The sequence below is a fragment of the Panicum virgatum genome, chromosome 1K (genome assembly GCF_016808335.1).
Source record: "Panicum virgatum strain AP13 chromosome 1K, P.virgatum_v5, whole genome shotgun sequence".
NCBI classification, from domain to species: Eukaryota; Viridiplantae; Streptophyta; class Magnoliopsida; order Poales; family Poaceae; genus Panicum; species Panicum virgatum.
Window position 1 is genome coordinate 35,648,251 of NC_053136.1, and position 60,948 is coordinate 35,709,198.

Genomic DNA, 60,948 nt, shown 5'->3' on the forward strand with positions numbered 1-60,948 from the left:
CCAGCGAGCCACCGCCGCCGGGCCCGAGCGGCCGCACTCGCCCCAGCCCACCAGCGGGCCGGCCAAGTTGCCGGTGACCCGCTCCGGCAGCGGCGCGGCGTGGGGGAGAGAGCAAGCGGCAGCGGCGGCCTAGGGTTTGGAGAGGACCCCGTGTCCCCCGAGCGGGAGCGACGCCGCCGCTGTTAAACTAAAAGAAAATTACATCCGGCACCACTGTTAAATTAGTACTCCTATTTACATGCGCAAATTAGTTTAACAACACAAAACACATCACAAAGCCTTGCGTACGCAGCGCGCTATGGACCTCATTGATGCCGGAGATGGTGACGCGGTGAGCGGGCCGTTGACGGTGGCCGTTCTCTTGGCCTCCTCCCTATCGCCGCTCTCTGATGTGGCCGGAGTTCCTCCGTTCCATGGCGCGGATCTTGTTGGCGACGGCGATGGCAGGTTCCCATCTCATTGAAAGCGGCGATCCACTAAAGCGGAACAGTAGGCCCTTTCCTGGTGTCACCGCCACATCAGGGATAGTGAGGGCAGCGGGATCGGTTGAGGGCTCCTCTCTTCTGCAGGCCCTTCTCGTGCATGGCCTTGTGGTGATACGAGGACGGTGGGCGGCTGCATAAAGAACGGCGATGACCTACGGAAGCGCGGGAGTCAATGAGGCAACGCCGGGGATGGAGCGGCCGTGCCACGTAGGGCAGCGACGAGGCCAGGATGGAGCAGCGGCGAGTTGCTCCGGGACGGAGCAGCGGCCGATGCAGGATAGCTGTGAGGCCGGGGATGGAGAGGTCGCGCGACGTAGGGCAGCGACGAGGCTGGAACAGAGTTGCAGCGAGTCCGGGGCGGAGCTGCGGCCGATGCAGGGCAGCAACGGTGGTGAGCGGGTGAGTGGGCGAGGGATCGGGGACGTCGGCGGCAGCAAACGAGGGGAGAGGGAGAGGTATCCCTGCACAAAAATAATAGAGAATTGAACCGAAAAAATTGAGAACCGGAGCCGAACTGAACCAAAACCGAAAATTTCGGTTCCTCTTCGGTTCCTGGTTGTTAGGAACCGAAGTACTTGGTGCGGTTTCGATTCCTAAGCCGGTTAACTGAGGAACTGATCTCATCCTACATTCAGCCATGAACTTATTAGGTGACCCAAGGCCCAAACAAAACCCTAGCTCTATTTGCACACTTCCGCCCACCAGCCCACCACCGCACCCCACGGCGCAGGCACAAGGAGCCGGCCATTCCCGGCGGACGCCCTGCCCTCGGCCTGGGCATTCGGTTCACTACTACAAAAACGTTGATTTGTCCCGGTTGGGAAACCCCTGTTGTCCCAGTTTCCCAACCGGGAACGCCAGTCCGGGACAAAAGGGGGTGCTCTTTTGTCCCGGGTCTGGCAACCGGGACAAAAAGGACCTTTTGTCCTGGTTGGTAACACCAACCGGGACAAAATGCCCCTTTTTTTCTTCATGTTTTCCTTTTTTCAATTATTTTTATATTTCAATTATACTTTTGCATTTCAATTAAACTTATGTATTGGAATTAGTGTGTATGATCTCCACTAATATATATATATATATATATATATATATATATACATATGTGCTAATCTACACCCTAGGTGTAGATTACCATTCTACACCCAGCCACATCAAATCAGCCCACTCAGTCACAACCGAACCGAACCAGCCCACCACCTCCGGCCCGACCCACCAGCTCCCATCCCGCAGGCCCACGCCACCCCCATTCGCGCTCACCCCCCCCCCCCCCCCGGGCCTGGCTACCCCTCCTGAAGCACCCCGAAGGCCCGATCCCCACCCACCCCACGCAAAACCTAATCCAATCGCGTCTCGGCGACGGAAGCGTGCCGCATCCAAGGCGGGCGGGGGACGGCGGCGGAGGCGCGGCCGCAGCCCGGTGACGGGATCCCAGGCGTGCAGCGGCGGCGCGGCCACAGCCCGGCGTCGGGATCCACTCCCGCGTCCTCGAACGGCGGCATCCGGAACCGAGGTATCCCCCCCTAGCGCCCTCGACCTCACAGCGAACCGAAGCTCGGCCGGCCTGGACCCTCGCGGCCTGGTGCGCCCCCGGAGGTGTGAGAGGAGTCGCCCCTGCTAGGGGGTGGGGGAGCGCGGCTTGGTGTGAGCGCCACTCGCCCAACGCGCCTAGCCCCCATTTTCTGCACATTCCACGATGAGCGTGCGTTTTTCCGCTGTGCAATCCCCCGATTCCGGAATTTTCCATGCAATTTTTTTATTCTAATTCGATTTTTTTGGGCGCATATCGTGCAGTGTCTTGCTAGTGTTTGAACAAGCAATCCAGTAATCCAGTAGTAATCAGTAGTTAGACTTTACTGAATGTTTTTGTTAGGATTTTCAGCACCAATAAGTAATTTGTTAGACTTTACTAGATTTAGTATTTTTTTCGAGATTACTGAGTGATGATGATTTAAACCGAGTGGTTAGTCTAGTAGGCTAGCATTTAAGTCTTGGTAATTTTTACCGAACGTTGTTCGCTCTAAATTTATGACCTAGTCTATTATTTTTGTTAGGTCAGTAGTTCAGTATCTTTTATTTTTCTTAGGGTCAGTAATATTGCCAGCATCACTTTTTTTATTTTGGTCATTATGGATCATGAACTGAGTAGTAGTTAGTCCACTTGCTATGTTTTAAGTCTCAGTAATTTTGTTAGTTCCTGCATAAAGATTTTTCTTACTTAGACTAGGTCATTAGTCCAGTAGTAGCTAGCAGCACATGCATTCAGTATTTTTCATTTTTTTTATGATCCATATGTAGTTTGTTGGCTTTTAGTATTTTTTTCATTTACTGAACATTGATAATCTAAATCAAGTAGTTAGTCTAGTAGTTCGGTAATTTGATATTTCCAGCACAATTATTCTTTTTTGTTGTTTATTAGTTTAGGTTCAACTCTATGTTATTCAATGTCAGCAGTAGTATAATTTTTGAATCATTACTAAATATTTGATGCTTGATTTAGTAATTCAGAGTTTTCAGTTATCCAGTAATACCTATGCATATGTAGATTTAGTAATACACCAAGTAGTACCTATGTATACATATGTATATTTTGGATTCAGCAATACAGAGATCTGGTATTTCAATATTTTTTTGCATGCATCTAGTTGATTTTCACATTTTTTCTTATTACCAAGCTTCGATAATCTGAACTGAGTAATTCAGTAAAGCAGTAACCCAGTAATTCAGTAGTACATCCAGCAATTTTCTATGTACGTCTTGAATTCAGTATTCTGGAGATCTGATATTCATTACCTATGTATATCTTGATTTCAGTAACTTTTAGGTTTGTATAAATAGACTAGTATTTTTTTACCAATTTTAGTAACCACATTAGTGATCACACAAATATCTTGAGCTCATTTTTTTGACCAGGTGTATTAATGGATGACCCACTGGAAGATGCGGAGTGTGTACAATCATCCACCAGACGTAGGTGCACTCTGCGGAAGGCCCCTTCGAGGAATGCCTCCCAAGAAACAAATAGAAGCACTGATTCTGATTTTGTTGATGCTCGTTCAAAGACTCGAAAGGCAGCTGCTATCAAAAGTACCAAGCCTGTTGCTAGGGCTGCTACCAAGCCTGTTGCTAGGACCACTACCAAGCCTGTACCCACTGCTGCTGCCGAGGTTCGCCCCCCCCCCCCCCCCCTCTCCCCCACAATTTCTTCTCATGATATTGATTTTTGTCTCAGCATTTGTTTTTTAGTTTTTTTTGTGTGCCCTTTCAGTTACTTAATTTCATGTATTTAGTTCATTGTCTAGGCAAAAACTATTCAGTTTTTTTGTTATCCGGAATCTGTCATAAATTAAATCCAGTACTACCATTTTGGTTACGTGCATTTTCCAGTATTTTTAGCTAGCATCACATGTATTTTTTGTTCGTGTACTCCAGTAATCCCATTAATTCCAGTATTTTTTTAGCTAGCAGCACATGTATTTTTCCAGTATTTTTTTCATTGGTTCCCTTTTTTTTGTAATGACATGAACAGAAGGAAAACTATGCCACCATACGTTGTGCTCCCGGTTCCATTTTTGATATATTGAATGGCATGGACAATGCTATGAAGGATAAGTTGAAGGATTTGGGTTTTGAGGATTTTCTTGGGTTCTCATTAAATGCAATCGAAGACAGGTCGTTGGTCATATTCATCATGGACCACCTCAAGGTTGACCCTCTTCGTATTGCTGTTGAAGGGAGGGAGTTGCCAATCACCCCGCACGTGGTGAAATTCGTGCTTGGCATTCCAAATGGCCCCAACACTCTCCCGGTTGTATCTGGCATAGAAAGGAAGAATCACCAGATTGAGCTTAGGCGTATATGCGATGAAAAAGGAATGGAGGAATTGCACGATGATAGGCAATTACAGAAACCTAACACCAGGGGTTACAGTGATCTGAAGCCAAACGAGGTCCCTAGGTGGGTTATAGAATATTTTGCAAAACATGGAGATGGTGACGATTGGAGCATCACCTGCTTCTTCATGGCATTGTTTGATGAATTGTTGTTCCCGACAACTAGCTTGTCGATAACTGGTGACACCTATTTTTACTGCAAGAATATAAATGATGTTTGCAAGTTTGATCTTTGCTCGGCTGTTGTCGATGATCTGGCAAACAAGGTACCCAAATGGAAGAAATCGTCATCATCCAATTCACCTTCAGTTCAGGGCTGTGTCGCACTTTTATTGGTATGACCGCTCCTTTTCTTGCCCTTTTAGTATTATTTTTTCTGTTTAAGTAGTTCAGTAATTCTACCGAATTTCAGTATTTCAGTAATCCTGTATCAAAATAATTCATTGATCCGGTAATCATGTAATCCACATGAATCTCAGTAATTTTAAATGTTCATTAGTATTTTTTTGGACGACATTTCTGTGATTTCAGTAGTATATTTTTTTAGCTTATGCATTTCTTTGAACAAGCAACAATATCCCTTCCATTTGTTCCTTTTCCTATTAATCTTATTGGAGACATTGACAACTCCTGCATGTGCTATTTTAGAATTCATATGCACCATCCAATGTCTTGAAGTGCATCCAGTTCATATGAACATGCATGTGAAATCAATTTGTTCTTTGCAGAATTCTTGTGCACATTAGCACACAAATGTCTTCAGTAGTTCAGTAATTCTTTATCATACTTCAACAGCCCATCTTCTTTCTTTCTGAAATTGACTATAGTTCAGTAATCCTCATTTTTCAATACCTCCAAAGTATTCAATCTGGGGTTCAGCTCTTTTAACTACTGATATTTGCACATTTAGTACAATGTCTTTCTCAGTAATTATGTTTAGTAATCCAGCAGATTCTCAGTAGTCGATCCAATGTCTTCTGTAATTAATCTTTATTTAGTAATCCATGTTATATAATTCTGAAATAATTTCTGAACCAATACAATTTAGTTGTTCCAAGCAAGAGTAAATATTATGCTTTAGTAGTTTGAGCTATAGCAGTACCACCCCTCTTGTAGTGTTCAGTAGTAAGCTTGTAAAGTTTCAGTAACTTTGTTTCAGTTATTTTTGAATTTGATACTTAGCTAAGCATGTTCCCAAAAGAAATTAAGTAGTCCTCTTTTGTCCAGTAACTCCTTAAGCATGCAATTTTGGGTTTGGTAGTCAGTAGTTTAGTAGTTACAGTAGTTTTAGCATTTTTTCAGCAGTTTCAGTAAATTTTTTTTAAGCAAGCCGTTCAGCATTTTCAGCAGTAATTTCCAGCATTTTCAGCAGTTTTCAGCAGTAATTTTCAGTACTCATTGAAGTTTTTCAGTAATATAAAATGCAGCATTTTTCCCTTTTTTTCTTTAACATGTTGCTTTTTCTTTTATTAGATATATTACTTGGACAACCTTTTTTGTCCTTCACACATGCTCATAGATGCAAAAGAAACTCCACGTGCTGTATTGTTCAACAAGACAATTGTCGACAAGCTTGCAAAGGCTGACAGGAAACAATCCCAGGATGACGGGACCGTCACATATGGCAATCTCCCAGTAAGCGATAATCTTTTTTTTCCTCCACTTGAATGTCTTTATTCTTTAACCTTTTTTCTAATCAGTTTTTCTACTTTCACTACTTTTTTTAGTTTCGCAGCAAAGTAGGAACGTGCTATGAAGATGTGCCTGGCAATGATGCTCCTAGTCCCAAGGAGGTTGTGGCCCCTCCACCAAAGCGCAGTCGTGCAAAGACAAAGGAAGCTGCTGCCCCCATCGCACCCAGCACCCCTAGAGTAAGCAAGCGCATACGATTAGTTGCGTCATCCACGCGCACTGCGCACCCAACTGGAAATGCGCCTGGGGGCACGTGTGATGTCACAGCTACCTCGATGCGTCTCTTGCCCCATTTAGCTGACTTCATCTCTCAGATTGGCAATGTCAAGCAGCAAAATGATGCCTTGAAAGCTCTGCACGATTGTGATAGAAGAATTTATGCGGGGATGGAGAAATTTGAGCAGGGCAGCAGACTTGTAGCCGAAGGGAAACTTGAAATCAATGAAGCACACAAGCATGATGTTGATGAAATCAAGAGGATCTTTGGAGGCGTTGGAGCGGTCAGTTTCCTAACTATTTAACTTTTTGTCAGCAGTCCCCACTATTTAACTCGTTGAAATCAAGTGAAGAGAATGGATGCTTTGAGTTTTCTGTAGACTTTTTTCATTTTTTTAGAGTTTGCATGAGATAACCAGACTAACTATGTGTATATGCTCCCCCACAGATAACCAGTAATTTTCAGTACTGTCCACCTTGTACATGCGGAGGTTCAGTAATCAGTAGTTTCAGCATGTTTTTCCTTTTTTTTTTACTGAAGTCTGGATTCAGTAATCAGTACTCCAGTAATCTCATGATTTCATTAACCACGAGATTCAACTTTTTTTTCGTGTACATATCTGGATTCAGGAATCAGGAGATTCAGTAACCAGTTATTTTTCCAGTACCGTGCATTTTTGTACATGCGGATGTTCAGTTCAGTATTTTTTTTCTTTTTAGACGTGGCAGGATTCAGTAATCAGTAGTTTTAAGTTGTAATGCGGAGCAAATGCATAGTTTTTTTTGCATACATATCTGGATTCAGTAATCAGAAGATTCAGTATTTTTTTCTTTTTTTTTGCTTACATGTCTGCATTAAGGAGATCCGAAATTTCAAAACACAATTCAGAAATCCAGTTATAAACATTCACGCAATCCAGTAGAATAGGCTTTGACATCTAAAAACAAAGATATCTACTTTTGCTCTCATCATCTTTACCATCTTCTATTGTGCTATATCCAAAAATAGGTCACCACTAACTACATGTATTGGATTCAGTAATTCGAAGAAGCAGTAATAAATACTTTTAGCAATCTAGTAATATATTTGTTTCATTTCAAAAAATCTACTCGGTCTCGTCATCTTCCATTTCAGAAGCAAGGTCATCTTGTGTGTCATCGCTCTCATAGCTACCCTTCCTCTTTCTTGTTCCACTCCCCACGGGCCTGCCCCTAGGCCTTTTGGGAGGTGGGGCTTCTCTCCCACACGTAGTAATATTGTGTCCGCTCTTGTTGCATCTCTTACAGCAACGCTTACAGTTTTTTTCCTTGCGGTCTTTTGAAGTGTGGGGCCGGGAGATCAACACCCTCCACCCCCTTTGTACGGCTCCCTTTTGTGCTAGAGATTGGGGGGCCGATGCTGATACAACATGATTCTGCCCAGCCGGCACCCTTGATGCAGCAGCTGGTGGATCCAAATCATGTGCCACCCCTAATGCAGCATTTGGTGGACCCAAATCATGAGGTATCTGGTCAACAACTTGAAGTGCCTGGCGAAGCAATTCTTTGCACTTGGCTACCCCCTGCCAGTAATCCAGTAATATATATGAGATCATCAGCCCATTAATATAAGAGAGTGTCAACAGCATACTTAGTAATTCAGTAATACAGCACCAAACATCAAAAAAAAAATTCTAACCTCACTGGACATGACAGACTTCTGTTGCAGTGCACACCAATCAGGTAATAGCTCCAGCATGCGGCTTGCTTTAGTGTCTCCACTCGGTCCAACATATACTTTATCGTGTCTATCAAAGGGGGTAGCTTCCCTGGCATTCCTTGTATACCTTTTGGGGATATACCGGGATGGGATATGCGCCACTTGCAGGTTTGTAAGCACACACAAAAGATGCGGGCAAAACATACCTGCAAGTTCAGTAATTCAGTAAAGCGGATAAACATTTTTCTACAACGAACTAGAAAACAGAAGGAACATTTTTCTGCAAGGAACATACCCGTGTGCTCAATTCTCATGCACTCGCAATTAAATTCTGATTCCTCAGGAATTTCCTCATTCACTACAGCTTTCACCCAAAATTCATGACATAACCAAGGGAAATCAGTTGGGGGCCTTGTGTGCTTCACCAGGTAGTAACCAGCCTTGTCCGGGTCTGGACGCACACGGAAAGCAGTGCTTGATTTGAGTCTACTCACGAACACCTTGTACACAGCTCTGCTGTACACTCTGCTAAGCTGATTGTCATAGCCATAAAATGTCGAGGCAATAACCGGGGCCTGCAACAGCAAAAATCATTTTGTTAAGGCACAAATTACTGGAAGTTCACATTTTTTTTCTATCCCTTTTTTTTTCTAAATTTCTTTGGACTTAGGTTTTCACCTGCGAATTGAACTCCTCTTCTGCCTCTTTCTCCTTATTATGCGCCGAAAGTTCCAAGAATGACTTCGCAAACTCATGTATTGCCGTTGAATTGTCACAATAACCATGCTTGACGGTAGAATTGACACTCTCACTTCTTTGTGTCGAAGTCATCGTCCCGCAGAATATCTCTTTGAAATAAGCACCCACCCACATGTTCCTTTCGTCGTACAACTTCATCAGCACTTTGGACTCATGAACTTCATATTTGTCAAGCATTGCAGCCCAGGCTTGCTCAAATTCAATCGGTCTGAGTGGATGATTGATAATAGAAGTTAAGGTTTCAGACAGTCTGGGATGTTGGGTATTAAGCTGATTCAGCTCATTCCGAAACTTGTCCGTGACATGCCAGCGGCAATATCTGTGGTACGTCTTTTCAAATACCAAATTTATTGCATTCTCAATTGAAGAATCTTGATCTGCGTCAAACAATCAACATTAGCATTTGTATCAGTAATTCGGTAATTCAAATTTCATAGCAGTAATTCTACGAACAAATTCAGTAAACGATACACTTCAGTAATTCGGTAATTTAAATTTCATAGCAGTCATTCTACAAACAAATTCAGTAAATGATACACTTCAGTAATATTTTTCGAGTATCCCAGTAATCTTTTTTATCCTCTGAAGTAATCAAAGCAAATCCATTTACGCAATATTGGTGGAATTCAAAATAAAGCAACAATCCATTCAGTAATCCTTTTTTTTTAGTAATCTGAGCAAAACTCAAGCAAGCAATAAGCCAACAATCATGTTAAATTCAGTAATGATTACCTACGAGGCACAAGTCATAGCATACATACCTGTGAAGATAACAATAGGATCCTTGCCCCCCATACAAGCTCTAAATTGCTTGAACAACCACTCAAAGGTATCTGCTCTTTCGTCCCTCAACAATGCCTGACCAAAAACATTTTGCAACTTGTTGTTGAATCCAACAAACATTGCTAAAGGCATGCTATATTGATTGGTGCGGTACGTCGTGTCAAATGTCACCACGCTAGAGTAGTCTGCATACACACGGCAAAAAAAAACCCCCCCAAAGTCAGTAATCCAGTACGTGTGTAGTTTTTTTTTTTGCCCAGCCCCCAAACTGAGTATCCCAGTAAAACTTGATCAGTAATTTCAGTACCTCCATAGTCACCCTGTTGACTGGCGTGGCTCCAAAAGACATTCTTGACGACGTTCTTATCATCAAGTTGGAACTCATAAAAGAATTGTGGATTATTTGCTTTGCACTCTCTAAAGAAGGCCAGGAGCTTCGGTATATCATCCATCCGTTCTTCCCGAACATGCGCAGCTCTCCTGCGAGGATTGGGTTGTGTACAACATCATCATTTATTTAGTGTCAAAATATTTTTCTACAGTATGTAACATGCCAAAGAAAAGGATAGCCACAGGAAAGTCACCTATTCTGAACGTCTCTCTCAGTCAAATGTAGATTCTCAACCCCACCCGCAACACTACGCAGGACACGCATAACATTGGGGTGAGGGACTTGACTAGCATGCATTGTGTCAACCAGGTTCATCACAGACGGATCTTCAACCTTGTGCGCCCTCATACACTTCGTCATGCTTGGTGTTGGATTCAGCTTGTGGTTATGTTCGAAAACAATGCGTGTAAAAAAGACACGCCCTCCACCTCGCGCCTCTCTTGCGCACACCATTGCCTTGCAGCCATCACGTTTTGAAGTCTTTGACGTCTTACGGTCGCCATCCTGAACCTTTGTGTTAGCTTCCCTTCCAACGAGCAACAGAAATCCTTTCCAGTTGTCCCCCTTTTCCTGTTCTTCTTTATTGGAAAGCCAACACGCCCAGCATACTTTTTGTAGAACAAAAATGCATCTTCAAAAGACTCAAAGCTCATCTCAAAATTTGGAACAACTTCAGGATCCAAATCCTCGCCCTGCCATGAGAATATGTCAACAAATTACCAACAGAAACACATCCAGCAATTCAGTAATATGAGCATTCTTTTTCAAAGACACCAAATAAATGCAGCAGGGAATTTACACTTCTTTTTTTACAAAACACTCACATGTGTGTAAGTTTGGTTGACGTCAGGTGTAATCATCTCTGAAGGCGCAGCACACGGCGGTGGCGTCATAACAGCTGGATACCTCATATCATGTCTTAGCCAGGGAGGGCTACATCTCAATGGTTGGGCATTCATCACCACTGGTGTCCTCAACAAATTGCCATTTGCAGCACCCCCCTCAGGGACTGAATCCGGGGAAGGATGCGGAGCTGTCCCCGATGGAGGCACAGATACTTGAGATGCCATCACACGCCTACTAGCAAGGCTGGTTGCTGGGCTCGAGCGATTCATTGAAATATCATCACCCTCCATATCCGTAGCACTGCTACAAAGTAAAAGAAAAAACAATGACACATCACTACATTTCATCACTACATTACTACCGAACACAATACTACTTCGGAACGTCCTACAAATGCAAAACACAAGGATGTAATATTAGGCACTGAATACTGAACATCCTACAAATTTGAATACTGAACATCTGGTTTTCAAATACTAGGCACTGAATACTGAAAACACAAGGATGTAATACTAGGCACTGAATACTGAACATGCGAGCAGTGAATAATGTGTAAAATAGACCAAAATCACTGAATCCCGAAATGCTACCCAATGGATAAAAATATTAGGGGGATCAAATACTGAGGACACTAAATAAATTCAGTAATAGGCCAAATACTGAACAATGTGCAAGGCACAAATAGAAGATGACACGGTCGTCAGTAATTTTCCAGATCCCAATATAAGGTTTTCAGAAACTTGCAATCCACCAAAAATCCTCCACGAATTGACCAAAATGTCAACAAATTACTAGCGCAGAGAGATTATGGTTGAGAAGAGAGCTCAATTACCGATCTCACTCCACCAATCCCAGCAGACCTGGCCTCCCCCGCGCCGCCTGCTGCTCGCCGCGCCGCCGCCGCCTGCTGCTCGCCGCGCCGCCGCCGCCTGTGCTTTCCGCGCGGCAGGCACCGCGCCTGCTCTCTGGACCACCGGGCCGCCGCCGCTCGCTCCGCGCACAGAAGCTACGCGGGTACCCCTCACGATCCCCCCGCTCTCCGCGCTGCTTGCTGCTCCCACCTCGCCGCTCGCCTCGGCACGTCTCGCGCTCGCCGCTCACCGCGCTCCGCGCGTCTCGCGGCTCGCGCTCGCTCCGCCGTAGAAGCTAACGCGCCATGAGGCCGCGTCTCGCGGCTCGCGCTCGCGAGGTCTAATTGGGTTGACGGGTGGGTCGGGCCGGAACAGATGGTTGTCTATTGGGTCGTTGGGTGTAGAATCCCATTCTACACCTAGGGTGTCGAATAGCGATGCCGTGTATATATATATACACACACACACACACATCTATACATGTGAATTCCTTTACATATGAAAATGTCTAGGACAAATATTATATAAATATATATATATACATATATATTATTGGAGTGCTTATATATATAATACATACATACTTATAAATAGATTTGAATTCTTTACACGTATCGAATAAATAAAATATATCAAACCTAAATTAAACTAAATGTAACATAACATGAATAATTAAAAGATATGCAATATCCATCATACATCTTGATTAATTAAAAGAAGTACTTAATCCATTATAGAACTTAACAAAGGAGTACTATACATGAAACTTAAAAATTCGGACAACAACACATAGGTTTTCAACCGTCCTTGCGTTGGAATGCAGAATGCTCTAACGGATTTCTTGCTGGCGCAGAAGAAGATGGCGGAGCTGAAACCTCCGAGTTTGGTGGTGACGAACCGTAACGCCGCAATAAATCCTCAAGATCAAACGGAGGTTCCTCGCCCCTTGCCATGCATTCTCTATATTCTTTTTCCCGCATTCTCTATATTCTTTTTCCAAATAACGGAGCGCTGCCCTATGAAAAGCACTAGGTTTTTTAGACCGACGACCTACTCGAGTTGTGCCCTTCTCTCCAGAAGGACAACGATCACCCCCACTGGCACCACTCCCTCCAGCTGCTGAAGCCATATTTTACTGAAAAATACCTTTATTTTCCACAAAATTATAAATTCTTACCATTACAATGCAAAAATTAGTTACTATTACAATTACAATGATCAGATTAATAACTCTTGCAAATAACAATGAAATCATATAAAAAGACGAAATGTATCATTAATCCTCAAGAAATCTCTAATTAATTGAAAGAAATCTCTATAACTTCTAATTACTTTGACACCCTTCAGTTCCAGGAGTACACTCTTTTCAATATCCAGAAACCCTCTAGAAGAAAAATAATCCTTTATTTTTGAAAATGTATATGTCAGTAACCTCAACTCTGCGGTGATGACACTGCCTTTCGGGGGGACACGGTGCGGTACAAAGATGTCATCAATCGGCCAGTCGCAGCACCAACATTTACGATTAATAGGCACAGCACTTGGCACAGGCAGCGTGCTTGTTGATATGCTCTCAGTACAACAATGGTCATGCTGACTGCGTCAAATGTTGTCTTCTTATCAATCGGAAGTGCTGGTGATGCGACCAACCGATTCGCGGCGTCCTTATAGCGCATCGTGTATCCTCTAAAGGTAGTGCCATCACCGTTGGATGGAGATTAACGACGTATACTTGTTTCGAAATAAAGATTTTTTTAGCTTCTAGGTGGTTTCAATGTGAGCCTGAATAAATACATCACTAGAGTGCCAAAATAATCCATTCAAAATACAAAAAATTCTAATATACTCATTTCATTAATTCATTCATGAATACAAAAATCAACTATCTACAATATGATCATATATACAAGTACATCACATGAAGTGTCTACACTCATTTTAAAAATTTCTACTATCCACATACTCATCTAAATCTAAAAGAAAATCACATCTACATATGCAATCTAGCTAAATATCCAAGAAATGAGCTAGCTACACATTTTCTCTATTTCTAAAGCATGCAATGAGCTATACAAGCCAAGGAAGAAGAGAAAAACAAGCCCCAAACCCCGATGGATGGACGGGGAATCAAAGATCTTCACAAATGTGGTGAAGAAATGAGCAAGAACTCCTCTCTCCTGAACCAAGAACAGCCAGAAACAAGTGAGCTGAATGGCTCGGGCGGGGGGAGAGGAAAGGGGATAAGGGGGCCAAGGCTTTTTGTCCCGGTTGGAGACACCAACCGGGACCCTTTTGTCCCGGTTGGTGTCTCCAACCGGGACAAAAGGCCCCTGTCCCCCCTGCTGGCCCGGCTAGCCGTTGGACCCGGGACAAAAACCACATATTGTCCCGGGCCCAAAGGCTGCTGGGACAAATGGCCTGGAACAAAAGCCTATTCTGTAGTAGTGGTTCCACCCGAATCGATCGGTTCGGTTCTTCGGTTTCTATACAACTTAGTTCTTAAGAATCAGGGACCGATCGGTTCCTTTCAGAAATAGGAACCGAACTAACCGAGTTCGCCGATGGAGAGGGCGCTGCCACCGCGCCTCGATTCACCATCGCGCCTCGTTGGGCCATCTCATGGGCCCGCGTCATCGATCCACTGCCGCCGCGCCGTCCCAAGGGCCGCTGCCATCAATCCATCGCCGGCGCCATCGATTTGCAGCCGCTGCACCATCGATCCGCCGCCACTGCGCCCTTGCGCCGCCAACGCGCCGTCGATTCACTCCTGTCGCGACCTTCTGCCGCCGCACGCTGCTGCTGTTGCTCCCGCGGCCGCGAGTCCGCGACGTCGTGCTCGTGCTAGGAGGGAGGGATCGAGTGAAGGAGGGAGCGAGCGAGGCGCGGACTGGGCGCCATCCGCCGGGAGGGTGAAGGCCGCGGCCGTGTGAAGCAGGGGCGAGGCGACGGCGGGGCTGGCGGCCTGGTTGAGCGGGGCGAGGCAAGGCCAGGTGACGGACTGACGGCAGGAGTCGGCGGGCTGAGGTGGGGTGCGGCGGCCGCATGGGTGGCGTGTTCGGGTGGGTGGACTGGAATGGGATTTGGGATGATTGGGGGTGTTAGCTAGGGTTCGTAGTTGGGCTGGATTGGGCCTTACTTAGGCTAGTTGGGCCAAATTTGCTCTGAGTTCGGTTCTTCGGTTAACCGAGCTCAGAAATCAAAACCGAGCCGAATATTTCGGTTCCTGAGATCTAGGAACCGAAGAGGAATCAAAATTCTCAGTTTTGGCTTGGTTCGGCTCAGGTTCTCGATTTTTTCGGTTCGGTCCTCGGTTCTCGATTTTATTTGCCCAGCGCTACCCTGCCCTCCTCGAGTCGCTGCCGTGGCCCTTCCCCGGCAGCCGCCGCGGCCCTCCTAGGATGCCACCGCGGCTCCTCCCCGGCCGCCGCCCCAGCCCTCTCCGGCGGCCGCCAGCGGAGCGCGCAGGCGGCCGGTGCGCCGCAGTGGTGGTCTTCGGCAGGCTCGCTGCTCAAGCGCGCGGCGGCGTTGCTTCCCGCTTCCCCGCCAGGCCAGGTGCACGGCGGCAGGCCGGCGGCGGTCCTTGGCAGGCTAGGCGGCGGCGCCGTCGTTCCCTGCAGGCAAGGTGCTGGCGGCGCGCGACGGCGGCGGTCCCTGGCAAGCCAGGCGCACTGTGCCAGTTGTCCCTGCCCTGCAGGCAAGGCGAAGCTCCAAACTAATCGAAACAAAAATTGCTCGATTCTTATAATTCTAAAAAGAATCAAACGATTTCTATTTTTAAAGAGCCGAATTTCTCTGAAGACCGAAGAACCGAATGCCCAGGCTAGAGAGGAGAGGCGACGGACGGGCGATGTACCATTGCGCAGATCGGACGGACGACATCGCGCCGAGACTGGACGAAGCTTTGTAGTCGTAGGCGAGACGGTGCCATCTGCCATCTCCCATGGTCGGTCGCCTTTCCTCGGTGGCTCGTCCCAACCGGCTGCTTTGAGCGGAACGATCCGTTCTCCTACTCCAAGACTACAATCCGTGAGTTCCTGGACAAAATTTTATCACTCGATTGTTATTTAATCTTGGAATTCCCAGAGGTTAGCTTTCCTCTTTTTTTTTCCTTGGTTAATACTACTCGAGCGAGCCGAGCGGCGGCTGGGGGGGGGGGCGAGTTGCGATATTCAACTTCTCGACCGGATTCTTGTTCCATGCAGTTGTTCCGTTCTTCGCCTCTCAATTTGCTCCATCGCCCGCCCGCTTCAGTCATGCGGCTACTAACCGGCCGGTGACGCGCGTGGTGGGGTGGTGCCAGTGCGCTCGCAACCTGTTCGATGATTTGTTGCTTAGGTGCGGTGCTGTGCTGTGCCATGGGAGTGATGACTGCGTGAGAGGAAATAAAAACATTCAGCTCCAAACGCCTCATTAGTTTTAGGGGGAAAATAAAGTAATGAAGCCTTTGCTTGGCTTCAGTTTGGGTCTTCTGTCCCTATATTAGTAGTTTGCGTTATTAATGTCCAAGTGGGGAAAATATGTAAGTAGAACTTGTTGAGGTCTTCAATTTAAGGTCTTTTTTGTTTTACAAGAGCAAAGACAGGCATTCTGTCCGTACTTGTTTGCAACTGTCTTTAAAGTTATGTATATGTGTTTTGCATGGTTTGTGGGTCGATGCGAGTGCCTTTCTGATTCAGGATATTTTGTAAAATAGAACATGTTTCAGGTCTTTAATTAAAGTCTATTTTGTTTTGCAAGGGAAGAGATAAGACATTCTGTTTGGGGATATTGAAATTGTTGCAAGCCAGATTCGTTGTGGTTGTGCTTTTCTGTAGCTTGAGTATCCAAAAATCCAGCATTGAATTTCTGGCTCTGAACCTGATTCTGCCTCGTCTGAAACAGATCCACAATGAAGATAACCTGGGGTAAGAATGCCAAAATGAAGAGGCAGCCAGTGCTAGTGTCAACTAAACCAGGTCTACCATTTGGAGTGGACAGCGATACCGATGAGGCTGACAAGGAGGAAACAGCAGGGGCTAGCACAAACTGTCCTGGAACAAAGCCACTTGGCACAGCTGAATCGCTCCAGCGTCAAGGAGACAAGCTAGCTGAGGTATCTTAGTGTCTACTAGGTCAAGGCCCTACAGATTGATTTGATTGTTATAGTTGAAGGGCTGACATATTTTTTGTGGGCTTGTGTGCTAACCTATCTCACACTTACCCTTCAAAAAGAAAAAAAAATCCTATCTCACACTGCTTCAACAGTCAGTTTTCTCATGGTCTCCATGGCCAAAGAATAGTTAGAAATAAAGAGCACTGTGTTTGAACTTTGAAAGAAATAAAGAGCACTAGCACAGAACCAATTAAACCGTTTCAGGAATGCACATGACAACTGCTGATATCTCCAGATTTGGCAGTCAATGTATATTTCTATTTTCCTCTAGGACTCCAGGACGTTATGCTTCTTTTTCTTTACACAAGAATAACAGAGCAACATAATGCTTGTGATTGTAACAAGTTCCCCTGAATGCATAGCATGTGCAGGTCATTTTCTTTTTTATGAAACAGGAGGGGCACGCCCCTACTAGTTATATATTGATATAAAGTAAAAGTAAAGGAAATACACAGCAACGTTTAGGAAACAAACAAAGAAAAGATAAAATGGAGGTGCATGTATGTAGTCATTGGGTTCTGCTTTCTATTTCACACCAAATTGTTTCTGTAATAGCTTTTGTTTGCACGTGTTCAGGCTAGGCATGTTCTGTTGCTAAATTATCGTAGAAGGGAAAAAAATTATTCTCACTGCTATCATTTTAGGAAGGAAAGTACCATGAAGCACTTAGTAGGTGGGAGGCTGCACTTACCTTGGCATCTGACAATGCAATACTTCACGAACAGAAAGCTCAGGTTTTACTTGAAGTGGGAGATGCATGGCATGCACTGACAGCAGCAACCAGTATGCTCTTGTTCTCTCCCTCTTATATGATTATATCTACTCTGTTGTGCTATAGAAAAGGACATGGGTTGGGAATAATACCAATTGTTCAACAGATTATTATTTGTATAGAAGTTACTGAGCTGTATTCTTTTCCAGCCAAAAGTGAGAATATGTGGCAATATTACTTTGTCTTCTGTCATACAAATGAATATGGTAGTTACACATAATTTCTTTTGTCCTTGAGTGAATAGCGAGATCCAGCTAAGTCAGTTGTGACAAACCTGTTTTGTACTGTAAACAAACCAATAAAAGATCTGTTGGGGTATACTTGCAGGAGCAACAGAGCTGGATCCTCTATGGCCCGAGGTTAGTTAGTCTTCCGTCATCTCCCTTGCCCTCAATTATTCTGTTTCTGCCCCTGGTTAGGTCCCTGGGACAAAGACAGCATTACTTAATATTTACATTGATCATGTTGATAATTCCTGCTGCGGTTATCTCATGAATGATATGGTCATCTGATGATTTCACAGGCTTGGGTCACACTTGGCAGAGCACAGTTAAATTTTGGGGAACCAGATTCAGCTATACTATCATTTGACAAGGCACTAGTAATTAAGGTATTTCCATTTTGGTGGTGCGCGGAGATTGCCGTATCTGCATCGTTAACCATCATATGCGAGCCACCCTTTTTTTGCCTAACTGATCTGCTGGATGCTTTGCACAGCCCGACCATGATGGTGCGAAAGCTGACCGCGAAACTGCAGTCCGTCTTGTCAAGAAACGAGGGCAGCTGCACTCATCAGGTCTAAGCACCAACAAAAGGAGGTTCACGGTGGGAGAGAACTCAGTTAAGGGCGCCGAGGGTAAAGAGAAGGCGGATGAAACAGCGGTACAGTCTGGTTAGCCTGCTACATGTTGGCTTTCTATCATCCTGGGGCTAGTGCTTTAGAGTAGAACTGGCTAAAATGAGGGTTAACATACAAGGATTTCTGGCCTCTGCCTCATATTTTCGCATATCAGGATTCTGAGTTGGGTTCTGTTGAAATTTTGTGCCGCTCTGTGGAACTTTGTTAGAGCCTTAAGAGGTATGCTGTAGGGGTTTAGACGTTTATTATTATGAAGCTATGTGGTTGATTGTGAATATATACGGGTAGATAGTGTCCGGCACAATGCTATTGTCATGGTACAAAGTGTACAACAATATAACCGACTGTTAAACTTGGTACCAATCCCTCGGTTCCGTTTGTAAGCTCTAGCAGTTAAACTTGTACAACCACATTTTTGGTAAAAGAATTTACGGAGGACGATAACCGAGAAGGAAAGGAAATGGAAGATGGGATCTTGCCAGGCTTTTCATAAGGATAAAGTCCATTTTTGGCCATCCAACTCTTCCCCGAGTTTGATTTTGGCCATCCAACTTCAAAACTGGATATCCTTGACCATTCAACTTTCAAAACCGGTCACATTTGGCCATCCTGGTGGTTTTGAGTGTGGTTTTGCTGACGTGGACGCCACATGGCGGTGGAGCCCACCTGTCAGCACTCCTCTCCCCCTTCTCTCTCTTTCTTCTCTCCTCTCCCTCACCCTCCCCTGTTCTGTGCCGCGGCAGAGGCCGCCGGCCAGGTGGCCGGCGATGCCTGACCGCCAGGCCACGCCAAGGACGACGCCCCAACCAGCCTGCGCGGTGCCACCGCCCCGTCCCATCGCCTCGTCTACGTCTCGGCCATGCGTGAGCCCTCCCGGCCGCTGCCCGCTAGGCTGTTGCGGAGCCCTCTCCTCCGCCCTTCCTCGCCCCCAACGGAGAGAAGAAAGAGAGAAGGGGGAGAGGAGGGCTGACAGGTGGGCCCCACTGTCATGTGGCGTCCACGTCAGCAAAACCACACTCAAAACCACCAGGATGGCTAAATGTGACCGGTTTTGAGAGTTGGATGGTTAAGGATACCCGGTTTTGGAGTTTGATGACCAAAATCAAACTCGGGTAAGTGTTGGATGACCAAAAATGGACTTCTTTCTTTTCATAATAATAATAATAGAGTAAAATGCACTGTGGGTACATGAACTTGCAGTGCTGTGTCAAATAGGTCCATAAACTTAGAAACCGGACATGCATGGCACTGTGCGCCCGCGATTTATACTATTTTATCAACATCTTAACAACTTTAAATGTAAAAACTCAAAACTACAAGAATCTAGATCATTAAAAGTGTTAAAATTTTAGTATACAAGTGTCTTCATTTGACAACAAACAGAAAAATATATTAATTTTCTAGTGCGACAAGCAGAAGTACGTGATTATTATGGTGCTGTATTTTTGTATAATTTTTTTGGGCAACTTAACTTCATCAAATGAAAAATCTCAAAACTAGAAAGTTGTAGATCTCGTCGAGGGCTACAATTTTCATATAAAAATCATCTTCATCCGATGTCGTATCGAAGAGTTATGATTTTTCAAATATTCAGCCGAAATAAATTAGAAAAGAAAAAACAAAATCGCGGTAACTGTAGCAAATCCGGGTTTACTTTAGTAAATCGCGGGCGCACAGTGCCATGCAAGCCATGCAAAACCGGGCTGGACCTGGGGTGAACGGGTTCGCAAGTTCGAAGAGCTAGATGTCCGGTTTTTAAGTTTATAGACCTATTTTCTATTTGACACAGCATTGCAAGTTCATGTACCCACAGTGTATTTTAGTCAATATGATGATGAAACCTTCTCGGTCTCTCACCAAATGACCAAAGTCGGCGCACTCTCTGGTCCTTGGTCTCAGTTTCTCCACTCACAATTCGTTTCTCTCGACACCCCGGCACTTGCAGCATGTCCTGATGTCCGCTTTGAAAATTGAATGATATGAAATTCGCACGGAACGTGACTGAAACGGTTTGAAACTCAAACATTAACCTTTTAATATCCTTTAAGAAAAAATTTTCTTTTTGAACTAAACCTTTAAGGAAAACTTGGTTGAAACATTTTCTGTGAAAACACAATGCACAACTGCTCGCGTCACAATCCTTTGTTTTTTATTGGCTGCCACCATTTCCGCTGGGCCCACATCTGTTCCTATTTGTTGTCTCATCCACTACCACTACCAGCGGGCCCCAGTTCACCATCGAAGAAGCGGCATCGAGGAAACCGGTACGAACGCTCGAGAAAATCAAGATGTGGGGGAAGGGGAAGAAGCGCTTCGGCGGCGGGGGCGGGGGCGAGCCGGCGGCCAAGCGCCAGGCCGCCGGGGACGAGGGGCCTTCTGAATCCGCCGAAGACGGAACCGTCGTGGCCGAGGTACGGGTTCCGCGCTCCGTGCCCATCCAGATCCCTGTTACGAACGCGAAACCCTAGAACCCTAACTCGGGGGGGTGTCCCTTTTCGGGTGGGTTCTCGCAGATATCGAAGAACAAGAAGGTGTCGGTGAGGAGCTGGAAGGGCAAGGTCTACGTCGACATGCGCGAGTTCTACGTCAAGGACGGCAAGACCCTCCCTACCCGCAAAGGTACCGCCAGCGCCTTCTTCCCCCTCATTGCTATTCTGCCATTCCTGTCGACTGGACTGTTTCCTAGCAGCGCCTCGCATGTCCGAGTAGAGCGCTCCAAGTCCATGCGTCTTGCACGATTGTTGTCTTAGATGGATTTGTTCTAGGGCTCGACATAGGACGCTGGTGGGTTTATTGTAGAAATCAATAAAATGGGATGAATGGCTTTGTTTAACTTCCTCCCCCCACGCTCTAGGACCATTTTGGTTTTATTAGATTGATGCCATTTTTATTTGAACCACCATGTGAATCACATATGCAGTTCTAATATTTGCCTAGTTAATGTACAATGATGGTCTTGTGAGAAGCATGCAAAGTACATCAAACCGGGTCTATTTATCATGTTAACTTGGATGAGTTTCAGACAGACATTAGTTAGATGAATGGGTCGCTCAGAGCAACTACTTCCGATTCCACTGACCTTTTTTATAGAATGATGGTATTATCTTGAAACTGTTAATGAATCTAAACATGTATGCTCGTGATGATCCTACCCATTCTCATTTGAGTTTGTTGCTACAAATTATATCTCAATAAGTTAATGTTCCAAACTCAAGCGAGTAATCAAACCATCTATAGAATGGTCATGGCGGCATCTGTGAGGGAAAAAAAACTGTAGTAATGAACTTATTGAGGTATTATGTACCCCTTTTCGTCCTCACAAACATTTTCTGCTGCTGTCATATAATTATGTGATGGTAAGCCGTTGGCTGTATCACTTGAAATTGAGACAATGTACTTTTCAGGCAAGTGATGAAGCAGCTAATTTTATCAGACACATATTAGTGTTTTTATTGATATTTATGAATAAGTGCGATCAAATGCTATTTTTGTCGGGCAATATTTATTTGTAAATTATTATCTTTGGAGATGGCATATACTCCTCTGTCCCAAAAAGAGTGTCATTCTAGCATTTTCTTAAATTTGACCAAAGTTTATGGAGAAGAATACCAGCATTTATGACAAATGACATCAAATAGGTAAATATATTTCATGATGAATCTAATGATACTTATTTTGTATAAATAAGCATTTATACTTTTCTGTATAAGCTTGGTCAATTTTAAGTATAGAGGGAGTACTATTTTAAGCTCAGATGGCTTCAAAGTCTGAATATTTAACTGCATAGGAAGATTAGAGATGGTTGGTTATATTCTGGTTGCACTCAATCTGGCCATCCGTGGGGTACAGCAATTGTTTTCCCCATTCAAAAATTTGTGTCATCTGTAATCTTTGCTCAATGTGATGCATAACTTCTATGCTTTGTAATACTATTTCCTTTTTTCTATTATCAGGTATATCACTGCAGTTGGATCAGGTGAGTTGCATTTCAACTCTCTACATCTGCTAAGATCTTTAGAATCTATATACAAACATTAAGCTTGCTTTCATGGAAATCTAAAATCTTATATTTGAAGTTAGTATGCCGTGCTTAGGTTTGTTTCAAAAAAAAATGCCATGTCTAGATTATCAAATAGCTGTTGGAAAGTTTATTTGATAAGCACTATCATTGTTTTAGGGATATATATGGAAATATCCTCCGCACATGAGGGCACTAGCTATGCAATTCTGTATTTAAAACATTCCCATTTTTTTTTGGTCTTTCAAAGAAATAATTATTTTTAGTCTGAATAATCGTAATTTCAATATCCATATGTTAGGTGTCTGTTGAAGGAGCATAACTGCAAGTAGCGTTCCTGTTAACTTTGCAGCCATGGGCTAACATCTTACCACTCAAATATGCCATGATTCCTATGCTAACAAAGCGCTCTGACCTTTTCTCCGTGTCAATTTTTTTGGTTTAATATTAAGTTATGCGTTCCTGTTGTTTTTTACATCTGCAGTGGAAGATACTGAGGGACAATATCAAAGCCATAGATGAGGCCATCAAGGAGAACGCGTGATAGGAAGCCTTGGAGCTGGATCACGTTGGGGCAAACTTTTGCGTGCTCTCTTCAGACGCCTGATGTCCGCTAGTAGGTCCCATACTGGTTTTCCGTTGCTCCCCGATGCTGCAGTGTTGCACCTTGATCACCTCTTGTTGTTTTAGGTTGCTGGACGGCAACTATGTAGTCTGCACTTTAGGCATCCAGATGACATGTTCCCATGCAGTCTCACTTCTGTTTGGGGATCTGATGGTGTGTGGGCAAGCATGGATCAGCGGCGCACACCAGTGGATTCGCCTTTATTTCTTCCGGTTTGAATGGATCGGCGGCGCGCACCAGTGGACTCGCCTTTATTTTATTTTATTTTCCGGTTTGAGGGAGGTGCCGCCGCTCCCACAGGCACTTTTTTGTTTGTTTTTTTTTTTTTAGAAACGCGCCGCCACAGGCACCTGGGGGATGCAGGCCCCAGGTCATGGGCCGAGAGGTCACTGCGTCGACCGAGTGTGCCACGAGTAAGCCCATTCCTCGATTTCGAGCCCAGTACCACCATCCTGCTGAGCTGGAGCTGAGTTGCGGGCAGATCCGGGCTGGGGGCACTCCGAATCCATCCGATGGCCCAGCTCCCATCCATCCGATGCGACCAACCACGCTGCGCTGAATTCCCTTTTTTAGTTCGCGAAAAAGTTTGGAAAGTTTGGGTTTTGGTATTGTAGCACATTTTGTTGTTATTTGACAAATAATGTCCAATTATGGACTAATTAGGCTTAAAAGATTCATTTCGTGTTAATCAGTTAGATTGTGCAATTAGTTATTTTTTCTAACTGCATTTAATGCTCTATATATGTGTCTAAAAATTCAATGTGACGGATGCTGTTCGAAATTTTTTGGAAACCGGGACTCAATTTCCAAATCCGAACGAACCCCATCAGCCATCACCCATCAGGAAGCGACAAAACTGCCCTGTTGCGGGCAGCCGCTGCCACTGCCCTCCGCCTTCCTTGCGATGCACGCAAAGCGGAATGGCGCGCCGACACACACAGCCACATGGCAGAAAGTTTTTTTGAAAATACACATGCCAGAAAGTGGCAGAGCATCCGCATTGGCACACGATGCGATCGCGAGAGAATACACCAGTCGCCAGGGGTTGCGGCAGGTGCTCTTTCCGTAGCACGAGTAGCGCACACGATTTTCGAGAAAAAAATCTCACATGTATGGAGTACTAAACGAAATTTATTTATAAAATTTTTTCACGGATGAGTATAACTTTTATTTACAAAATTTTTTCACGGATGGGTATAATTTTTCACGACGAATCTAATGACAGTAATTAATCGATGATTGGCTACATTGATACTACAGTAACCATCCTCTAATTGTGTGGTCAAAGGCCTCATTAGGTTCGTCTCGTGAAATAGCGCATGGTTGTGGAGTTAGTTTTGTAAATTGCCTTTATTTAGTAACCCTAATTATTGGTCAAAATTTTTGCGCTACTTGTGCTACAAAGAACCAAACAACCAAACAGGGCCAGGGTTTGTTGGTGCGTGCACGGTGACTGCGACCGCGCGGGTCAACGGGGCAAGTCTTGTTTGCTTACTCGGTCAGTCGCTTTGACCTTCCCTTTCAGCGGAGGTGGAGCGGCTGCATCCGGAAGGAGTAGGATGCTTTCGAGTTTCGGTTGACAACCGCACAGCGGTTGATAAGAAAAGGGAACCCGTTTGTTTGACTCGCCGGACTGGACTTCAATAATCCTCAACGTAAGAAAGTGGGCTCCAACTAGATAAAGGTCTCACAACTCTAGAATATTAGTGTTGGACCTACTAATTTTGTGAGCTTGGTTATCCTTGTTGCTTCAGCTTACAAAAAGTCCTTTCCAAATGGACCATGCAAACAAACTTGCTACTAGTTGTGTATTCAAAATAGTTTTCCTTTTAGAAGGCTGCTCATTATGTTTGCCAAAAGCTGATGAAATAATTTGCCAGAGTTTACTTTTAAAGTTGCCAAAAATTTAACTCAGCACGATATCTAAAAGGAATCTCTGGCTCTTGCAATGTTACAATCATAAGCACAAGATAACACTTCCAAGTATAAACTAATCATACCATTTGTTTATAATAAAATCTATATCATTTCAGATTAATTTTAAGATTGCAAATCACAGTGTTTTGATCCCTAAAATAACAGCTACCTCTGTGAATATTAGCTGTCGTTCAGACAAGCAAAACGAGCAGAAAAGCTAGTTGTTTTCTTGCTGTCCAAAACATCTTGTTTCAACAACTAGAAGGGAGTACGTGTAAAACAAACTTTGGGAGTAATCCAGTACGGTACACTGAAAGGAGGACGTGATCAAAATACTAGTCACTAGGATTAGACAAAAGAAGTAATGCTGGGCTTGTTTAGATGCGTAAATTTTTTAGTGTAAAGTATTTGTAGCACTTTTGTTTGTATTTAGTAATTATTATCCCGTCATGGGTTAATTAGGCTCAAAAGATTCGTCTCGCAAATTATAGACAAACTGTGTAATTAGTTATTTTGTTTAGCTACATTTAATACTTCATACATATAACAACAACATAGCCTTTTTTCCCAAGCTACATTTAATACTTCATACATGCGTTAAAATATTCATTGTGATTTGAAATCTCGTAAAATTTTGAAATTTTAAAGGCAACTAATAGGGCCTTAATAAAATCTAAACACGGAGGACCTCTAGCCGTTAGTCATGCCGTTGCAGTACAAATTTCAGCGCGACGTGACACGATAGATGCCCGAACCATGCCCGCAAGGCCGCAACCTACAATCAACAAAAATCAAATAAAAAAGGGCAGGGTTTAGTTGCAAAAAAATACGAAAAGTATTTGTGAAAAGTACTGTAGCACTTTTTATTTGTATAAAGTAAATATTATCCTACCATAGGTTAACTAGGCTCAAAAGATTCATCTCGCAACGTACATCAAAACTATGTAATTAATTTTTTTATTTACCTACATTTAGTACTCTATACATGGGTTATTTACTATATTTAATGTTTTGATGTGATGGAAAATTTGGAAAGTTTGAAGGAGTTGGAGGAATTAAACACAGCCAAGAAGGAAAAATTAAATAAAAAAGGAAAAGAGCACGAACCAACCCCGCATCCGCGCGGGGGGGAAAAACGTCGCGTCGCGCGGCCAGTCCACGCCCGCGACGCCGCAGTCCTCTTGCTCCCACCAGATAGGGGGACCCACACGCGCAGCCCTACCGGTCGCCACGCAGGCCGGCCTGGCCCTACGCGTCCCCGCCGCGTATAACTGACTTCTGGGCCCCGGGTGCCGTCGCCGCCCACTCCTCCTCCACCTGTCAGCCGGCCAAGGAATCGCCGTCGCGGGTGCGCGTGGCGCTGGAGATATTTTTTTGAGGACAGCGCTGGAGATATTTCGGCGGCGCCTGCCCCGCCTGCTGCCTGCCCGCCCACCGCCCCTCTTTGCAGTCTCGTCCCTCCGGTTCCACATTATTAGTGTTACTACGAACGCGCCGTCCGATGGCCGGCGGGTACATGATTTCTAAAAAAATCTTGTATGCATGGAGTACTAAATGAAGTCTATTTGTAAATTTTTTTAAAAAAATAAGTGTAATTTTTCGCGACGAATCTAATAATGGCAATTAATCGATGATTGGTTACAGTGATGCTACAATAGCCATCCTCTAATCACGCGGTTAAATGTCTCATTAGATTCTTCAGGGTTCCTAGCGCATGGTTCTGAAGTTAGTTTTGAAAACTGCCTTAATTTAATACCTCTAATTAGCGGTCAAAGTTGATATAATTTCTAGCATAACACAAACCAAACAGGACTTGTATAGAACGAGAAGAATACCCGTTGGGAAATGCTAAAGCTAAGACGTCTGATGGATCGAATATCTTCCCCTATCACATTTCCTTCCATTCTTTTCAGACTAGGCCGGTGTGAGCAGCACGTGAGGGCAGTGGCGCACGAGGTCGGCATCGTTCAAGGGAGGCTATTGAACTCTGAGAGCGTGCGAGGCCGTCGACGAGCCCCGTGCGGGCGATGGCGAGCCCTGCGCGGATGCCGGCAAGATCTGGTTCATGGCGGGCATGTAACACCCCGGGTGTTTACACAGTAATTTAATTAGGTGCCTGCACAGTAATTGTGTAGGTTTGCCACGCATTATGTGCTTGAATTACGTAAAAAGGATCTTTTTGTAATTATGAAAGATTATATGTGTAATTATGATTTTATGCAAGGTCCTTTCTGCTGTTGTGTTGAATAGGTTGTGTAATTATAGCTTTAGTGGAGGGTGTTTTTTGCAAAATTTCAGTGCATTTAATGCATGACAGCCATTTTTGCTTTTGAGTCTAGAGTTGAAGTGAAATTGCTTTGAAAAAGACAAATTTCCTAGAATTCAAAAGCTCTTCAATGATTTTAATTTTAGCTCTTGAATCTTTGGTCAAATAAATTTTTGCACAACATCAAAGTTGTAGATCTTGAAAAGTTGAACAACTTTCATGTTGGGCACTTTTTCATTTGATCTTTAGTTTAAAAGTTATTGCTTGTTTACGAAGAGGCCCCTGGAATTTTTGGTAATTGCAAAACGAACCTTTTCTTCCACCTCCACCTCCCTGCTCTGCTTCTCGTCGCCGGCCACCGACAACGCCGCCGTGGAGCGCCTTCCCGGCCTTCCCGGCCATTACTTCGCCGTGCGCTGTCACCCACGCGTCGCGCCGCTCCTCCTCCCCCTCCTGTTGCCTCGCGCTGGAGCCTCCACCCCTCGCCACGCACCCCCGCCGCGCCCAGAACCTCCCCGACGGCCGCCACCGCGACGCCGCCGTGGAGCGCCCACTGCAGAGCCCGCCGCCCTCTTCTAGCGAGCGCCCGAGCACTACACATATCCCAGGACTCGATTTTGTGCATCCCTTTGCTCTATCCTCACTCCCACGCTGCAGAACACCACCGCCGCCCCGCTTGAACCCCGGCGAGCTCCACCCCGCTGCGGAGCCGCCACTGCAGACCCGCTCCACCCCTACATCCCCCACCATTAGCACCGCCTCGACCTCGCGCAGCTCCTAGACCATTTCCCCTCGCCCGAACCCCACCGGAGCCACCTCGCCGCCGTGCTCCGAGCCCGCAAGCCGCCGCTCGCTGTCAACACCCCACCTCCGACCGCCCTAGCCTCGATTCCAAGCACCCAGAGGTGCGCCTTGAACCCGTGAGGCTCACGCACCCCTCCTACCTCGCCGCCGGTGAGCCCCTCGCCGGGAAACGGCCGGTCAAACCTCACCTCCCCTCTCTGACCCGACCCAAGGACCGCGTGCTTGAATTTGAGAAAGCCCAGGGGGTTATCTGCGATGTTAGTGACCCATTGCAATAGTGCCTTAGGGACTGGTTTGCAATGTTTTTCAGTGATCTTTGAAATTCAATATCAATTCGTAGAAAATTCGTAAATTAGCAAATCTTGATATTTTGGAATCCTCTTGAAGAGCTCTATGCAGTAGAACCATAATATGTTAGGCTTTAGTTGCAAGTTTTTGCTGTAGATTTTGTTTTGTGTTACTAGGTGTATAAATACTAGTTCTTTAATCTTTTTCTTATGTGATACTTGAAAACTGATATTGCTCTGAAATTTTGGTAGTAGTTTAATCTTGTTACACTAGCTTTGCTATAAAAATTTCATGATCAGTTCTTTGTTGTAGCTTTTTATTTGATTTAATCCTTGTTTAGTATACTTTATTTATGATAAATAGTTTCTGTTCTTGTTAAATCCTGAAAATATTCCTGAGTGTTCATCTAGAATATCTTAACTTGTCCAGGAAGTTTGAGCATCAGTTAATGGCTAGAACAGGAGCTAAAATTGAATCTTTCTAAACTATTGTCTGTTTTGTTTATTTTCTCAGAATTAATTCTGTGTAGGTAAAATCGTGAGAAATTCACAGTAGATAAATCATCCCTGTTTAGATCTCATGTTAAATTTTGAGCTTCTGATCTGCTCTAGTTTGAACTGTGTAATTCTTGCTTGTTCTAGATGTTATCTGAGTAAATGAATTATTCTGACTAAATGGTTAAATGTTTTGGCATGATTTTTACAGGGTAGATTACTTTGTTCATGTTCTATTTAGTGTAGTTTTGGTAGAATTTATTACTATTTGTACTTTGAGTTGTTGATTTATTTACAAACCATGACTTAATTGTATAGGAAATCACCACCCCTCATTTTATGAAGTTAGTTAACTTCTTTTGTGCTGTTGATCATGATGCCTTGTGTAGTTAAATTTGTTATTTAACTACTCTGTAAACGATTGCCCATGTTTGTTTATAATGTTGTTCTTGCATTACATATAGACACGACTGCCTTATCGGACGGGACGTACGAGCTGATCCCGGAATCTGACGAAGGTGATCTAGAAGCTCAAGTAAACACTGCGGAACTAACTGAAGCCCCGAACCAAAGTTCGGAAGAGCCTAGCGCTGAAATAGTTAGCAATTACCGAGAAGGCAAGCCCCGGACATAACCTATATTTCAAATTATTATCATTTACTGTTATTACTTACTTGTGCATTTACAGTTCTTAGGATTTGAATTGAAACCCTAGATGCATGATCCTAGGAACCTATGTACTGAACACTAGACCTGAGTTCGACTATCTGCTAAGCTTATAGGAACGGTAAAAGTCGAGTGATTGCCTGTCACTCGCGAGCTTTATAGGAATTGCTTGTTTACTTTCTGTTATCAATATAAGGACGACGGACGGGGTTGTGTTCGATATCATGTCCTATGTGAGACCCCGTCTATTTTGATGAACTTGCTAAGGTCGCGGTGTGTGGTAGGGCTGGTTAAGTTTTTGAAAGTACTAGTCACATGCCGTAAATATGGTACGCGGCAAGCCTAGTAGCCGGTTGGACCGGGGAGTGGATATACCTCCCACTCTCTCAGTAGGGATAGGTTTTATTATATGTTGCGCAACACTACGACTTCTAGGGACAAGGTTCGGCCTTGGAGCCCTGTAGTCGGGGAGAGTGGCACTATCCACAAGCCGGAAAGAAAGGTTAACGGTTGTTTGGGAATGACCCGACGGTATTCCAGACGTGTGTGCTAGGTTACCCTTGCAAGGTTGAATTTCGATTCAGAATCGTCCGCCTCTCACGATGAAATGAGACTGCTTGATCTCTTTGCCACACAGAGTAATAAGAGCAACAATATTATTATTAATCTTGATGTTTGCTTAGAAGTTCCACCATGTTTGGTTAGTAGATGCTTACATAGAATGGTTAATCAACTAGAATCTTGAAGCTAAAACTTGAAAGTAAGGACCTACTCTTTATTGCTTTTCAGCAAAGAAAAAACCAGAGCCTTACAAAGCCTTGCATAGTCTAGCTAAGGTGGGCTACTTATACCCGTTGTCGGTTAAGTCTTGCTGAGTATTAGAATACTCAGCCTTGCTGTTGAAACCCTTTTTCAGGTATGAGTTTTGAGGATCAGATCGCTAGCTTGACCTATCCTTGCTCGTTGCCTCCTGGCTGGTCCGTAGAGTGGGATACGTCTTCGGCCGGCAATAACTATGACGAGTGATACCTTGCTTGGGCTGGCTTGGTACCATTTTGCGACGTGTTGTAGCCGTCGTGTTTTACCTTCCGCTGTTTAAACTCTGAACTTACCCTTATGATTTGTATAACTGCTTTAGTTAAGTTGGTTTTGTAATAATGGTGTGAACTATTTTGTAATCACTACTGAACTTGCCTGTGTTGTAAAATTTGTGGTTGTAATATCTCTGGACTCGCATTCGTGCGGGGTATGCTTGTTCGATCCGAGAATCGGTGGTTGTATCGGGACGTTACCCGACAGACCAAGAATTGTTCCGTTTGAAGTGCGTTTAAGCTAATGTTGTCTTTATGGTGATGGCCTGCGCACTTGAGCCGGGATAATTTAGGCGGTTCTGCCACAGGGCAGCTCCGCACCATGGGCGTGGCGCACGCAGTAGGGGGCCGGGCCGCCGCTCCCCTGCTCCGGTCGCTAAGGATGGCAACAGGTGAGGTTCGGTTTGAGTGGAGTGTCTGGACACCGAAAACCGAAACCCGAACTTAAAATCCGAATCCGAATCGAACTTTGATTCGGGTGGGAATCTATCCCCAAATCCGAAACCCGCGGATACCCAAAATCCAACGAATAAGAGCATCTCCAAAAATTTGCCAACTCCCAAAACTATTTGCCAAGTAAAAAATAGTTCTCCAATAATTTGCTATTTCGGACTTGACAAAATGAAAAAAAGGCAATAGGCAGCATGCAAGTAGGGAGAAGCCTTTATTTTCGTGGTCGCAGCATGCAAACAGGGAGAGGATTTGCCAAGCCTTGTGCTAAGTTGCCAAATATGCGTGGTGAGGGAGGGTTTTTGTCAAGTCATTTGTCAAACTGTTGAAGGGGTGTTTTAAGCGTTTTTGCCAAAAATCAAGAATGGCAACTCCATTTGCCAAACTTTTGGAGATGAGTCGGCGAGGCGGCAAGGCGAGCGCTGAGCTTCGCGCGAGTGCCGGCGAGCTTTGGGCTGTGGCGGGTAGGTCCGGACCATGGCGGGTAGCTGGCGGGGGTGCACGCGGCGGGGGCGGGAGGGGGTGGTGGGGTGGCTCTCCCGCGCCTTCCCCAACCCTGGTTGCCGCTCTCTGCCATAGGTGAACCGCGCCGGCCGCCAGAGGAGTTTCAGGTGGCGGTCATGGCGAGCAACCCTGGGAGATTGTAGAGGAGCGAAGGCTGCAATAAAAGAGCACAAAGTGGTCATATTTAATAGGTATCATATGGTGTTGCAATATAAATTTAAGGATGTTGCATACACTTCATGCTAGTGTTGCAAAGTAGAGTTAGATATTGCCATGTTGCATCTATTTACACACATGTTGCAAGTATTTTATCTGAATATTGTGTCTTCGATTAGATATTTGTTCCATACAACATGAAATAGATGTTGCAGCGAATTTTTTTCTTCATTATCAACGAATGTGTAATATCTTTTTACAACATTTTTTTGATGGTTGATTATGTTGCAGACATTTCCTTCTATGTTACGGACTTTATTATTTGATATTGGGATGGACCAATGTAGTGTTGAATGTAAAGTTCGCCGTGGGACGTCCGGCGCAGCGCCCATACTCAGGCCTTATTTAGTTTCTCTGGGTAAATTTTTTGAAATGGAACATTTTCACATTTAAAGTATTAAACATAGACTGATCACAAAACTAATTACAGAACTCGTCTGTAAACTACGAGATGAATTTATTAAGAAAAATTAATCTATCATTAGCACATGTTTATTGTAGCAATTTATTGTCCAATTACGAATTAATTAGAATCAAAATGTTCGTCTTACAATTTATAGACAATCCGTAAAAATCGATTTTTTGTCTACACTTAATACATCATGTATGTGTCTAAATATTTATGTAATTGATGTGTAAAATTTTTAACGGGAATTAGGCAATATAAGAAATCTGGGCACGGTCTGACACGGCGCGAGAGAGTGCTGTGGTGGGCCCTCCCCCCTTCCCCCTACGGTGACGGGCTCGATGACGCAGTTTGCCATTTTCGGTTGGGGACGTTTTTTCTTGGGAAAATTCGATTCGTGCCACCACAACTCTGTGAAATTGGGTGTCACGTTAAAAATCATGCCACTCAATGATATGATTTTGAACATGAGATCCAACTTCAAGAAATTGGAGTGGCATGGATCAAAATGACCCTTTTTTCTTTGGGGTGTGTTTAGATGCCCAAACCCCCAAAATCCAAATTTTTCATCACATCTCCATCACATCGAAACATTAAATATAACAAATGACCCATGAATGGAGTATTAAATGTAGGTAAATAAAAAAACTAATTGCATAATTTTGATGTACGTTGCGAGACAAATCTTTTGAGTCTAGTTAGGTCATGGTAGGACAATATTTACCACAAACAAACAAAAAGTGCTACAGTGTGCTACAATGTCCGATGTGACTTTTCGTATTTCTTTCCCGTCTAAACACAGCCTTGCTCTTTTTGTTGCTCTGCAGTGGATGATAATTAAGAGGCTGGCGACGTGACGTCCCCTGGACATCCGGAGGGGGCGGCCCGTCCCGACACGGCAGAACCGCCGATCAAGTCAAGGATGAGCCAGGATGATTGCCACCAACCGCCCCCCCCCTCCAGTCTAGCACTCCATGTCTCCCATGGCTACTACTACCGCGCACTACCGCGCTAGGCTCGCAGCTACCGCGCGACGATTCATGTTTCTTTCCAACAACTTCCCTTTCACACTTGTAAATATCGCTTCGGAATACAAACTGCTGCACAGTTCTGAACGAATGCGAAGGCTGTTCAAATTCAGAATCGGTGAATACCGTTACAGCCGCATCTGCGTACGGCGTTCACGTGCAACGCCAATGCAAATTCAGAATCAGTGAATACCATCACCTCTGTGATGCTGAGGCTGCCGCTAGTTTTTTTTATCTCGAGAAAGTAAAAAAAACATGTGCAAGTACAAACAACGGTCGCGTCCTTTTAAATCCGAGGCAGGGATAGTATATAGGATAATAATATCTCTAGCCTTTTTTTGTCGCGCTGAAACCCATAGATACCCACGCGGATTTCTTCTTCTTTTTTTCCTAAAAAAAAAAGAGAAAATCTAACAAAACCCCGGATTTCCAACGCCTTGCCAGCGCAGTCTCATCTTCATCGTCCACCTCCTGCCTCGCAAACACGAACTCGAAGCGAAACCAAACGGATGAGCGAGACCTTTTCCACTCCCTTGTCCCTTCCTCCTTCCCTGTTTTATTTATTTATTTGTTTTTCCCCTTATTATTTCTCTCTCCCCGAAATAATATACTTGGCCTCCTCTCTCCTCCATCCCCATATCCGCCTCCGCCGCCCGCCCCCCTCTCCCAACGCGGTCGACGAGACGACCGCCGACCCCGGCGCCGCGGCCTCCTCCCGGGCGCCGCCAGCCGCCGGAGCCCGACGGGGGCCGCCGCCGACGGCCGCCGCCGACGGCCGCCGCTCCGCAGGCATTCGCCCGCCGCCACGCGGGTCCCCGAGGTTCGTGTCTCTGTTTTTTTTTTCGTTGGTAAGGGTTGGGGGGCGGTGCCGTTTGTTCGCGGAATTCTGATTGACTTTTGTGCCCGTGCTATCGGCCCCCGGCGGCTGGAATTCTAGGGTTTTGGAGGGCCTTCGGCCTCGGCGTGATCGGGCGAGGCGGCGGCGGGAGGAGGAGGGGGCGCGCGCGGGCATTGGATGGTCTCGATCCGTACGGGCCCCCGCTGACCTCCTGCCGCAATGGAGGAGCTCGGCGCGGGCGTGCGCGGGCTGGAGGATCATGCTGCTGACGCCGCGCGGCTGCGGGGAGCGGAGGACGCTCTGTCTGCGGCAGCGGCGCCTGAATCGGCCACCGCCGCGGAGGTATGCGGCGCCCCGGAGGCTAGATTGCCCGCGGATGCAGACCAGGAGAAAGGGGGCGACTTTGCTGTCGGATTGGTGGCTCCTGTCGAGGCTGTTCCTGCCTCGACTGAAGGGAGAAAGCTTCAGATAGGCCTGGGGAAGGGTTCTAGTTTGGAGCCGAAGGACGTGGAGGTGGAGGTGGAGAAGGGAGGTAGTTTGGCTCCCGCGTCGCAGAGTTCCGCTGAACCTGGCGGTTTGCAGACGTGTCATGAGGCCAATGGCGGGTTGCCGCATAAGACGTTATGTGCCCCCAAGGACACCGGATGCGTGTCTGGCATGTTGGAGGAAACGACAGAGGAAAGCCAGTTTGAGCAGGAGGGTTTGGTGGGTAACGGAGGTGATTGGGTTGCCGAGGTGCAGGGAGTAAATGCAACTCTAGAAGATTTACGGATTGCTTGCGATGAAGCAGAATGTGATCATGCAGGCTTGTTGGGTTCAACGAGTCGTGGTAGCGAGCAAGAGCCATGTGCCGTTGATGGCTCAGGATCCATCACAGATGCTAATGATGAGCTACAACAGGATGCTTTGATGCTGGATAATGAAGCCGTAGTCTCCAAGCCATCAACGAGTCGTGGTAGTGAGCAAAAGCCATGTGCCGTTAATGGCACAGGATCCATCACGGATGCTAATGATGAGCTACAACAGGATGCTTTGATGCCAGATAATGAAGCCGCGGTCTCCAGGCCAGCGCATGAAGATTCAGTTCCTTCTATTTCAGGTGGCATTAATCTTCCTTTAGATGGAAAGACAGGTCAGTTTGGTGGAATATCTGGTGATTCAATGATGTGCCATGTGTCCGATGGAGGGATGTGGAATGACGGTTTATGTGCCACTGGAGGTAAAGGATCTCAGTTCATTGATTCTAGATGCATGTATGACACGGTGGACATGGCAACAGAGGGAAGTCCATGTCAGCAGGGCGTTTTGGCAGGTGGGAGAGGTGTTTCGTGTGGTGTTGTGGATGATTCACAAACATGTTATGAGGAACCACATTGTGACAATGAAGGCTTGCCAGATTTGGTAAATCGTGATATTGAGCAGTTACCATGCAGCATGGGTGCCATGTGTTTGAAGAAAAATGCTAACCATGATCTCGAAAAGGATGGTTTGTCATATAGCTCTTGGACCTTGCACGAAGATTCAGTTCCTTCAATTTCCGGGCATAGTCCTGCTGTTTCTTTAGATGGCAAGACTGGTCAGATTAGTGAATTACCTGAACATAGGTGCATGGTAAAAGTGGCTTGCAGTGCAGAATTATGTGGTACATTTTCTTGTGAGAGTGCATTTCACAAGGAGGCTCCTGAAGATGAGCGCCGGTTTTACAGAAGGAAGGTAAACTCAAGTGAAGAGGATTTGCGAACAGATTGTATGGAAGCAGCCCATGACAATGGGGGCTTGTCAGATCTGGGGAAACATCACTCTGAGAAATTGCTATGTGGTGCTGATGGCCTGCCATTGATGACTGGTGCTAATCATGAGCTGGAAAAGGCTGGCTTCTTGCCAAATATCAATTCAGTAGCCTCCTGCCAAGTTGATGAAACATCAGTTCCTTCTGTTTACGGGAGCTCCATTGATGTTCCTTTAGATGGGGAGGTTGGTCAGGCTGTTGATACATCTGAAAATAGTGCAGGCTTTGAAAAATTGGTTTGTGATTCACTGGGAGGGGACATGTCGTTGTGTGACAGTGGCCTCCGGACGGAGGCCTACGGTGATGAGAATCAGCATTCTGGCCCTCATGCTGATAAAGAGTTGCAACATACCCCTCTGAAATATGGAACCTCTGGACTATCCCTAGAGGGAAACCTGTGTGTTTCTTCGTATAACCAACCTTGTGACGATGAACCTTGTTGTAGCGGCAAGGAATCATCTGCTCTATGCCTGGGTCATCAAGATTCTGCTGTTGATAGATCTGGCCATTTGGACCAAGGGCTCGATGCCAGTACTTGTGCTGGTGACTGTTCCATTGATTTTGTGAACAATGCTAATGATGGAGAATTACAAAGTCAAAAGCTGACAGCATTAAACGTGTTCAGACGTAGGAATCCAAAAAGAGCTGCTTCATCAAGAAGAGATTCTGAGAGGTCTAATCAAATGAACCAAGCAAGCAGTAGCACATGCAAACCAAAAAAGGTTGATGTCGCGAGCTCATTACAGCAAAACACCACGAGTCTGTTCCCAAACAAAATCTCTAAGGGAAGAAGTGGCATGAACAGGCCACCAAAACCCTCTACTTGGGGCAGTCTAAAAGTGCTATTAGATGGTTTCTGTCAAAGCTGTCGGCCGTCGACTTCTAATTCTCATCCAACTTGCCTGGACAAAGGAAGATCAGATAACAGATCTGATCAGAAAAGTCAGCCAAGTATTCGGAGAAGTCGAAGTTCAAGATCTTCAAAGAGTAAATTCTCTTCAATGTCTGTTACAGGGTATGCAGCTAGTGAATTAAATGGGCAATTGACCTTATCAACTGTGGTGGATATAGGGCATGCAGCTAGTGAATTGAACAAGCAACCAGCCTGTTCAACTGTGGCTGATACTGATGTTTCTTTGGAAAGTCGCAGACAAAACATTCCAAAGTTGTCTTCTGATACATCAATCAATATTTTTGATAGTACAAGCAATACTGCAAAGTCTACTGACAGTTATTGTACAGTGAAACCAAAGTGTATCCAGACTGATGTGCAGCAGTTGGAAAGGGCCTTGGTGAGTTCTATTAAAGAAACATGTGGTGCAGATGTCCATGGAGAGTGTGCTAAGCTTTCAACTTCTGAACCTTCTTTGACCAAGGCCAATGACAGTGCCATGCTGCGTGTTGAATTTTCGCCGGATTCTGTTTTGGATGTGGCTTCTGTTACATGCGAAGGTAATGCTTCTGGAAGCCATGATGTTATGTTACATGAAAACTCAACCAATACTGGTGCACTGAATGTTGGTGGCTATCATCCATCCGTTTCATCTACTTCCAACTTTGGAAAAGAACAAGCTTTATTATCATTGAAGAACTTGGAGCAGCAGGCTAAAACCACTTTGCATGACGACACCAGAAAGGAAGAGATCGATCCATCTCATGCCACGGTAGACAGTGATGTTGGTGAAGGAAAAGTGCAAGCTTTACAGAAGTCTAATGCAGTGAGGAAAATCAGAGTTGTCAGAAAGTCAGGTTGCAAAAGTAAAGATAGATCTAAAGGGAAAAGAAAGAATGTTATAGGACCCACCAAAATTTCTCCATGTGAAGCTTCAAAACATAGGCCATTTTCTAGCGATTCAATTTCTCCTGATCCATCTGAGTCAATTCTCCGCACAAGGCCTCCAGAGTTTGGTTCTTGTTCTGCAGCCCTAACTTCTGGCACACAGGATCATGCTATTTATGAACATGATATCATTGGAAGTCACTCTGTAATGGATGGTGACAGTGGGAGTGCATTTGACAGTATGAAATCACCAAGACGCAAGAAAAAGGATTCTAATGCAGGAAAGAAGAAGGGTAAGGTGCAGGATCGACATAAGAAAGAAAAAAGTAGCAAGAAAAATATAGCTGATGACACTTCCTTTGATCACGGTCTTTTAAATTTGCCTTCATCTGATCTGGCAGTGTCTAGTATGAATGAACAGAGTACGTCTCATTTTCTTTGTGATTATCATTTGTTTCTTTTCCATAACATATGTCAAGTAATTTACATTCTCATTTTACATAGGTAATCTTGATCCTGCCACCGAATTTGCACCCAAGAACTCTAGTGCCATATCTACTGATTTACCTGGAAATGCTGCATGCAAAATGGATGGTGCATCTGTACCACCACCACCGCCACGTGCTGCATGGGTGTGTTGTGATGATTGCCAAAAGTGGCGTTGCATACCTGCTGAACTTGTTGACGTCATTGGAGAAACAAGATGGTAATAACTTTCCTTCCTGTTATCTCAGCTATCAACTCTTAATGGTTGCACTTTCCTGCTAAAATTGGGTGCACTCTTCACTGGTCAGTATGGTTGGAAAATAGTTCTCTTATATTGTTTTGGTTTATATAGGAGGATAATCCAAAATTACTGACTAAAACTGGATAAACTGATCCTAACCACATTGATCACTACATTTTTTTTCTTTTTTATAATGCGGACATGCCGATTTGACCTTTCGAGTTGTGTCAACTTTTGCTCAGTAACATCTAACTGCATTTTCTGGAGGAGCAAAATTGCTCCTTGTATGTTGGGTATACTTTTATTCAAATTGTTATTCCACATAGACTCAAACACTTTTTCTTGAACAATTCAATTGTTGTTTCATGTAAATGCTACACTTTGTACTTGTGGGTTCTATCCCAGCCGCAAAGTAGATAATGCCATCTCTATCATAAAACCTGTTCCAAAGAGAGCTACACCTTCCTGGTTTGGGTTTGGTTTCAGATGGGTCAATCCAAAGAAATAAACCTGGAACCTGCATTGTAATACGACAACAACAACATAGCCTTTTTTCCCAAGCAAGTTGGGGTAGGCTAGAGATGAAACCCGAAAGAAATAAGTTCAAGGTTCAGGCACATTGATAGCTAGTCTCCAAGCGCTCCTATCCAAAGCTACACATTAGAAGATGTGTGATTGTCTTTGGCTCTCTGTCAAACACGTCCTTCTCTTGACTAGATGATTCAGTACGAGAACTGTCCTAGGCGATTTTGGTTTTACAAGTTTGGTGTAGACATTATTCTGAATATGTTACATTTTCTCAGCACAGATGCGCCTTTAGAAAACATGCCATCAGCTTTATCAAATAGGTTGTTCACTTTTGTACACATCTGGTAAAGCAAAAGTACTAGGATAGGTTGATGGGCTGGCCCAACCAGGTCAAGTTGCATACATCATCTGTTTCTTGACTACAGTGTGTATGATACACATGTCAAGGATAGTCATTGGCGATCGTAGCTTTATAATTTTCTTGGAAATTGCACCATGTTCACCTCTGTGTCTTCATCATCTATGCTCTCGCTTTTTGCTGCGTGTCCACTGCATCTTCAGACATATTTGAGATTTTAAGCCCACAGGTTGCTTGATTCAAGTATGGATTTGCATTCATCTTTTATAGCAAGAAAAACTACTAGTGTAAGGATTTGAAAACCCCACAACCTAATATGTGTTACTACCACACCGTGCAAATCTCTACTTTAGATGTTCCACAAGTTTCTTCTATTCTTGTATCTTGATTTATTCCATTCATTCATGTGCTGTACACTCATTTTTTTATATATATTGCTGCTCATCTGTTGATTATTTTATACATCTGATCTGATTGACCCCCCCCCCTCTTTTTTTTAACTATGAAGGACTTGTAAGGACAATGGAGACAAGGCATTTGCTAACTGTTCTATTCCACAAGAAAAGACAAATGCTGAGATCAATGCAGAACTCGACCTTTCGGATGCTTCGGCTGATGAAGCAGACGATGACAGATCCAACTCCAAAGGTTTTGAAACCTCCTCATTCTTTTTATTTTCTTCAGTATAATTTTTTTGTTCATTATAATGTAAAGTAATTCCTTATGTGTTACCAATCAATCATATCTGATTTTGTTACAAACTTGTGCATGTTATTGTCGAGAGTAGCTTGCAAAGCACCATCCTGGACGCCTATTAGGTCAAATTTGTTTCTGCGGCCACGCAGGCCACAATCCATTGATGAGGTTGGTGCTGTCCATCTATTTGCCCCCTTGATTTAACTTATTTTTTTAGCTTTTTTTCTGTTATGGATATGTAGCTTCATGTAATCATAGATTGTGGGATTTTGTAGGACAGTTAGTAGTTTAAAAACTTACTATAGATTCTTGTTCATATATCCATTTGCAGGATAGATAAGTAAAATTTACTCCCAAAGTGCATAAAACACAAACATTTGTACTGTTGCCACTCTGAATGTGTGTCTCACACACTTTATAGTTGCAGGAATATTTTAACCATCCACCACCAGCAAATCCTTGCGACTTGAGTACTTGCTGAAATTTTGAAGGATACCCTAGTTGTCTTATGTTTTTCATTAACTATTATGATCAGAGCATGGTGTGCAACTGCAAGCCTCCTCAGGATGGTCGACTGGGTTGTAGAGATGGCTGCTTGAACAGGATGCTCAACATTGAATGTGTCAAGCGTACATGTCCATGTGGAGAACAATGTTCTAATCAGAAGGTCATTGCTTTCTTTGCTACCCTTAATTAATAAATTTTATGTTTTCCATGCTACATTAACAGTAAAATCTTTGAAAACAGTTTCAGCGACGCAGCTATGCAAAACTGCGGTGGTTCCATTCTGGCAAGAAAGGTTATGGACTGCAGTTGCAGGAAGATGTTACTGAAGGAAGGTTTCTTATTGAATATGTTGGAGAGGTAATATTGTTGTCTGTTATTTTCCCCTGTTTCAAAAAACTTTTGACTCTGATCATGGCTAGGAGTTTCAAAAAACTTTATCATTGTTGTTAGTGCAATGATAGTTAATCATGGCTAGGAGTACTTTTGACTCTACTGCAATGTTCTCTCAGGTCCTTGACATAACGTCTTATGAATCCCGCCAAAGATATTATGCTTCCAAAGGCCAGAAACATTTCTACTTCATGGCCTTAAATGGTGGCGAGGTACTTCTGATTTTACATTTTGTCCATTAGCTATTTTTTATTTTCTTCCGATTTGCTGTTTTATCCAATATCGCTTTAAGTTTTGTTACCTGCATTTCTTACTTTAAGTCCTATTTTGGTCTAAAATTTGTATACTTCTCTAGTGTATGGTGTTTACTTTATGTGGCACCCACTTTCTCTATTGTATGGTGTTTACTTTATGTGGCATCCACTTTTCTTGAGCCATCCATCATGATGTTGACACACCTGGATAAATTCTATTGGCCTTTCTTTTAACCTTGTCGTTTGAATTCTTCCAGGTAATAGATGCTTGCACTAAGGGAAACTTGGGCCGATTCATCAATCATAGTTGCAGCCCTAACTGTCGTACAGAGAAGGTTGACTTTTATTTCACTGTTTTTTGTATATGCATAGTTGACTATGTTTCTTGCCATTTAATCCTTGTGGCTGCAGCTGCACATCTCCTGCTCTGCCCTCAAAAATAGAGTGCTTGGCTGCTGCAGCTGCACTTCCAAACGCTGCCCTTATTGGCTGAAACTTTGGACCAAAATGAAAATATACTCGGTTCTTGATAGTTATCAAGAGTTGTACTCTCACTCTGAGTTTGCTAAGTTGTGTTTTTTTTTATATATAGTGGATGGTCAATGGAGAAGTCTGCATTGGAATATTTGCTATGAGGAACATCAAGAAGGTAAGGCTAGAAGCCTAGAAGTCATCACATTACCATAAACTGGATTACTGGACATTTTGTCCGCATATGACCTAGTTCACATATTGGAAACAGAGTGTGGGTTGGTTTGCTTTATTTAATTTCGAATCGAATCAGCGAATGGTCTTAGTGAATATATTGCTTGGCAGCTGTTACAGCATGTAATGGGTATGTTTTTTTTTTATAGGGTGAAGAATTGACATTTGATTACAACTATGTTCGTGTATCTGGTGCTGCTCCTCAAAAATGCTTCTGTGGTACTGCCAAATGTCGGGGTTACATTGGTGGAGACATATCAGTTGTTGATACTGTCACCCAAGATGATGCAGAAGCAGGGCATTTTGAACAAATGGTTCCTGACAAAGATTCTGAGAGGTTGATGGGAGCAAATGGGTCCGATTCTGATGGCAGTCTTCAAAATATTGCAGAACCTGACTTTTCTATTCAGGGGGGTGATTTACATGATTGCTCAGCTGCAAAAGCAGAGTTAGAACCCCTTGAGCAAACTGGAGGAACCGTAGTTGAAACTTGTGAGCCCCAAAATTCCTTGGAAGCATGGAGCCCGCAGGAAGATGAAGATGTCATCCGCACACCTGTGCATGTGTCACGAACACTTGAAAGTTCTTTGCAGCAGTTCCCAGTACCTGGTCCTCTGTCTTCAGATCTTTTGCAAAAGACTGCAAATTCAGTTGAAGGAACAAAGGCTGCAAATGTGATAAATGGATCGACACCTAGTTCTGATTTCAGGAGCGATCTGATACCTGGTTTCAATGCTAATAAGAGAAACAACTTAAAACAACATAGAAATGTGAAACCACAATCATCAACTCCAATTGACAATGAGCACATCTTGGGAGGTAATACTATTCTGCCCCATGCTTTCCTCTCCCTACTTTGGCTAAAGTGTCAGTCTTAATGTTCTCTCCTTGATATATGTAGTTGAAGGGAGACTGAACTACCTTCTGGATGAGAATGGAGGTATCAGCAAACGAAAGGTATGAAACCATGATTATACCCTTGAATTGCACATAATCTAGTCTTTTAACAAACAATATTTTAGTTAAAAGTTTTGTTGGTAATTCTAATTACGATGCAATCTCCATACGCTGGACAAAAAAAAATCTATACAGTTAGATCTGACACCATGTCATGAAAGTTTGGACTAGCCTGCTATTCTAATATTAGTACTTTGATTAGTGGTGCTCATATATCTGGAGTACGCGAACGGGTGCCTAGCCGGATTGGTTAGGTGGCCTCAGTAGCACTCCTTAGGTCCTGGGTTCGACTCCTGGTGGGAGCGAATTTCAGGTTGGGGTTAAAAAAATCCCCTCGCCTGCCGCCATGCCAAAGCACGAAAGGAAGGTCCCGGCCTGCACTCACACAGGTAACGGCACCCTCGTGTAAGGGTGGGGCAGGGGTTCAGGGGGTTCCTCGGCCTGCGCAAGAGGTCTTCTCTTATTCAATGCTCGGGGGTTTCTTCCCCCTGCAGGCCGAGTTTTTTATATATCTGGAGTACAAAGCTCAAGAACATAGTGCATAAGCTATATTGTTGTTTCATACTTTTTTTTTTGGTGTGTACAGAAGCTAAACATACTTTATTAAACAACATGGACTTGAATTTCTAGCAAAATCAGACCTCCTTAGGTTTGAAATGCATCTTGATTGATGTAGGGCTTGTTTAGATCCCTCATGGACCTTGCTTAGCTACGCTAACCTAGCAAGCTTTCTTGTTTGGTTCCTGGGTGTAAATGTATGTCAAGGTCACATTCTCTGATCAACTGCTAGTGCTAGCTAGCTGTCGAGGGAGAGAGTGTTCAGCTCGCCTAGCTGGGTGAGCACTTTCTTTCTGCTGCAGGCGAATTTGCCTCCAGAAGCTAGAATTTTTTAGTGTTACCCAATGCCTAGCTCACCCTTAATGAAATGAAAGCTGCGTATACTAACTTGGCTGTCTCTGTTGTTGGTACATGTTTCATGCTAGCATTAATATGGATTTTCTTGTTTCATCATTTAATCCAGCAGTGCAAACATTAGTTATCATTCTATATCTTTATGTTCTAAGTTCTAACTAGTATTTATTTCGAGCAGGATGCTACAAATGGATACTTGAGGCTTCTCCTTGTGACTGCAGCAGAAGGTGACAGTGCTGGGGGCACATCTAAAAGGTTTGTTCACCAGATGACTTGTGAATCAAGTTTTTGTTTCCCCTAAATATGCTGATTCTTTTATCTCTTTCAGTGTGAGGGATCTTTCATTGATCCTTGATGCACTTTTAAAAACAAAATCACATTCGGTCCTGTTGGACATCATCAACAAGAATGGTATATTTCCTCACCTTCAACTCCCTGTATGGAAGTTCTCTAGTCACCAACTAAGAATCTTTTGTTTTATTGTATGGCAGGATTGCAAATGCTTCAGAATATATTGAAGCAGAATAGAACCGACTTCTACCGGATACCTATTGTACGGAAGCTTCTTAAGGTCTGCACTTATTTTCATAAAATTTATTTGTTCATATCATCAGCTGTGGCATCCACATGTTGTATGGTTTCCAGTTGACATATTATTTACCCATTATTCCCTCCATTCTTGAATAAGTGTAGTTTTTGATAGTGACATGACATGCTTACCAAGACATTGCATTGACTACGAATTACTAAGCATAAAATAAATGTAAAACATAATATTTTACATTTACTTTTGGAGACAAATCTTGAGATACCATTTTCAAAAGTTCACATAAACTGAAGAGAAGGTCATAGTTTAATCAGGTTGAGTGCAAGTAAACTAAAATGGCACTTATTTTTGACTGGAGGGAGTACAATATAATAAAGGCTATATCCCCAGAATCTGATGGTACTTTGTGTATGATTATTGGCATCTGCCTCCAGGTACTGGAGTTTCTAGCTCAGAAAGGAATTTTGACATCTCAGCACATAAATGGAGGTCCTCGGTGTGTTGGAGTCGAAAGGTTAGGTTATCTAAACTTGCTTATGTATTTGGTACTGATTGAAGAGTTTCATATTCAACTTGTTTTCTAGGTCCCCTTATTTTATTGTGTTCTGTTTGTGTTATTTCTTTTTGACCTGAACCAGCATTGGGTTTCCTCAAATAAACGAAATGAACTTCTTCCCTTTTTGTCTGTTTTGTTTGTGTTATGTCTTTTTGACATGAACCAGCATTAGGTTTCATCAAAGAAACGAAATGTAATCCTTCCCTTGAGAGAAAAAAAAAACTTGTTACTTTATGGATAGTTTCTATTCTTCTTTTCTTATCTTATGCAATAGGGAGACAATTGTAAAATCATTTGTGTTGGTTTTACCTATTCACTGCTTACTAAATTATAAGTCAGTGTAGTGACATTCTTAGTGAAATTTAACAGTGCTTTAGAAATAGCCCCTACTTTTGATCCTTTTGAATATTTAATCAAGATTCCATTTTCTATAACTTTCATCTGGAACTTGCACTGCAGCTTCAGAGACTCGATGCTGAGCTTAGTCAGACATAAGAACTTTCAGGTAATGGACATACCATGCTAATGCATTCCTTCAGCTTCGTGGAAATACATTCGTAGTTTACTTCTTTGCTAGATTTCAAATGCAAAGCTTATCCACACTTTTGTGACAAAGCTAGTTAAAGAGTGGGTCTTGGTCTGTAGGTTGAACATGTGAGCTACCAAAATTCATGCACTAAATCCAACAACTGCCTAGGAAAGTGTGTCAAGAATACAAGTTCGGCCAGTCACAGTTTTGAGCAAAAGTTAGTTATGATGAAGTTAAGTGCACCTGGAAACTGTTAATCCACTAAATCTGGAAATGCTAACCTGAATTTCAGGGATGCATTTTGAACTTCTATTGTGGAACTATTGGTGTTATATTACTTCTTTGCTAAGCTGTAAATGTTGTGGATATTACTTGTATTCAATATGAGGGCTCTAGGCCCGAATATATACATGTACAGGCATTAGGAAATATGCACAAAACCTCTTATACAATGGGGAAACTACAAAGGGTACATATACATCTAACAGATATAAAGTTATATTCCTTGGTAGTTTAATGCATGGTTATTTTTGTACTAATACATGGAAAAACTGGCAACCTTTTTAGATATTCTCAAAAGGAAAAGAATCATTATAAGAGGATAGTGTAAATGGGCAGTTTACCATAATTGGCAATTTGCATAGGCAGTCAGATTTAAACCTGTTTATACGTTTGTATTCCTAAACTAGTTTCACATTCAGTGATAACGTATGGAGCACTGTTCTTTCACGAAATAGCATGTGTCTATGGTTTATATATAAGTTTTGGCCCACTCAGGAGTTATGTGGGAATTGCTGGTTATGTCTCATATCCATCAGTTTCTTGTAGCCCCTATTGACATTTTTTTATTATTGGTTTTCTTGTAAGAATTTCATGCGAGTTTTGTCTGCTTTGCAACCATTAATTCATGAATTGGCATAACTCCTTGCGACAGGTTCAACAGAGTGCTCGGAAATTTCGTGATAGATGGATCCTCCATAATAATGCAAGGAGTGAACCAACAGAATATCCACATACATCCACATTTGCGCAGGATATCCAGGGAACTAATATTGTCTGGAGTTCTGCTAGGAGGAAACGCAAGAGCCGTTGGGATTATCAACCTGACGAGCACTATAAGATGGTGGGACTAAAAATCCAAAAGGTTTTTTATGGCCATGGCGAATATGATGTGAGAAACAAGTTGCAGAGGAACCAAGGAACAAACAACTGTTATATCGGTGTCCATCACATGGAGAGTTCAACAGAGGTTGCAGATGATGATGTGCCTCCAGGGTTTGAGCCCAAACAAGAGTGTCAGCCTTCACAACTTTCCATAGGCAGTGAGGTTGCTCCAGGACTTTGCATGGAGAGGAACCAACCTAGCTTGAGTGTTTCACACGGGGTTCCTGTCAAGCTTGGTGAACACTTTGGAACCCCTGAAACTGAAGGAGGCCAATGCCACCAAAATTGGAAAGTTGCACCTGGTGTGCCTTTTAGTTCCTTTCCACCATTGCCTACCTACCCACGAGGGAGTCCCTGTCCCTCGACTTCATCATCTCATATGTTTCGGCCTGATGGAACATCCCCAGTGAACCATAACAGTTCTGGAAATTGTGGAAGGACAGCAGGCCGATGGAAGAGTGCATAGGGCATGGCGGAATGGGCCAAGACCAAAATGGCCATACCATCATCAACATCAAGGAAGGAAATTTTCGAGCAACCATCATAGATTTGAAAGAATCGAGCCTCCAAGACCTCAATAGCGGTGATTTAGGATTCAGCTATTCAGGGCAGCGATTAGCCCAGTCCTACAGTTTTCAAACCTCAAGTGTAACAGAAACTGTTTCAGCCTTTAACTTTGTTTATTTAACAGGGAGTGTAACTGTCCGATATGTAGGTGTAGAACAGATGCTGCACATAGGTCATTGCCATTGCAGCTTTGTCACTAATTAATTTTATCATTGGTTCCTTCTCCCAATGTGTAATCTCAATAGGGATAATTGATTTAATTTAATCTTTTTACAGGTGAAAAGGCTAACTGATTTTACCGACAAATCTCTTTGTTTTATCAGGTTTCCTCCCTTTATTTTTCCCCTGTTCATTTGTCTGCTGCACCTTGTATTTTAAGCATTGTGATTGCAGCTCTGCTGCAAGGTTTCCTGTTGGCTGTATAAAGGTTCATGTTTGTTTCCTTTGCTGTTGACCTACATCTGAATAGGAAGCAGGTGTTCCTTTTTTTTTTCTTCTTTCAGATCTTGTACATGGAACATCAGCGTTTTGAACTGTCCAATCTCTTGGAGTGGAACTAATTTTGAGGCTGCCTGCTGCTTCTACATTACGGCACTTGGGCTTTTTCCTGATGTAGCTGAAGCTGACCCTCAATCCTGCATTATTGTGCTGTACAAGTAAACACATGAACTAGCATAAATTGTTGGGGTATGCCAGGTAAGAAGTCCCGAATGTAAATCTGATCTCGTTCTTAAAAAATACATATATATTTGTTAAAGTCTCAGTTGTGTTATATATTCCTGGTGTATGATTTCTGGGTGTTTTCGGTGATATCTGTCCAAATTTGCTAATTTCTCATGCTGTAGTGTTGGAATTTTAAACAGCTATGTGAAAGAACTCGGACAGTTATTGTTACCTGGGATATATATGGTTGGTTATGCAAATGGTGACACCTCCCTCGTGTTGGATCTTGGAAGTGCTAATAGCTGATGTGAGATGACTTATTTGATGTCTGGGTCATGTCTGGATACGACATTTTTCTTGCTATTTTTATCTTTATTTCTACTGTAACAACGCAGCATGGTAGCAGATTGCTGCCCTAGAAGCATGTTGCTCTCTCTTGGATTCATTTTCCCCGATTGTTAAGCATGTCTGTCGTCTCCTGATTTTTTTCCCCTCCGTATTATTTGAAGGTGTCGGTGTGTTGCAACGGTTTTCAAATTTTACTTCCATTTAGTTTATTTGTTGCTCGGTAGAGCTGGCTGCGGAGCCTTTATCCAGAGAGAGAGAGAGAGAGAGAAGAGAGAGAGAGAGAGAGAGAGAGAGAGAGAGAGAGAGAGAGAGAGAGAGAGAGAGAGAGAGCTGGCTGCAGCCACTACTGCAGAACGGAGAAGATAGAACTTGGTCAAAGTTAGAGAATTTTGACTTGATGAAATAACGACCAATGACTCATTTGTCCACCAAATAATCTGACTCAGCCATGTTCGTTTTCGTTAAGAAGATGCAAAAAATAGTAGTCTCGGACAGGATAAGGTACCATACATCTCGACACTTGGTGGAGCTCATGTCGAACCATGTAAAAAAAGTGAACGTCTTCGAGCCAACTCAACGAAATTTTGTACTATGTTCACTACTGCATGACACATCATTCGTGTCGGCTCATTCTTACCGTCCGAAATAAAACCAGTAGCGATAGTTTATCTGGCTGGCGGACATACCTCTCCTACACAATCATCAATTTGGTATTACAAGGCAGCATCAACTTCAAAACACCCTTAGGCTTTCTTAAAAAAAAAATCCCTTAGGCCAGCTCCCCATGAAGAACCACCAGGAATTTCGCAGGATTTCTACAGGAGCCAAACAAATTGCTCCAACAAAATCCTTGCGAAATTCCCATGTTCCAGAGTCCAGACCGGCAACTGCTGCGCAGTGCAGCTTATGAGGCAGCAGACTGTATTCTTCAGCAGAAAATTAAGGTGGAAAAAAAACCCATCTCTGGTATAAGTATGTGTTGTCCCGGCCTGTGTTTAGATCACCTGGACTTGGCTTTCTTGGAGCAGAACATGCCCCCGACCAATGAGATGCCACTCCTCTGCTTCTTGTGCTTCTTCCTGGCGGCCTTGTTCTTGGCGTTCTTGGCCTTCCTCCCCTTGCCGTCGTCCTCGATCATCTTGATGGCCAGCGCCTCCGACAGGCTCGGCAGGTACTCCAGGCTCGCCATCCACTCCTCGGCCCGCCTCTCGTCCCACCGGTCGCTGCGGACCCGGCCGTGGCCGCTGTACTCGTCTTCTGCGACGGCCATCCCCTTGCCGAGGCCGGAGAAGACGGCCAGGCCCCTGCTGAACTGCGCGCTCAGGCTGGACATGGCCACCTCCATGTGGGCCTGCCTCTGCCTTAGCTCCACCAGCTCGCCCTTGGCCTCCGCCAGGTCTTCCTCCAGCTTCCTCAGGCAGTCCAGCTCCAGCACCCTGGACGACGAGGCCGCCGGAGGTGCGCTGAGCTTGACGCTGGACTCGCTGCTCGCATTGGAGCTGCTGCCGTTGCCACCGCCGGCGTACCGCTCGCCGAAGACCTCGACGGCCTGCCGGACCGACCGGAACGGTCGGGAGGTGTCGACCTCGGCGCGGCTCGCGGCGGTTGCCTCCATGACGGCCATGGGTGAGGGTGCTGCCACTGCAGGTGAGGCCGTGATGTTGAAGTAGACATGGTTCCCGGGCTTTGTCTTGGCTTCTACTTCAAACACCAACCAGGAGCGGCAGCAGCAGAAGAATACAGGCCTTGTGTCATGGTCAAGTAAAAACCGGTAGAGGGGAAGAAGGGGACTTGCCACCAAAGGGACACGAGCTTTTTACAAGTGCAGGCCGGACAAGTTGCTGGGGCAGAAAGAGCTGACAAGGGCATAGTAGAAATGCAGTTGGCCTACTCGACCAGATACTCAGAGTTTGGCAGACAAAGTGCATTTCTTTTAGACAGCAACCACTCTGACAAATGCTTCGGCAGGACTTCAAGAAAGAAAGCCAACCAAATTTATGACTCTTTTCTTTTCAAAAAAAATTATGACTGTTTGCACGGGTTGAATGCATAAACAGAACATTTTTTTTCGTATCTTTGTATTAGAGGAAAAAAAAATGATCCAATTACAAATTGCAGCACCACACCAAAACAGACAGATAACGCATTTGCACGGCTGAAACTGTTAATAGAACAGAAAGGTTCAGGTGATGAACTGACAGCATAACTGACTAGCCATGTACGGAAGTGTGTAGGTACAGCTCCCCCAGTCTAAACCCGAGGGAACAATGGTATAGAATACAATTCTTCGTATAATAACGAGTTAAGGAAAATGGCCATTACTGGTGAAACTGTCAGGAACTCAAGTTTGTCAAATCGTAAATACGCTGATAATTGCAAAAGGCATGTTCACTTGGTTTTTCACAAATGAATTCTATATCAAGCAGATCATAACAGCCGAGACTACAGGAATTAAAATTTGAGAGAAGGAAGCAGAAGCTTGTTACAAAAGGGGAAAAAAAACTTATTACAAAGGGTTTGCATGCAAAAAATGCAAGACATAATCTTTACAAACCAATGCGTCGACAAGTTCGATGAATGATGACAATCTAAGAGGCAACTCACTATTTGCATGTCGCTATTTACATGACATAAACCTTAAGCACTTATATTGTCATGTCGCTATTTGCATGAAGTTAACTAAGAAATAACATAATACATAGTGGGGAGAAAAACCCAACATTGAGGTTGTTTACATTGGAGGAAACTGATGCCGTTTGATGGCAGCAAATATGAATATATGCAATCTTTTTTGCAGGTATAGATATATGCACTTGATACAGGCTGAAACATACTTGTTCCACTTACCAAATGAAATTAAAATAAGCATTTGTAAACCTACAAAAAAGCTAAAAAGCATCCATTCACCACTCTGTTCCCACAAGCTGTTTCTTAATCCAAAACTTACAAGTATTAAAATAGGCAGCTTGAATGAAAATTTATAGATATGTAACAGAGCTGTGCAAATATTGTAGAAACCAAGCTGCTAATTGGCCCATGCAATGGAATGAACATTTTTTATTTGCATTTTGCAAAGTCATTTCTGATGGGATATGACAACAGTCTCGCTGATCAAGCTTGTAAGATTCAACCATGTCTACAATTCACCAACGTCAATATACCTATCAACCATGAATTCAATACAGTTTGGTAAAATTCAATTTGCTCCTGCTTGTCTGGAAAGAAAGGCTATCATTGTTAAAACCGTTTGACCTCCATCGTCTTAGATGAAACCAGCAAGCAAATTCATTAAACAACCAGCAAACAACTTGAATGCCTGAAGCATAAAAAAAAGTGCAGCCTGTTTACTACTTCCCACTACCTCAAACAAATGAACAAGAGGAGAAAATCAGACACCTTAAATGGATTCAGAATTTCAGGTAACAAGCAAATTCCAATTGGACTCCCCTAACCTGCTCCTTAGCTGCTCATATCAATTGCTCCCATGGGCGGCATGGTGGTCCATCGCACGTCCTTGCAAAAGTCCATATCGTATATTGTAGTTAAAAGCAGCAGGGGAGGGCTGTGGGCGGATGGCCAGCCGAGGCTCCCACGCAGCGTCGATGCGAGGAGGCCGGTCGATTTTCGCGCAACAGGGATGAGGCAAGTGCGTTAGCACACTCGTGTTAGATCGAGCCGCGCACCACCCAATTAAACCTCCCCCTACCCGGCGTCGTCGGCGAGCGCGAGAGGGAGGCGAGAGCCGTGACGGGGATGGCTGAGCCGGCACGAGGGGCAGGTGTTAGGGATGTGGCGGCAACGGTGAAGCACGGGGGTGGGTGGCGAGCTGCGGAGGAGGAGGAGGAGGTTGAGGGGAAGCGCGCGGGGCGGAGGAGGCAGGGACGCGATGGGCGGAGGAACCGTCGGGGACGAGAGCGTGGGGAGGGAGAGGGGAGCTGAGAGGCGAGCCTGCTAGACCAATTGTTCCAGCTTCAAACAAAAAGAAAATTATTCCGCGTTCAAAAAGTGTACTATAAAAAAACATCAAGTGTGATTTTATTTTAAAGATTTCACACAAAAAATTATCACGATTTTGTAAAATATGACTGTACCATGACTAGTAGTCACACACGTGTAACTGCTAATAGCCCCCGACCGAGGGAGCGCCTCTGTTCACATCCGTGTCACACCCATGGTTCCCCAACCCGTCGGTAATCGGTCTGGTTTGACCGGTCAAACCGGTCCGGACCGGTTCCGGTTTGATCCGGTATAAACCGGTCCAAATTCAAAATTTAAATTTGAATTCAAAAAAATGAAAAATTCTCAAAAAATTCCTAAAAATACTTTAAGATGCGACAAATCTAATGGTGTCAAATTTTCTCAAAAATTCGTTCATTTAGTATAATTTGCGGGGATTTGAAGTTAAACAAAAAAACGTGCATACAAAAGTATACAAATACAATATAAAAGTAGTAAAAAAAGGGTTGGAGGGTTCATTTAGACTAAAATATGTTATACAAATATTTATTTAGTATACTTTGCGGGCATTTGAATTTAAACCAAAAAAGAAAAAAAAATTGAATTTGACTGGTTACCAGTCAAACCGGCCGGTTACCGGTCAAATCGGCCGGTATACCGGTCAAACCGGCCGGTAAACCGGTCTAACTGGCCGGTATACCGGTACGAACCGGTTGAACTGGGAAGTTTGAATTCAAATTTGAATTTGTCCGGTTCCGACCGGTAACCGGCCAAACCGGTCCGGTATACCGGAACCGGAGGCCGGCGGTTACCAGTTAGCGGTCGGTAAGTTGAACCCTGGTCACACCACCAATGTAAGTCCAACTTTGAATGCTTATTCTAGTTCCGGACCTTAATTTGTGTATACGATGCAATCAGTTTGTACATGGTGGTGCAATTGGGCAGCTAGCAATGTGTATTTTTGTCTAAGTTTTAGTACCTCGGTCAACCAAAAAGCACGGTTATTGATTTGAAGTATTTGTGGAGTAGAATCGATGTTTTTTGAACAACTACTACCTCTATTCCAAGGCTATAAAGTAAAGTTCAAAGCAATTTTAATTTTCTTCCGCTCGCTTTCATGGATTCTTCGCTTTTCTTTACAATAGCCCTTCTGCTGGAGGAGTCGACTTCGACTCCACATTTTTCTTATACGGGCCTTCTCTCTCCTCGACGAACCGACACGCCGCTGCTGATGCAGTGATGCCCTCATTTTTTTTTGCCTCGTGTGGAAATGATTTGGACCCAAAGGCGGCTGGAAATCCATCGTGCCGAACAGGTTTCCAAGACCCAACTTCTCGTCCATTCCGCGCTATCGACGCTCCAAAAGGCCCGCCGCCAGTCTATGCGCCGCCGGAGACACGTGGATGCCAGCTGGGCGGACAACGGCGGTACCCCGCGGCTCGGGCCAATAAGAATCCGTGCATTGTCACGGCTGCCACTGTACGCCAAGCCCGCAACCAAACGGTGTGGATGCATGCAGCTAGCTCAGGCCATGTTTAGTTCTGCCAGGTGAGCGGAGGAGATCGAAGCTTCCGCGAGCTGGCTGGGCCGCAGCAGGCGGCAGCTGCAAGCATCCTCCAGGCGCGCTCGTGCGCCTGCGCCCACACGAATGACACGATGCGTGTCCCGCACAGGCACAGCTACCTCCCTCTCCCCGGGTCCCGGGCGGCCCGCACACGCCGGACGCTGTGCGTCCATCCATCCATCCCGATAACTACCAACCGAACCCCGGCCCTCAGCAGTGCAGCGCAACGGCGCTAGTGTCGCCAGCTCGCCCCGGTCGCGATCGCCGCTGGCTCGCTCGACTCCACTGATAGGTAGCTTTGCCTTATCGTCAGACGAGCGGGGAAAGCCAAGGACGCAGCTAGCGCGCCAGCGAGACCGCGAGAGCGTAGCAAACTAGGCGATGGAGATGGACGGCGACGACGACGGCGACTTCACCTTCCCCACCGTCGCCGCGCTGCCCGCGCCGGGAGGGGGGCTCGGCGGCGGCGGGGACGGCGAACGGGCCGCGGCGGCGCGCGTGCTGCCCTACCACCAGCTCCCGCTCCCCGACCTCGCCGCGGCCACGGCGTCGTCGTCGTCCCCGCTCTGGCCGTTCGCGGGCGCTTCGAAGGCGGCGACGGTGGCCGCGGACGAGGAGAGGATGGACCTGCTGTGGGAGGGCGCCACGACCACCGCCGCCGCAGCGCCGGCGCCACGGTCAGCACGGAGCGGCGGCGCCGGGCGTGCGGAGGCGGAGCCGCCGAAGCCGATGGTGCCGACTCCGGAGCCGCACCGCGCCGGGGCGGACGGAGACGACAAGCGGCGCGCCGCGGCCGTGGCCGACGCCGAGAGGATGGACAGGCTGTGGGAGAGCTTCAACGAGGAGCTCCTCCTGCTGCGGCGCGGCCGCACCGAGTCCGCCGGCGGCGGCGGCGGCGGCAGCGGCAGCAAGGACTGGTACCTCTGCAGCTACCCGCCGTCGGACGGCTCCGAGGAGGGCACGTCGTCGGCGTCGTCCCCCGCGGAGCGGCGGCGCGGGTACGGGTGCGCGCCCACGATGCTGCGCGCGTCGTCGCGCGCCGGCGGGGCGGGCCAGTTCTGCGGCGGCAGCCCGCGCGGCGCCGGCGGGCGGCGCCGCGGCGGAGGACGCGGGGCCGCGGCCGGGTGGGCGCTGCTGCTCAGGCTCTTCCGGAGGCTCTTCGCCGTCGACAGGGCCACCACGGCGCCCCGCACCCACGCCACTATCTACGTGCCGTGACCATGATCGATGCTCCTACTGTGTACGTACGTCCAATTTGCAGAGAATTTTACGTACGGCAATTACAGGTTTCTTTTCTTGGTCAGGAAAAAGCTGGAAATTAGCTATAGGTCATGAAGTAACAGTACTTGTCAGGATGTAGGCAGGAGCGGGCCGGCCTGGTTGCCTGCAACCGCCACCCCGCAAAAACACTTTTCCAAACACCTGCCACAGCCCGCATTTTGCAAATAGACTTCAAATGTACATCCCGCCAAACCTGGTGGGTTCTGCAGGCCAGCCAACCTTCCTTTCCCTTCCCTTTCCCTTCCCTGTGCATCTGGGGCTCGGGGCGACGAGCAGACGCATCGGCATCGCGCCTTGCGCGCCGCCGCCGCCCCCCCTCCCTCCTGCTGTCCGCGCCTCCTCCCTCCCTCCTGCAGTCCGCGCCGCCCCCTCCCTCACTCCGGCGATGCAGAGCTCCGCAAAATCCACGGCGCCGCCCTCCCTCCCCAGCAGTCCGCGCGGCGAAATTCTTGTGAGTTTCCTACAGCGATTATGGATTGCAAAATTTATTTTTATCCTTGGTTAAATCTGAACACTTGTTTGTACTTGGTTAAATCTAAATTTGTTTATCCTTGGTCGAATCTGAACCTGTTGATAGTTTGCCTCTGAGTAAGCATATTGGTTATAATCCGGTACAAGATTCATCAGCAAAATTCTCAAACTGTGAAGGAAATGGAGTTTATTTGTAATAATAAACATGTCCAGAAGCAAGACACTTGTTCTGTAACCTAAACAATAACTGAATGAAAGTTCATTTCTTTCCAGTATGTGAAGGTTACATGTTAGTATGCCTTGTTACTAGTTTGTTAATTGAGTCTGATTCGTAGGCTAGACATTCCCTGTCTAGGTCCACCAAATTTGATTTTGTTAATTGAGTAATTGAGTGCCTAAGTTCATGTTCAGAATTGAAGCGTCCCCTCATGAGAGAAGACTTAAAAGTGATACAATATCAGTCCTAGGAGGCTGATAACACTTTTATTACATCAGATGGTACATCACCGTATAACTCTACGTAGAAGTGGGCAGTGAAGCGCCACTATCGCGAGAATAACAACTAACACCCACACAACGATATTAACTATGAAGAGGGGGTCATCAGAGTCTTGCGCCATATAGAACTTCCTGCAGGTGACCCTATCCACAGACAAGGTTGGGTGCAGGACGGAACCTCTACTCAACGTCTTCGGGAACGAAGTCTGGATCTTCCTCTATAAAAATTAAGAATAGGGTGAGTACAAACGTACTCAGCAAGTCCAGCCACACCTACGGAGGGGGTATAAACAGAATATAATGCACAAGGTAAATCAAGGATGAGGCTAGGGTTTTATTTGCGGAAAGCAAATTTTGATGCAGGGGTTCATTTAAAAGAAAGGATTTTCAAAGCAAGTTTTCTTATACCAAGTAACACGTAGTGTTGATCCACACATGATCTAAGTTTTAAGTTGCTACTGGACTCCTCATCCGCCGTAGCACACGGCACAACTGCCGGACACTTTTCCCAAAACAACTCACACCAACCCGTCCATTCCCAGAAGAAACACTAGTTATGTGACCACACCGTAACTCGCCCAGTACCGTGGGCACGCCTATTCGAATAGATTTTAACTCTGCAACGGTGTGCAACTTTACCCACAAGCGGGGTACCGCAACTCGATCACCTTAGTGTCGGCGCAGATCCCAACAAAGCCATTACCCCCCTTAGCTAGACCTGACTAGCCATCACGGGATCCACCAAGGGGTCATTGAACTATCACAGAGATTTTAACCGGGGCATAAGTCACACAGAGCTAATCCCTTCTCCTTAATCACCCGTTGCTCTCAGCTCTCCTGATGGCTATCAGACTAACTAGTGGGGTTTATGCTAAGCCGTTGCCCATACAACGGTCGAGTGATTTGCATGATAGTAGAGTTAGGTGAGATGACACACCAACTCGGTTCTTAATTGTGACAAGATGGATATCTCCCTTCCTTGCTTAACCACACAGGCACGAGGACACCATTTGGCAATTCACACAGAAGTGCCATCCACCCTGTCTAAACTTATCTTTCGAAAATTCCACATTTTCCCTTCCCACACACTCACACATTTTTCCTTTTATAAAACAAGTTGTACCGTGTATAAGGTCCTAAGCGTTCTAGCAGCGATTAACGTCCAAACAAATCACATTCAGACATTAATCTAGGTGGTCAAGGAATGGTTATAACAAATCAAGGGGTGGCTATCCAACCATATTTTCAGCAGGCAAAACACATGCAATTTTATAAAATAGGCTAATGGGTTGTGTTTATAAAAACTAGGACAAAACATGCATCAAAGGGCGGGATTGAACTTGCCGTCTTCAAAGCCTTCCGGGAGGTCCTGGTCGAAGTACTGCCCTTCGGGCTCGGGGTCGCGGAACTGGTCCTCGCTCGCTTGCTCGCAGTACTGCTCATCGACGGGTTCTCCCTCGTTCACACCGTGCGTGGCAGGACGTGGCAAGTCCTCGTTCACACGGTGCGCCGCATGCGGCGAGCGCGTGCGTGCGCACGCGCGTGCGTACGGCCCAGGGATGCTCGGCAGGGCGCGCGGGTAGGGCAGGCGTGTGCCGCGCGTGGGGTGGCCGGGTGCGCGTGCGCGTGCTTGGAACGGGGGGGGGGGGGGGGGGGGGCGGGCGGTGGCGGGGTGCACGGCCAGGGGGCGGCGCGCGCGGGCAGACGGCGAGCCGAGCGGCGTTCGGGGGTGCGCGGCAGGGGAGAGGGAGGAAGGAGAGAGAGGGAGAGGGAAGGAAAAAGAAAAGAAAAAGGAAAGAGAAAAGGGGGAGGGAGAGAGAGAGGGAGAGAGAAAAAGAGTGATCGACCGGCGGATCTCGCGGCGGCGACCGCGGCCGGACGCGCACGCGCGCCGGTCGGGCGTGATACGGCGGTCGGCGGTACGCGACGCGCGGAATAGGAAAAAGAAAGAGACGAGACCGTGATTGATTCAGATGTTAGGGCAGAGATCTGATGGGACAGGTTTCGGGGAAAAAGGGCTCAGGGGTTTAGGAAGGTTTGAGCTCAACGATGAAAAATTTTGAAGATTATTTTCCACGCGTGATTTATTTGGTAGATTTTCAGGATGTTATAAGAATTGATTGCTAGAACCATTTGTATGCCTTGTTACTAGTTTTTTTTTGTCTCTTAGTCACATGTAAATGAGCTTTTAGATTGTTCTCCCTAGCTGATAGTAAGGTTAAAGTTAAAGATCTTTTTGAAATATTTTAGACAAAATATTTTAGACATACCATTAATAAAATTTACAGCTCAAATTCTTTTAGACATAGAAGAAATGCATGTGTATTCTTTTACAGCTCAAATTCTCAAAGTTTGACCAGATCCTTTCAATAGCATACTGAAATTTGATGCTTTCAGTGGATGACATGATTTAGTCTGTATTCAGATTGTTCCTATGAGTTCCTCGTTAGTTTTATTCGCTGTTGATTTTTCTTGCTTGTCATACATGACATTCTTATCTTATCTTGAAATAATGTTGAATTTTCTTCTTTGCAGATGGAGTTGGCATCACAATCTATACCTGAAGAAGTTGGGGGCTCAGGTGGCGCACCTTTGATCAGCTCTTCAGCAACGAAGCATAAAAAGCTTCCTGCTATGGGAAATCAGAAAAGGCACATGGTTGCAAAGCGGGCAGAAATGAGTCAAAAGAAGCAATCGGCTAAAAAACGAGTGAAGTCTCCTGCAATGGGAAATCAACAAAAGTCTCCTACAGGCTCTCCATTAAAGAGGCGTGCAGAAATAAGTAAACAGAGGCTTGCAAAGCGGCTCAAGCCTCCAATGGTGGGAAACAAACAAGTGTCTCCACTAGTGACAGGTTCTCCAATGATGAGGTTGGTTGTGTCACCTGTGGTGATGGGGCCAAGGTCGACATCACGCAGCCCGACAAGTCTTGTATTGGAACCACATGCTAGATGATGAAAAAGGTGATTTTGTTGGCACCGCAGTTCGTGAGGTTAGTATCTTGGGCTCTTGGCTTCTGAATACAACATGCTCTAAAATTTTAAATTTACATGTTACTACAGGGAATAAGCCACCCTTGTATTGGTCCTGTTTTTGCCTGGTTCTAGTTCAGATTGAACAAGCCATAATTCAGATTAAAAAAATATACCATTGGCATGCCTTTTTGCAATATACTGCCATCATTAACTTGCCTCCCTGTATTTGGTTTGGTTAATATGTTCTTTTAATGAAAAAAGTTGGCTATTCATTATAGTCAAATTCTGATTGTGGACACAACCTTAGTTTCTAGCATGTTAAAGTAGTAATTCTGATCGAATTATGATGTAGCAGTGGTATTTCCTTCGCTATGTTAAAGTAGTTCGCTTGTGATCCAATTTTCGTATGAAGTTCATGTCTCTTTGGTCTTTGCTGCAAGGGATCACACGATAAGAGTGTTATAGAAACATTCCATTTTTTCTCTCCTTAATAAATGAATGCGAAGGTAAGAAAGAGTGATGCCCCAATTACCAATTTGTAAATTTGGTATTTGCCAAGAACATCTGTTACTAACATGACATATTGATTTGCATTGCAGGTCTTGTGTTAACAAAGGATACATGAAGGATGATTACCTGTGCTTTTTTGTTAGGCGTGCAACAAGGACGGTCCATCCACAGTAGAATTTTGGATTAATCAAGCATTGTAGATGATGAATTAAGGCTGTGTAGACGATGTCAATGATGTTTGTTTTTAGTGTAGATGGTAACTGAACATGCGTCAGTGGAGTATTGCATATTTGTTCTTCCCAGCTCTGAGCTCTGAGCTCTGTGTAGACGATGTGAATTAAGGCTACTACTCTACTCACCATGGTCCCTGAAGCTCTGAGCTCGTCTTCCCAGCTTGTTCACCCAGTGGATCACCTGGCCCTTGCTGCCTGAAAACCATAGCGCGTGAACTTCCTGTTAGCATCGAGCACGTTGCGGCGGCCTGCAGGTGTGCTTGCATCCTCCGCCAAGGCCTAGCGGGCCAACGCAGGTTGAAAATCTTTAGCACATGGGCTCCTGCCGAGCAAGCCGCCTGCGCACGCGGCAGTTGCGGCGGCCTGAAGGAACTCTGCAGACCGGCCCGCTTACATGCTGAAGTACTTGTACAACTCCATGAAGCCATGAACAACTAGAGTTATGTGATTAAAGGGAAAGAGAGCATCATCACATCGCTAATTGTTCTGTGTCATGGCCCAAAACAAAATAATAACCGCCCAGTGGAGCTAATAGCATTATTGATCAGCCATCTTAGAACTAGTAATTAACAGCAAAGTGCATGCCTCCTTTTTGAATTTCGTCCCGGCCGGGCCAGCGCAACAAGTAGTGGTAGCTCAACTAAGGACCAAGAAAGAGATCCACATTCTCAAAAGCAAAAAAAACAGTGTGTCGCCTAGCTAGGCTAGCTAGTGTGAATGATTCCCATGCACTGGAGAGTAGTGGGACGACGACGGCGACAGCCAACGACCGGCCTGATCGCGACGGCGCGCGGAGCTGTACGTGTTGATCCTACGGCGGCGCGGCGGCTTCACCGTCACCCGCCAGCCAAAGCCTCCGAATGATCTGATCTCCTTCAATTCCCGGCAAGCCGGTGGGCCGCCGCCCGCCGGCGACGACACGCGCTGCGCCGGGCCAGCCAGCGCGCGCGTTGATTAGCTAGTGGTGGGATTGGCGATGGCGGCTTTAATTTGCTGCGGCCAGTCAAAGTGGCGTGCTACTACAGTAGTAACATGGAAGCAGCTAGCCGAGGACAGCTAGACGATTGAATGGTTTATCTACGCCGTACGTGTCGGGGGAGCGGACGTACGATGCGACCAGATGTTGGGGGGAGACCGTAGAGTGACCGTGTGTCCGTGTATGGAGTGGTAGTCTACTGCTAGTCTAGTGATCTGCTACCACTATCTATTACCGCTATAAAATTCATCAGTGCCGGTAAAATTCATCAGTCCGTACAGGCGGAAAGTTTAGAATTTCTACATGGAGAGCGCCCAAAAGATGCTCTGAAACTATTTTGTGTAGGTTTAGGCTGGCCTGTCTCTCATAAGATACAGTACGGGCGTTGGAAAGTGTTTGAGCGTGGGTGTAATCGAGAGAAGAATGAATTAACCGCAAGTTTTCTATTGAATGATCTCGGGGATTTATACATAGCGAACTGTCGCCACGGGAGTCGC

General features: G+C 45.0%; 6 protein-coding genes across 11 annotated transcripts; 4 read left to right on the plus strand and 2 right to left on the minus strand.

The window, feature by feature from the left end:
* Positions 1 to 10,246: 10,246 nt before the first annotated feature.
* On the minus strand, positions 10,247 to 11,054 carry LOC120654830. The gene is made up of 3 exons (XM_039932495.1): positions 10,743 to 11,054; positions 10,413 to 10,610; positions 10,247 to 10,279 (listed from the first exon to the last, which is right to left on the minus strand). The coding sequence occupies exons 1-3, from the start codon at positions 11,052 to 11,054 to the stop codon at positions 10,247 to 10,249; spliced, it is 543 nt and encodes a 180-aa protein (XP_039788429.1).
* Positions 11,055 to 15,483: 4,429 nt separating this feature from the next.
* Positions 15,484 to 18,781, plus strand: LOC120704503 (tetratricopeptide repeat protein 33-like). 5 transcript variants are annotated; one of them, XM_039988940.1, is made up of 7 exons: positions 15,485 to 15,641; positions 16,358 to 16,412; positions 16,497 to 16,707; positions 17,412 to 17,550; positions 17,867 to 17,898; positions 18,063 to 18,149; positions 18,257 to 18,781. In XM_039988940.1, exons 3-7 carry the CDS (start codon positions 16,504 to 16,506, stop codon positions 18,434 to 18,436), a joined length of 642 nt encoding a protein of 213 aa, XP_039844874.1. In that variant the 5' UTR covers positions 15,485 to 15,641; positions 16,358 to 16,412; positions 16,497 to 16,503; the 3' UTR covers positions 18,437 to 18,781. The 5 variants fall into 5 exon arrangements, with proteins under 5 accessions (XP_039844844.1, XP_039844874.1, XP_039844867.1 ...); XM_039988933.1 differs by having other exon boundaries at positions 15,495 to 15,641; positions 16,353 to 16,412; XM_039988910.1 differs by lacking the exon at positions 16,358 to 16,412 and having other exon boundaries at positions 15,484 to 15,641.
* A 1,828-nt stretch (positions 18,782 to 20,609) lies between these two features.
* LOC120704523 (RNA polymerase II transcriptional coactivator KIWI-like) lies at positions 20,610 to 23,300 on the plus strand. Its single transcript, XM_039988953.1, has 4 exons — positions 20,610 to 20,809; positions 20,912 to 21,017; positions 22,352 to 22,374; positions 22,901 to 23,300. The coding sequence occupies exons 1-4, from the start codon at positions 20,687 to 20,689 to the stop codon at positions 22,958 to 22,960; spliced, it is 312 nt and encodes a 103-aa protein (XP_039844887.1). The 5' UTR covers positions 20,610 to 20,686; the 3' UTR covers positions 22,961 to 23,300.
* Positions 23,301 to 33,939: 10,639 nt separating this feature from the next.
* Positions 33,940 to 47,281, plus strand: LOC120704532. Its single transcript, XM_039988962.1, has 18 exons — positions 33,940 to 33,991; positions 34,109 to 38,000; positions 38,083 to 38,284; positions 39,700 to 39,839; positions 39,979 to 40,055; positions 40,423 to 40,554; positions 40,635 to 40,751; positions 40,904 to 40,996; positions 41,296 to 41,373; positions 41,631 to 41,687; positions 41,893 to 42,562; positions 42,645 to 42,700; positions 43,791 to 43,867; positions 43,941 to 44,023; positions 44,104 to 44,183; positions 44,594 to 44,673; positions 45,175 to 45,220; positions 46,179 to 47,281. Exons 2-18 carry the CDS (start codon positions 34,229 to 34,231, stop codon positions 46,872 to 46,874), a joined length of 6,456 nt encoding a protein of 2,151 aa, XP_039844896.1. The 5' UTR covers positions 33,940 to 33,991; positions 34,109 to 34,228; the 3' UTR covers positions 46,875 to 47,281.
* Positions 47,282 to 48,532: 1,251 nt separating this feature from the next.
* On the minus strand, positions 48,533 to 51,915 carry LOC120704555 (WEB family protein At1g75720-like). The gene has a single exon (XM_039988993.1). The coding sequence runs from the start codon at positions 49,608 to 49,610 to the stop codon at positions 48,987 to 48,989; it is 624 nt and encodes a 207-aa protein (XP_039844927.1). The 5' UTR covers positions 49,611 to 51,915; the 3' UTR covers positions 48,533 to 48,986.
* A 1,830-nt stretch (positions 51,916 to 53,745) lies between these two features.
* Positions 53,746 to 60,026, plus strand: LOC120704543 (translation initiation factor IF-2-like). Of its 2 annotated transcripts, XM_039988973.1 has the most exons (3): positions 53,746 to 55,239; positions 58,293 to 58,749; positions 59,332 to 59,603. In XM_039988973.1, the coding sequence occupies exon 1, from the start codon at positions 53,889 to 53,891 to the stop codon at positions 54,723 to 54,725; it is 837 nt and encodes a 278-aa protein (XP_039844907.1). In that variant the 5' UTR covers positions 53,746 to 53,888; the 3' UTR covers positions 54,726 to 55,239; positions 58,293 to 58,749; positions 59,332 to 59,603. The 2 variants fall into 2 exon arrangements, with proteins under 2 accessions (XP_039844907.1, XP_039844915.1); XM_039988981.1 differs by lacking the exons at positions 58,293 to 58,749; positions 59,332 to 59,603 and adding an exon at positions 59,875 to 60,026 and having other exon boundaries at positions 53,747 to 54,848.
* Positions 60,027 to 60,948: the final 922 nt, after the last annotated feature.

Excerpts from the sequence above, each read along its gene's own strand:
- LOC120654830 (XM_039932495.1), bottom strand. The coding sequence starts at position 11,054 with ATGGAGGGTGATGATATTTCAATGAATCGCTCGAGCCCAGCAACCAGC. Across the intron at positions 10,611-10,742 it reads TCAACCAAACTTACACACAT|GGCGAGGATTTGGATCCTGA; the intron begins GTGAGTGTTTTG and ends TTCTCATGGCAG. Across the intron at positions 10,280-10,412 it reads AAAGGTTCAGGATGGCGACC|CATGACGAAGTGTATGAGGG; the intron begins GTAAGACGTCAA and ends TCCAACACCAAG.
- LOC120704503 (XM_039988910.1), top strand. The coding sequence starts at position 16,504 with ATGAAGATAACCTGGGGTAAGAATGCCAAAATGAAGAGGCAGCCAGTG. Across the intron at positions 16,708-17,411 it reads AAGGAGACAAGCTAGCTGAG|GAAGGAAAGTACCATGAAGC; the intron begins GTATCTTAGTGT and ends CTATCATTTTAG. Across the intron at positions 17,551-17,866 it reads TGCACTGACAGCAGCAACCA|GAGCAACAGAGCTGGATCCT; the intron begins GTATGCTCTTGT and ends GTATACTTGCAG.
- LOC120704523 (XM_039988953.1), top strand. The coding sequence starts at position 20,687 with ATGTGGGGGAAGGGGAAGAAGCGCTTCGGCGGCGGGGGCGGGGGCGAG. Across the intron at positions 21,018-22,351 it reads GACCCTCCCTACCCGCAAAG|GTATATCACTGCAGTTGGAT; the intron begins GTACCGCCAGCG and ends TTCTATTATCAG. Across the intron at positions 22,375-22,900 it reads TATCACTGCAGTTGGATCAG|TGGAAGATACTGAGGGACAA; the intron begins GTGAGTTGCATT and ends TTACATCTGCAG.
- LOC120704532 (XM_039988962.1), top strand. The coding sequence starts at position 34,229 with ATGGAGGAGCTCGGCGCGGGCGTGCGCGGGCTGGAGGATCATGCTGCT. Across the intron at positions 40,752-40,903 it reads TTATTGAATATGTTGGAGAG|GTCCTTGACATAACGTCTTA; the intron begins GTAATATTGTTG and ends ATGTTCTCTCAG. Across the intron at positions 45,221-46,178 it reads TCAGACATAAGAACTTTCAG|GTTCAACAGAGTGCTCGGAA; the intron begins GTAATGGACATA and ends TCCTTGCGACAG.
- LOC120704555 (XM_039988993.1), bottom strand. The coding sequence starts at position 49,610 with ATGGCCGTCATGGAGGCAACCGCCGCGAGCCGCGCCGAGGTCGACACC.
- LOC120704543 (XM_039988973.1), top strand. The coding sequence starts at position 53,889 with ATGGAGATGGACGGCGACGACGACGGCGACTTCACCTTCCCCACCGTC.